The 72,089-nt window shown below is 36.2% G+C and overlaps 1 protein-coding gene across 1 annotated transcript; it reads right to left on the reverse strand.

Annotated features, from left to right (window-relative positions):
- Positions 1-1,321: 1,321 nt before the first annotated feature.
- LOC111054151 (protein wingless) lies at positions 1,322-39,043 on the reverse strand. The gene is made up of 4 exons (XM_022341122.2): positions 38,905-39,043; positions 17,977-18,239; positions 8,228-8,535; positions 1,322-4,185 (listed from the first exon to the last, which is right to left on the reverse strand). Exons 1-4 carry the CDS (start codon positions 39,015-39,017, stop codon positions 3,685-3,687), a joined length of 1,185 nt encoding a protein of 394 aa, XP_022196814.1. The 5' UTR covers positions 39,018-39,043; the 3' UTR covers positions 1,322-3,684.
- Between the last annotated feature and the right edge of the window lie 33,046 nt (positions 39,044-72,089).

A 72,089-nucleotide genomic window follows, 5' to 3' on the forward strand; every position in this document is an offset into this window, starting at 1 on the left:
CTATTGCTACTGATTCTGTTTATTCTTGTAAGAGAAATCAATCTGAGAAGTTTCTATCCTCTCTACTGTCTCATTAGATTTATCATCCTTGGATGCTCTCAAATACACTAACATGTCGTTCGTGTACAGTATATCGCTATACAATCTTATGACGCATCACGACTCAAGAAATAATTTATATATTAAGTTGTCCAATATAGCTGACCTTTATTCAACAGAGATTAGACAAGTGGGAGAGATATCTTTTAATAATCGCAGATTGATAAAATATTTACAGTGGAGTGGCGTCGCTGGTCAGTCAGCTAGATCGAAGTTGGAGTGGAAGAAGAGGAGGACACTAATCCCCGATCACAGAGAAGGAGGGGGAGCAGTGCTTTTAATGAATTCGTTTCTCTTGTAACGCGATCTGGCCCATGTGAACCTTTTAAGATGACAAAACGTGTAAGGAGCTTCTCGTCGAGAGTTGAGAGTGGAGAGGGGGATGCTTAGAGATAAAATATCAGCACACCAATCAATAACGGAGACCTTTTCTCATACATCTTGCTCTTAGAAATATTGTAGCAGCCAGACACACGGAATTGTCTTATTAATTGCTTGGGGAAAATTCGAATGAAATCACTTCTCTAACCTTTCTCCAAATAAGGCTGTCTCCGGAACAAATTGAACAATAAATATATCTTTCCAGCTACGCTTCAATGAAAAAACGTGTCATCTGGTTTCTCTTTGCTATTTTGCTTTGAGCACTCAGATATACCCAAATCTCAATTATAAGATCAGTATTAACCAGAAATAGTAGCATGTAGTAAATGAAGCATTCCTACTAAAAACAAATATTAATATTTCTTAGAGTTGAGCTTACCTATTTTTTGACAAATCTGGTTTATGTTATAATTTGATTGGAAAATTCCTTTCCATGGATATCCACTCATATATAATTAATCTGTTGCTTCCTATATCTTATGAGTTATAGCTAATATGCATTCCCAAATTTCAATAATACAAATATTCATTGGCATAGTATAATTTTTGTGATGATTCTTAATTGAGTGTTTTGACATGACACATTGCATTGGATGATTCAAGAAAATTTCAGCTTTTGAGATCTACAAAGAGTTGAATAATAACTGTGCTGAATAATTGAAACATACCACATCTACATAGACTAGACTTGTAATCATTGAATACAGAGCACAACAGTATAAACGATCATCAACAATGTGCATTGGTAGGATATAAATAATATTTCCCATGAAACTAATAAATAATACAGTATATGAATAAAAATCACTCAGGGTGGAAGAATGATTTGAAAAAACTCAAATAATAGGAATATCTTTTATTTGTACAAAACATAGAATTTCAACATCTCAATTACTCTACTACTGGTATAAGCTCTACTAGCATTGTTTATGATATTATGGCATGAACAAAACTATTCTACTACATTCCTCCTGATTACTCCACAAGATAAACTAGGAAATCACATTCATTTTCATTAAATTGGAAGATCCTTTAAAAGTCATATTCAGGCATACAAGCAAAATAAATAATAGATTACATTATAGAAAGCAAAAACGAATAGATAAATGATTATTTTCTTGATGGCTGTGGAATAGGCGAAAATGACTTTATGATTCAAGTGTCTTACTGCAATTTGCTGTATAAAATAGTATGCAACCTCAAGTTGTATGGTGGAAGGCTGTAAATATAATGTTTTTAATAAAATTCCAGCTAGTGAATAAGCCGAAAAGCTACAAGAAGTATTAAGTACCCTGTACTGAATGAATAATTTCCCACTTTTATATCAAATTTCAATAATGAAAGTTATCACTCTCAGATGTTGCGAAACTGATTTGTATGTTTGAAGGGAATAACGCAACAAGTCGACTGATAAAGGTTGGGAAGTAGGCTACAGCATATACCAATGTACCTAAAATACATCTATTCTAGGTACCTTGGTGTCTACCAGAAACAGTCAAGTACTGGAAAAATTCACTTTCAATACTTCCAAGTGAAAAGCAAAACGAATCACGTAACATTTTACATATTTTTTCTATTGGTAGAAGTTTTTTGATTGGAGAAAAGTTCAAAATGTAGATTCATAGAACATTATTGTTCCATATCAAAATGTATTTATCAGTACGATTACGAGTCTGAGTACTCAGTATTATTATCATTATTGCTGAGTACTCTGTGACAATTGATTATTTGATTGTTGATTAACGTCTTTATTATTAGTGATTGACTCTGCATACTTACAACATAACATTCAAATATTCACCATTGAAAATTGAGTTGTAATTTTAACGTTTGTGATGAATCTTTAAGAATATAGAAATTGTCCTCAAGGAATTTATGAATAACATGAACAGAAATTTACAGCGGAGCCTATAAAACTCTCACTATTTCCAGATTAAATAAAATGAACAATCATCAAGAATAAAAATTGACAGGATATGAATATGATTTGATTAGAATGAGCTATGGTATAATTCAGATAATTTTATTTTCAGCGATCTAATAATTTAAAATTTCTTGATCTTAAAACTAGTGTCAGGACTATAAAACTAAAAAGTTAAAATTCAATTTGGTACTCGTATTTGGAAAAAGATAAAATGAGTAAACTATGAATTTATTCACGAATGAGAAAGTGGAAGACTTAGTTGAATAATTTTTCTGAAACTAATTATCTTCAAATACATCTAATCACTTCATTCGAATTACAAAAACACACATATTCCAGGTACTACTTACAATAATAAAATTTACAAAAATATGTTGGTTCATAATACTGATTATTATTTACAATACATTATAGTCTATGTCTGAAATTAGTTCACTCTTAAAAATTCCAACATCAACATAATCGCACATAAATTAGTAATATTCTCATCTCAATTTCAGTCTATGTACAAACATTCACTCAGTTCTCTGTAATGGAGTACAACAAGAATAAATACATTTTCTAACAGTCTGAATGGAAATAAAAGCTGAAATCCTTCTTCTAATATAATTCACAAGAAAATTTCAAGTCACTTCAATACTTGAAAATCACAACTCATAGAGATAGGCCTATATATAATCCCGGATGTATGATTACATTCGGATAGGTGATCCTTTCTGCTGAATAATACATCAATTTTAATTATTATTGTAATGATCCAAGCATCTGTGAATGATAATAACTTAAACCATAAAGCATAAGAGCATAGATTTTTTCACCCTCATTCAACACTGACTATTAGACCATGAAACGTGTACTAAGAACGTAACCGATATATATTTTGTTTAGTAAATTCGACAACAATTAAATCACCCTAACCAGTATATCAATTTATGCAAGATATCTAAAGACCATGAATGTATTAAGAGTATAGTCAATTCTTACATCACAAGTCACTATTTTAAATAGCAGGATCATATCAAAATTAACATAATTACATTTGTGAATTAGGAAAATTTGTTCGACCAAATTAGAGATTTTTTCTGGTTGGCGATGTGAATTTTTTGAAGATTAAGAGGATTTCAGCTTGCGTTTGCGTAGAAGTAAAAATCAGTTCGTCTCTTACAAAACTAGAAAATAAATAATAGTGGTTAATCCTAGTCTAAAATTTACAAATAAATATACGCTGTGGGTATGGGTAACGAGGTTGGCGGTTTTCGCAAATGCGCATAGTTCACAGTTCACAGACACGTGTGGACGGTTTTTTTGCTGCGACAGGTTTTGCAGATGACTTCACAACACCAATGGAAGGTACAGTGACATCGCTCGGTGACGAGCACCTCCTGAGTCCGGTAGCCACGCCCACAACACATGAGGTCGCAGCCGTCGACGCCGATCGACGTGTCGTTGCACTGGCGACCGTGCGTGCCCTGGATGCCAAGGCGCGGGTTGCGCTCGCAGAAGCCGGGTGACGACTCCAGGTAGACGAGGTCCTTGGGTCCGGGCGGCTTGTGCTCTGGGTTGTAGGGCTTCAGCTGGAAGTTGTATCTGTTCTTCCTTCCGGCGTTGACCCGTGAGCTGCCCGCGTTGCCGACCATCACCCGTGACGCGCCGTCGAACCGGTCCTTGAGGCTGTCGCCCACCGCACGCAGGTTCGGCAGTCGCATCCAACACGTCTTCACCGTGCAAGAGCCTGACATGCCGTGGCACTTGCACTCCTGGCGCATGCCTGCTACCACATGCTGCAACACAAAATGAACAAACTCATTGCAGCAGCCACTGTCAATACCACATCATTCAGCAGTCAGCTTCAAATATATTTTCTACATTTTCCGACAATTAGTTTGATATTTTTTTCCTATAACGGTTAATAGTCCGTATAAATATTTGGTTGAACTTATGGCTTAAAGTGAATCCATTGAGAAGGAAAGGATCCTTAGTTGAGATTCCTGACTGTTACCGGAGGATGATTTGAAAAGATTAATGTATGAAAAATTTGGTGGTTAATGATAGGAATTGATGTGTGCTAAAGATCGATTCCGGAGTCCCTTCTATAAAGGAAGAAAGAAGGTAGATTCCTGTGCATAGTCTTAGGCCTATGCACAGGAATCTACCTTCTTTCTTTCAGACAAGTTGTAACAAGTGGCTTTAGCAGCGGGAGAAAGCCGTGGGAGAGCAATGACATTTCACTGGCCGAGTCAGTTGGAAAAGGCGCATTATTCCATTCCTTTGGTTGAGGGAAGTAGAGGTAAAAGCTCGCCACTGACTGCTCCTGACTGCCTTGGGTCGCCGTGAACAGTGTAACTAAATCGATTCCACGCTCTTTAAGCTGTCAGTAAGTAGCACATTATTGTACGTATCTCACTTTCATCTTCGTTCAAGGGAATTTGTGGCATTCTCTACTCTATTCTGTTACACCTGAAGCACTTCTAAAGCAGCACTCTAGCCTCAATTCTCTCATTCTTCATTTTTACATGTTATCAATACCATGATGGTGAGGGGGAAAATTACCTTCACAGCAATAAATATCACCTTCACAAATATAAATATCCGTCCCTTTGACTGACGGGCGGAGTTGTATTTTGAGCGCTATAAAGTAACGATGTAAGCTAAGGTAAGGTAAGTAAGGTAACACTTAAAAAGTACAAAGGAGTACTTATACCAATAAAAACAAACTTGAATTTTTTGATCAAAAATCATGAACTTTGAAATTTTCAACTCAATATGAGAAATGTTCCATATCAATCTCATGAGTTACACTGTAAGAGAACAAAATTTGTTTCTCTTCGTTATTTCAAATTTCCAATAATGTAATAAACAATCTTAATGGTCTAGGAAGTAGTTGACTTGAGGCTTCAAAAGTGTTACAAGATCATAACACACTATATAACACCAAATCCTCGAATTTAACACCAAATCCGAAAATGCATATTCGTTTAGTGAGAAGATACGAGCTCATCAACTGATCGAACATCTTGTTTCTTTTCTAGGTTTAATGCTAAATGTTTGAGTTAAATCCTTTGAAGTGCTACATTGTCAAGGATTTTTACCATATTCCAGTTATACATCCACGTGTAGGTTTCATATAGCCTCCAATCTATTTAATGAATGATTATAATAGCCAAACAATTCAACAATTTTTTATTGAATTCTATAAGCCTATACGGTTTATTCGATAAAGCCTATTTCAATAGAAGGCATGAATTACCCGATTACAACTCCGTGGATAGGAAAAATAGAATAGTTTTCAAGTCCAGCAGGTGAGCAGCAGTTTTCATAGCAAGACGAATGTATTGCCCTAGGCTACACTCCATTCTTTCGTTATTTTTCGCTGGACAGGTATGAGCAACGCAGAAATATTATGAGAAAGTTGTGATGTTGATGATTCATATCATCTATTGAGTGAGAATACATTGAGCAGACCTCCTAACTGTGGATGTTTTTGGCCTGGTATGCATGCATATCTGTGCGTGGCATGTGATGGATAGCAGTCCGCTTGGGGCTAGGCGATGAGAGAAATATCGTTCTGTAGCCTCAGTGTTTTATACTTATTTAGTTTTGACGTAATGAAAGCTATTAGGACGAGCGTGGGCAGCCACTCACTGATGGATCGCTCCACATATCTCAGGTCGCTAGACCCAGCCCTGGCGCTCCCCCTCACCCCCTCACCAACATCAACAATCGTTGCGATCACCTTCTCACCACAAATTACCCCTGTCACAGCTAATCTTGCGCAGGCCTCCAGCCAACTTACCCAAATCGTCACAGACAACGGAACTATCAGTTGGGTTATGTTGTCATCACAAAATAACATCTACAGAGCTTTCTGCTTTCATCGATTACTTAGATTAGAAAAGTACACTATACACTTCATTAAGTTACTCCATAATAGTGTTTCCTGTAGCATTCGTGATGGAATGTTACTCTTCATAAAAATTATCTCCCACATCAGAGTCATAACCATCAGAAATGTATGTAATGTATTAAATGTTGATAAAGTGAGTCTACCAATGTTTTGTGATTATCGTCAGTTTTTATTTCTGCTGTCAAAAGATTTATCTTTTGAAAACCTTCTTCTTCTGTTGAATCTTGTTCAACAACTAAGTCCTTAACTACTTTTACAGATCACTCAATACTCTAGTTTTTTATATGATAATTTTTCTATATCATTCTGATCTACGATGAGAATGGGTGGTGATTAGAAAGAACTCTAGTATAATGTGAGTTCAATTGAATGCAAATCTTTAAGGTTGTGAATAGGTCGAAATGTTGATATAATTATAGATTTCAGCTCGCTATTGACCAACTGAATCCATGATTTTATCGCAGTGATGTCTAGTGGCATCGATCTCAACCGCGACTTACTCGTTCTGGTCGTACCTACAATTTGATTACATGAACAGTTGGCTGAGTATCAGAATAAAAACGTGTCCAACACCACAGACAATGATAGATTCCGTTGAAAAAATCTTGGAGGGAGTATGCTGTTCCCTTCAAGAATAAACTCAAACACTGGCTACTGTTTTGCAGCCGTTTGTATTATATGGGGTTTCTTATTGTTATGTCACTCATTGTTCTATCACCCGTGTGAGACCGAATAGAAGCTGTCCTTTTTTTCTTTGGATGCTCTCTGTCTTTTACCAGTTTTATTTTCCTTTCAACATAGCTTTTTCCAATGAGAAAAAAAGAGAAGATTCTTAATGCAAGCAACGTTCAGATACTTGCCAGATCAGACAATCTTCTGATCGGATCTGTCAGATAATAACCCCGTAAATCCGCTAATCTTGAAATAGTGCCATTTTTTACTTATTTGTCATCCACGTTGCTTATAATTTATTGTTTGATCAGTGAATGTCATGAGAGCCGGTTCTTATAATCAAAATGTTGACTGTTAGGTCCGATTTATTGGATTTCCTCTTCATTTCTTGAGTTTCTGGAACGTTTTTCTCAACAACGACAATCATGCAGAATGCAATATTAATATTAATGCAATCTATATTATAATACTCTCTTTAACACAACTGTAACAAAATCTTTTTGAAAACTTTAGAATGTACCATCCCAGAATCTGATGAGAGTGAATACTCGTCCTGTTAGCATCTTCTCACGAATGAGAAAGAGGATCATCCAAGGGTGAGCCAGGAAGATTCAGTTGGAACGATGAGAAAAGCGAAATGCTCTCATTCATAGCTAAAATGAATTCGAGAGAATAGAGGACTCTGGACACAAAAAAGACCACACCGTTGTCAGTGAGCAGGGTTTTCTACTCGAGTCAAATTAGTTACAGACTAGTGATATTGGATGTAGTTCCCCTGTAGTGCGCACCAAAGGTGTGAATAATACGCTGTTATACCCTTCATTTTGCCTATTACGCTGCGCCTTCCCTTATAAACCATCATTCGAGCGAGCTGCTTCAAGTTGAAAAAATAAATCGAACCCACAGCTCGTAAACAACCGTGACACACTCTTTGTCAGCCACTCAACAAGTGGAAGAAAGAATAAAGTGGTTGACACTCACCTCCAAGGGGCTCTAACAAACAACTTCATTATCAGGAAGTGCCACTCTAATAGATCAGTTCAGTCACCATATTGTCATTGATACTTTGCATCATTTTAACATTTCTCCCTAACATTTATAAAGTTTATTCAAATGCAGTCACTTCTGTTTCAAGAATATGAAACCAAACACTGGTTTATCTGATACCAGATAACTTCACTGGTAGTTCCATACTACCGAGTCAAGCAGAAAATGATTAATAATGTATAATGAGGATATCAACTCACCGCTCTCCCTGCTTCATTGTTGTGAAGGTTCATCTTCTCCCTGAGACTTCGCCCCCGTTCGCCAGTGTCGACGAACTCGCGGGAGAACTTGAATCCGAAGTCAATGTTGTCGGAACAGCCGCCCCACTCCCAGTCGCGCACCAGGTTGCCTGTTCCCCCTGGCCCTGGGCTGGGACTGGGTGGAGCCGCCGCCTGATGGCTGTAGTCGCACGTGCACGACTCTATGCTGCCTTCGCTGCACGAACGTGCCACCGCGTGCGTCACTGCTGCACTCGTTATTGCGTAGATGAACGCTGTCTCTCTGCACCCTGCAATATCATAGTCTCGGTTATAAAAAATGCGAAATATCATGAAATATGTAAGAAAATATTCGAAATTTGAATATTTTTTTCGCTACTTAATACATGCTCCAATGGCTATAATTTTCCAAGTGATTTTAAGGATGGAACCCATTTCATTTTTTGTCATATTACTTGCTTGAAGCTTCTGAGAATAATTTATTATCTATCACCGTACATTTTCGACAAGATAAGCTAATTGCTTATTATTCAGCTGTTAAGCAAAACTCATCAATAGGCGATGATTGACCACATTTCCAAGTGAGATTTTCGTTTTGAAAAGACTGCAATCCATTTCAAAATAGTTCATGTGAATTTTTAAATGCTAATGATGGACAAATTAGCGAGATTCTGGTTGCTTTATAGGAATTTCTATATTTGTATCTCGATTGGGTGAGTTTGTATGAGCTTTCAAACATAATTGGAAGTCCAACACAGAAGCGAAAGGTAAGATGTTTTGAAGAGGTTTTATGTTTTGTAAATATGACTTGTATGAGAAAACGCTGCGTTATGAATTCAAGGAATCAAACCCTAATCACGGTGAGTACTGAGTAGCTTCCAGTACTTGCGAATAGCTTGAACCAGAAGAATTTCCAACAAAGATGATTGGAAAGCGTCGAAGCTGCTACTTTGTGTGGGCATGTGGACATTATTTAATGCGGTCAGCAATAGAAATTGACAAGGAGCCACTTATGACTTTTCACATTACGCTGGACTGGACTGACTCGGGTCACTGCGCTGCCTCGAAAGCTAATTCACGATATTAATCAAAATTGTGCAGTCATGGCTGAAATGTGCGCACTTGTCAAGCTGTGCTGTGCTGAGCAGAGCAGAGCACAGGGGTCGATTGACAGAGTGGATGTAATGAGTGGTGATGAGTGGATGTGGGCAGTGGGCATTACGGAGCAGCGGCGGCCGACAGCTGACAGCTGAGCTGATCAAAAGGACTCGGTGGTTGGGGGCGGTGAGGGTGAGCTCGCGGTGCGGAAGAGGGCCGGCCGGCACCGCCGACCCAGCCAAACCAGTCATTAAGCGCTGCGCTGCCATTCTGCTCTTTCAATTAGCGGTAAGCATGATCCTTCTAGATTCAGTTCCGGCCCACCTTCTTCGTTTGTCGATTGAGCATTGAGTCCCTTTGCTCACTCGCTTCCTCTCGGTTATTCTCTTTGTGTCGTGAGATTATGACGACCAGACACGGCACTCATCAACTTCCACCAGTCCAATGCTTTCCAAAAAGGATTTCCTTTCCTATTCATCGTCATCATAATCACGATGAGGCCTTTCGTAGCAGCATGGGTGCTACGCATAGCTTGAAATTACAAACAGATAAGTGGTAAGCTATCCATCAGAATGTGTGTGTGAGGATGTTAATCTTCCACAGCAGATGCAGAATATTTCAATCATGAGTTCAGGTAATAGTCATTGAGGGAGGAATACTTTTCATTACTAATGGTTTTGATTATATTTATAACAACCATCAAGCAAAGTATTACACTCGCGTGCTTTTTTTAAACAACAGGTTTGAACAAAATCAAAACTTTTTATTACCAATTAAATTGTAAAAGAGCTCCACACCTTTCATTACAGGTGAGTAATCAATCACTCTCTCTTCAACGATATGGCATATATTTTGTTTCTTCGTATTTCTCAATCATCTCTTCATGTTAATGCAATACCATTTCGTCAGCCACCTGAAAAGTGATATGATCGAGATGAGGTCTTCATCAGGTAAAAAGATGTGCATGTCTGTTGATGTTGTTGTTAGTGATATGTGGATGAATAGAGCACGAATAACGAATAATAAGAGATGAGAAACCGGTCAGTGACGACGGGGGGCCGCTTTAATGGGCCAATCGATATGTACCCTCATATGAGCAGCCTTCGAGGCATTCATAAACGTCCCTTCCACCTAAACAACGTGTTCATATCATCGTCTAAATATTGTTTTAATGTGCCATCGCCTGGAAATTATGACCAGGTAATGGATCATAAATTTAACTAATGCTGTCTTCATTGCCTTTTAGTACTCTAATCGTAGAATCGTCAATGAACAAACCATCAATTCTATATTGAATAAATTTTGCCTGACATAATAGAGTCAACCATCATCGACATTATGAATTAAATACTTCAGAATTGATTCTATCAGGAAGTTCGTTGTTATAAACTGAACTCGATTGGATGGAATAATTGGATTTACATGACTATTTAAGCAACTGATAATATCTTATAAGAGACTCATTCTTTCTAATACTAATGATATTTTTCATATATATGTGTAGGTATATATATATATATATATATATATATATATATATATATATATATATATAATATATATATATATATATATATTTAGTTTCTTTTTTTCATAGAACTAACAGTTTAATTCAACGCTTGTTTTGTCCGGTGCTCCTGTATGCGGACGTGACCTCTCTCTTAAGGTCATTTGCATACAGTAATGACTTATTTCTGCATGTTGTATATGTATTATAATCTTTGTAACTTGTGAATCTCTATCTTGAGTTGCTGTCCACTGTTATTTTATTGTATCTCTAGTAGAGTAGTCTTTTTGATGTATTTTTCGTTCGCAGTGTAGCTCTAGTAGAGTAAGCCATTAGCCTTCTTTGTTTTGTTTTTTTTTCTCATTGTATTTCTATAGTGGAGCAGAATGATAATACTAAGTGCTTAGTTTTCTATTACTCTTAATTTTCACATGTTTTGTATTTTTTTCACGCAGAAATAAAGTCAAATTTATTATTATTATTATATCAATACTATTTTCCATCATTAACTGTTTATTAAGGCTCATACTTGTCATGTTATAGTTGAAAGAATACCATATACTGAGATATTATGATAATGATAAGCTGATGTTCACCATCCCTAAAACCTTTCAGGATCTAGTTCCTCATTTCATTTTTCCTCTTAGAGAAGTCTGAACTGATATATTCTGAGTAGTTACTCAAACAATAACATTTTGAAAAATATCCCAGAGAAGCTAGAGAAATTTAAAAATTTTTGAGAACCATTGAAGCAAAGACTGAGAAGCGAAAAATTGAAATGGAAAACTTCAATAACACCGAAAGATGAAAATCTCAACATGCTTTGAAAATACTCTTTTTAGAGGTTACTTGGAGAGATCTATCTAATTTAATGTAATTGCCATTCAGAACATTATGAGAACAAGAAATAAAGTAGAATGGATTTCATGATAGTATTATAAATAATATGAAATGAAAAATACATAATACTGAAATTATATTATTTTTTCAAGAATTACTTGGCAAAGTCGACTTTGATGGAGTAGAACAGTTGCAGAAATCAAGCACGAAGCACGTGCACCTGGCATTTTAAAAGCCAGTAGATATTTAAAATGTGGAGAAAGAAGGTAGAAATATTTTTAATTAGTCCCTGCTGACTCCACTTCTCAATTAAAAGGATAAAATTTTAGTAAATACTATGCTAGAAGAAACTGTATCAACATCAACAGGGTCAGTCATACAAGGTATCAACCAAAACCTCAGGGTTTTTTCCATTAGAAGGGAAATTTAAGCGAAACTAGTGTATTTCAAATATCTCTGTTCAGAATTGAAAAAACGTAATGATGAATAAAAGGTAAAAAGCTCATATCATTCTATGACGATATGATGATATCATTCTATGATGATATGATGATGAATGTAATGATTGAAGAATAACAAAATTAGATAGGAAGGTTAAAAACCAGGAAAAAATTAATATTCATGTAAACCAACAAATTGAAAACTAAAAACAGCTAAAATTTGAGCTTATAATAAAAAATTGAACAGCTAAAATCTGAAATCTATCTCAATGAAGTGGAATGATATATGAAGTACGGGAATTATCACGGGAGTAATTATTATGAAGATATATTTGGGCTGTGCATAACTTATTTGGGAAGGAAGCTGGTTTAGTTTCGAATTTCAAGTAATAATGCTTAATATTTGAAAGAATGAAGATAGCACGAGCTGCAAACACGGCACATTACAAGCGAGAAGGGGGATCTGATTTTCAATTAGGAGCCGGCCGGTCGAGGGGCTATCAGCAGGGGGCCAGAAGCCGTCTTCGCGACCAGCGACCACTATACCTGGTGGTCCCCCATATATTACCACACACACACACACACAAGCACACACACACACACACACACAACACACACACACACACACACACACACATACAACACTTGCATTTAAAACACGAGTGCTGATATGCCCACCTGGTGTTAATGTTCTCTGTTCCTTCTTCAACCATTCACCTCTTGAGAAATATCAAAGAGCACAGTGCAAGACTATCACCGCGCCCATAACATTCAAATCCTCTACTCACTCGCCCCTCACAAACCCTCCCCATCCCACCCGTCTGATCAGCTCTTCCAAAACATCTTTCGCATAACTCCTCAACGCTAGTCGTTCGACCTGACACCAGGATGCTTGTAAACGTCACACCGTCTTATAACATAATAAACGAAAAGATGTGTAAACACGCACTTAATGAACTGGCTCGAGAAAACTTGACACAGCCCAACTCAACTTACTACCGATACGTTCACTACACATCTATTTGGAAATTTATGGCTTTTACCGTTCAAGTTCCTTCTGAATTGAAAATATGGCAAGATTCAACCCGCGAAGAAGCACAAGATGATTTCGAAATATCACTTTTTCCTTGCGAATAAATAAAATTGCCCAAACTATGTTTGATGAGCGTGAGATATGGACCTCAACTCGTATAATCTCAATAGCTGCACGGCGAACTTCGTACTGCCAACAATACCACGTATTTTTTGCATCATTCTAGGCTTAAGTTCAATTTTATCAATGTTACGCCTCATACACTTGTGATTCACTTACATACACTTGTGAGTATAGGAGGTTAACATCATCCATTTATTGGACTTATATCTGGTTCTTGAAATAAGAATAACATTAATTAAAGCATTATTTTTTGTCAAACGGGTTGGAAACAGTTTATTGTCAGTCTTACGTTTATGAATTAGAGAATTGAATTTAGCTATTAGAAGTGATAGATATCCTTAAGGATTTAATTTTTAGACATTTTCTTTTAATCTAATTCGATTCATGTTTTTCATTTAGATATATTCCTTAGAGTTACTTATTCATAGCTATTAAACGTATGCAGTACAGAAACTCTCATCATATCAAATCATACCTTGGAAACAACTACCTACACTATTTTGAAGGATTGCTCAGTGAGTAAAACTGGTGTGAGTATGTGTTGGTGAGAGAAGAGGGTGTAACGGAGAAATCTTTCCGGTATTGCGGTGGGTTATAAAATAGAAGCGAAGGCTTTGGCAGTGGCGTTATAATAAGTTGTTGGAAGGAGATGCGCTCTATCATTATGCAATGCGAGCAGCCCTGACCACCCGGTTTACCGCCCTTCCTCACCCTCTTCCACCAATAGCTATACTAACCTCAGGCTAACATGGGTATTTCGCCTCTCTATCAACTTCTCATTCTTACCCATTTCATTTTTGTCGCCTTCTTTTTCTTCTGAACATCATCTTCACCTTTCTTCTTTTTAATCATCATTTTACTCCGTAGCATCAACGTCTTCTTTTGCTTTACCCCTATTATTATCGTAATCATCTTTTCTCCTCCCAACGCTAAATTTCCTCTGTATTTTGATCAAATCGCTTCCTATTATTACTTAATTCTATATTCAATTATTCATTCTAACGTGAACTCTGGACTCTATCAAGTATTTGAGCTATTCAATCTTCTGTTAGTATTCTGAATTAGAAATATTAATCTCCAGGCTGCTGAAATGCATAGAAAATTTGCCTCATGGATTTTTTTCTATATAATATTATTATTCAATGCTTCTGAGTGCTATCATTTTCCAATTTGATGTCCACTCAGGAGAAAAATAGGAGATAGACACCGAGACACCGTGCTCTGGCTGTGAATGATCTCAAAATTCACCAGCACTGATTTTTCCTTCTCAAATTAAAATTCAATTTATTCCCGAAATAGATTAACATAATTGGAAATGCAATGTAGCTGTAAATATATACATGAATATAGTGGTGCTTAATTATAGTTTTCTCAATATATTCTATCCACGTTCCAGCAAGAAAACTGATGAACGTTGCTCACGTTGGCAAAACAAACAAACACTAACAAACATAGTGTTGGCAAACACTAACAAACACTTTCACAGTAGATATTACGAGAAATACTTGCGGGCTCTTATATATTTATATCATATCACCGATAAATATTCATTTGTTGCACAGCCTGTTTTTGTGGGCACGTTACGACCCCACTGACGCCATGAATGGAATCGGCCTCACTGATTCAACCTCCAGACTGGACTAGGCCTATACCGACTAGACCAAGACCACATGGACTGATTCAGAAATTTCTATTCCCATCACACAGCTATTGCATCGCATGCATTATCGGTAAAGCAAACGCATTACTTAAAACCAATCACTGGAAAGTTTTTGTTAGAGTTGGATTTGAATGAGTAGAAGTTCACTCATAATCTCATGTATGATGTTAACTGCGGAGTAAATGTTCATTTAATTGTTTAATATACATCTAGTTCTACTCAACTGCGGAGTGGAGAATTGTACAATTCTACAATGTACACGTTTTCTATACTTGGCCATCTAGATTTGCTCACAGTTTACTAAATAAATCACCCTAGAAAAAATTAATAAGACAGTAATTCTAGTGGAAAGACCACTTTCCTCGTGCTTAATGCTTCACTGAACTGCATTGGATTTGAAGCAAGTCTAATTGATAATTGTTTCCACTTTAGAAAAATTAATATATTATGTAATCCTCACGACATATGAAACAAGTTAAATTGTTGCAGTAAAAAATAGAATAACGGTTGAAGTCCCTCAAAGGCTTTGAAAGTCCTGACAAAAGCTCTGACAAAAATTTACTTGTGGATTTGACTAGTTTCCAACGGCCTTGAAATCAACAAAATATATCTACGGTATTGATTCAGAGTTTTTCAGAGTACAGGAATTCGAAACAATTATTATCAGCTCAAATGCTTGATCCAGAATAATGATCTAATCATTCTGGATCAAGCATTCGCATAAACGTTTTCTTAATTGATGCCTTGGAACAGTGATAATAATTCCATTTTCGAGAGTTGATAGTTTCAAGGATTCAAACTCTTGACTTGCCATTTAGGAAGGGTTTCGAAAATGTGCTAGCCTACTATCAAAAGCTTAGGAGATGAGAACAACCTCTTTTCAACAAGGATTGTGAGGGATGAGGGCCCTCTCAACCACAAAATCTATTAATTTCCATATTGATCTAATAAGAGTAGTGATGCAGTAATGGAGAATGAGGTAGTTTGTTTTAATTCATACAAACTGTAATGTAACTGGTTCACCATGGATGAACCCCCCACTTCAACTCACTGTTCATGCATAAGAAAAAAGAGTTTTACACTTGTTATTGCTATTTTTAGGTTTCACTACTATCTCCTCCATTACAAGATCTTTATCAGATTTCAAAGTTTTTGCTTTAGACAAAGGACTCCGTTCTATACTTTGTACTCTTACTTTCTCTCTTGATATTGGTTCTTTTGCTCTCGCTTCTCCATAATAACTCATAGTTTCAGATTTGAACATATTCTTTAAACTCAGATCCACCTTTTTGCTTAGCGCAAAGCAGGCAAACTACTATCCTCACAGCACATTATATTTGTCAATTATAAGGAGGGATGAACTCATAATAGATCGTAGAACTTATTATCCTGTTTGGAGAATACCGTATCATCGAATAATCTGAATTTCCTTTTGAATTATTATTGATCATCTATGAGGCATATTCCCTATTTTCAGATCACTATCAAATCCACATGTGGCTATCTAATATCGATGTATGTGTCACATAGTACACAGTTCTGTTGAAAAGGAAGCTAATCCTTTCCATTGTATCGGTTGATGACATACATACCATCCCTCTCTTATCATGCAAATTTTGATCCTGTTTGCCAACTAGGATTACCTGGACCCTCTCTGCCCCTCTCACATCACCCCTGCGGTCGTCCGGAACAAGTCGAGGATGTTATCAGCTGCAAAAGTGACAGCCGAGTGAAACCCTCGATTGTGTTTATTGTTAGCTCAACAGATGAAGAAAAACACCGCAGGTGGACTCTCTATCACAGTCCTTCTTCATCCCGAACCACATAATATCACGCTGTCATACTGCAGCTCATTCATTCTCCTTAACCCTTTTCCTATTCTATCAATTCCTCATATTGATGTCCAACAAAAACTCAATTGACAAGAGATCATCCACTGGTCAAAGTTGGATGTTTTTGAGTTGACCAATTCACAGTTGAAGTTTAATATCGTGATTTATTGATTATTCAATTCATTCCACTGATAGAATCATTTACTCAAACTAGTTCTTCGATTTGCCTTGTTTACTCCCTCTCTTCTCGTCCTAACAATATTGATATTCCATTATTTGACCTCACGTAATCACCTGACAATTTATTACTTGAAAAATCTGACGATTTCTTTCCAACTTCACACTTGATTGAAATATATTTGAAGTTTGGAATATATTACACAGAAATATATAAGCCATCTAATTCCTGTATTTTATCAATATTCATATTTTGATTATTTAGAACTTCAGTGAGATATAAGGATTGAAAAACAAACGGAAATCAACATACTGTCAGTATGCCGAAACGCTCAGTATATACTAGTATCTGGCCGTGTTTCGACCTCAACAAATATAAACAGAACCTTCCAAAGTAGTCGATATTTGTTTGCAGTGCCTTAAAGCTCTCACAGAACATAAAAGAAACATCAAGCAGACATCTAGTTTACTAAATACACACATCACGCTCTCTTTTCCAACCATTGTTATTCTTTATAGTCCATATAAATAATGAACCCTCAGCTAATATTATTGATTCTGTCTGTCATTCAAAATTTTGTTTCACCTATAACATCAATCATTTTATGGGCATTCACTTCATAAACAAAATATCCATTTCTCGTCTTCCTTCAATGAGAGATTTAAGGACTCATACGAGTCCTGAAGAAGAAACTAGCAAGTTATTGAAAGAGATCATAGTTTTCTTGACTTGAGACTGAATATTAAAAATCTCCCACAAAATCGCATGAATTCGATTCATAACTTTATTATTTGATCAATAGTTCACATAACATTTCATTCTGTGAGAATTAATCTGATTTATGTGAATCGATTACCGCGATTCCAACTCATCAATAATTCAGGATGTTGTGCTAAGTGGCCATTATTGGTGCTATATATTATGATTAGCTATCACATATGATGATTTATATTTATTATTTTACTCTACATTGAAAATCCTTGCAGATAGGCATACATTGGAGTATTAACTGGTTCTTACCTCTATCCACAATTTTTCCAAATAGATTTTTCCCCCGGAAGAAATTTCTTGTTGAACAGTTCCACCTCCTGTTTCTGAATTGGAACTGGCATTCGAGAATGGCCTGGTTGGCACCTTTGGACACGGCAACGAGAACACCTGGATTCTCTCTCACTAGTCGCCTCTGCTTCCGTCTGAGACTCGAATGCACCGACGGATCCATGTTCAACATTCCTGGTGACAAGGGTAGCAGGTTATTCGGCTCTCCCGCTTTCGCGATCCCCCTACAATCAAATCAACAACAAACTGCTTATTTTCAAATATTCAGAATTCAATGGAAATTAACATTTGAATTAACATTCGTTTCAGAATTGAAAAAAATATATATCAGAAAAAGCGTTGACTTCCTCTGAGAAAAAATCCACGTGAATATGATAGTGAAAAGGTTAATAGATGTACTAGGTTAAGTCTATAGGCTTTACCTTGATCGGTCGATAAAGCCTAAATAGTTCTTAGATATATTGGTGGAATGGAATGTTGTCACTATCGGTGCCTCAATAGAACCAAAAAGAGATTAACAATATTAGTGGCTAAAAAATGCAACATCTTTCAAGGGAAATTCCAGTGCCTCTTATTTTCAGATTTCAAATGAATATACATCCTTCTATGAACACTGCTTGTTTCTACTGTTTTTTTTCAATGCTTGATTCTTGATGCTCTAACCAATTATGAAATACATTTTCATCAATATTTTGGTTATGACAAGCAATTACGAACCGGTTGGCACTATTGCTATCCAAGTATGATTCACGAGCAACAGAAGGCTAGTGTAACGTGAGAGAATGTCGCTCTACTTCATCGAAAACCAGAGGAAAACGTGTCCAATTGAGTCATCAGGTAAATCAAAAGAAATGTACAAAGTCAAAACACTCTCATTTCATGCCAAAGAGATAGACAATTTCTTTACGATTCAATACTATATTTTTATCAATAAAATTGATAACTTCTGAAAAATTAGGTTTGTATCTGCGGAATTCTACTTTTGTTTTTCTCATTCTTCTTTCCGGTTTCATCTTTTGTTATTTCATCCATTTTCTTTTCAAAGCAAATGGAAAGGAGCTCAAATTTTCACTCTCAAACTGCTATTAGACTGGGCGCATTCGATCAAAACAGTACAGTGGATGATAAACATTAAGTTAGTAAAGATTTGAATATTATTTCGGTTGAAGAATATCGATGGGAAACTTGAGGGAGTTCAATCAATAGCTACTGAGTTATTGGTGGAGCAAGCCGATTATCTGATTAATGGTCAGTGGACTTCAATGACGAGTGGGTGGGAACGAGTTGGCCTAGTTCGTTGAATGAGAGAGAATGGTGACTGAGTACATTATCACTTGTAAACCATCAAACAGTGGAGGAAAGTTAACGAATTGGTCTGTCAGCCAAGTCCGAGATAGCGGCCGAAAACACTTTGTCTTGTAGGAAGCGCCTCCTCTCATATGGATCTGGACTATTCTGGCACTGGAGCTTCACTCCGAACATCACGGGACGTGCAATCAAGCCTCTATCTGCCTGTTGCGGGGTGAAAAGTTGCTGACGCAGCTCTCAGGTAGGCTGCCGCAAAAGACAAGGACAAGGTTCCCACGTCTACTGTCTCTCTGTTGCTCGCGCTCAACACTCACATCGGCCGAAAAAACTGATTGTTCTTCAGTCTCGGAATGTGAATCTGTAATAGATCAAGCTACAATAGTAGGAATGGAGTCGAGTAAAAAAGCTGTCCATGAGCTAGCTTCTCTTCTCAGATTTTTTGCAGCCCGCGCACAACATCTTCATGACTTTTTCCAACTATCACAATTACTTCACAAACTTCATAAACTTTATTTTTTTATAATTTCATCAAGTTAATTACTCATATAATTTCCAATAATCTTATACTAGAGACCCCCTGGTTGCTGGGTTGAAGAACTCGCTAATGAACTGTTGTATTGATCTCTGAGATCTTTTACAAGTAGGCTATGATATTACAGTAGTAGGTTCCATAGGGATCCTATTCCAATATTGAAAAGAATACTTTCTGCAGCTTCAAAACTTTTGTCCGCACTCTTGGATCCGTCATATGGATCCAACTTCATTTCGAATCCAGCTTCATTTTAAATCCAACTTAATTTTTTCAATTTTCTTTACTATGCACTTTCAATGTTATTTTTATATCCTGAAAAAGGACGAAGGAGTGAGTCAATTTTGTTGTCCAACAAACTTACCCTGTAAGAAGGGGAGTCAATTTTGTTTTACAACGAACTTGACCTGTAAATAGTTTCGAAGAATTCCTGTTCAAAATTTGAAGCTGATTGATCAATTCCCTCTAAAGTTCTTGTCGAACACACAAACAGACAGAGAACGACTTTGGCCTTCAGTAAGTCAAAAATGAGAACTTCGCTAACGCTCGTTCAATTGAACAATGACAATGAACTGGATTATTTCTTGGAATTTCAAACTATTAATATTACTGATGGAATTAAATAGAGAATGCATTTATTCAAATTCTAATTAATATATAATTATTATTTAACGAAAATCCTAGATAAATGCTGTAAATCACCCCGATGACTTCTGCTACTGCAGACATTGACAACAGGGTTAACAGCTAGATGGAAATTCAATGGTGGTACCTCCCACCGGGTTCGATTCCCGGGCTGGCAACCAATTTTTGGATAGTACTTCTCATCGAATTTCCATCTAGCTGTTAACCCTGTTGTCTATGTCTGCAGTAGCAGAAGTCTTCGGGGTGATTTACAGCATTTATTTAAGATTTTCGTTAAATAATAATTATATATTAATATTACTCATGAATTACGACATTTTGAGGATGCAAAACATAACAAAGGAGTGGCACAGAGTGACCATAGAAAGAAGGGTGAAGATAATAAGATTTCAATTTATATGTGTTCAAGATTTTGTAACTCAAGAAGCTCCAATAAGCCTATCGAAAAACAGGGGGAAAATGAATAATAATAATTATAAGATTGTCGATGAACAATGCTGAATTTGGTACGGTAACAGTGTTAAAGTTGTCAGCTCTGGAACTGATGAAGTTGGCAACTAAGGATGCTCCTTGTACTATTTCTTTCCCAGAGTTATAATATTTTAGATGTTGAAATGAGGTTATGATTTCACTTTACTGAAATTTAGTCCTTTTTCAATCAAAAACAACAGAAACTAAGAATTATAGTTTCTCAGAAAGCTTTAAATATATCCTATCAGAAAATCCTTTTTGAGAATGGTCAGGTTATTCGTGCATCATCAGTAGAAAGTGATATCGTTCCGTATCATGAATGAGAGAATGCGGTGACTATTCGATTAAAAGTCTAATATGTAGTAAAGGATCCGAAAATCGCATTTCGATTTAATCCTTTAGGGCAGTAAAAGTCGATGATTGAAAATCAACAGAACGAAATTATCTAGATCCTGTTGTCAAGTTGAGTGCGTTAATTGATTAAAAGGTGATCTACTTGTTACAGAGAGATAGAAGTGAGAAAGATGGAGGGAAGCAGAGAAGAAGAGGGATTGAGCTGACGGTGAAGACAAGTCAAGTGGAAGCCGTGTCTCAAGCAGCTGTCTTATCTGATTGTGGGAACTGGTCTCTCAGTGGAACACAGTACGTGCTACCCCTCTCATCTGTCAAGGAATTCAACGAATGCTCTTTATGCATTCGACTCTTATGAAAGTTGGTAATACCTACTTGAATTGATAGCCTCTCCAAGTTGCAAGTTGACCTGTATCATTGGGTAAATAGAAAACGTTCATGGATAATAAATAAATATTACAGTCCGTTGAAAGACCATTCATTATACGTTCCTTTCCTTAGTTTGAGGCTAACATGCATCTTATAAGATTTTAATGTGTTTCTTATTCACCAACTTATAATAAAGAATCTTATAATCAAATCACTTTACAGTCTATAAAGGGAAAAACTCTAGTTAAATACATTTAGTTTTTTTTTTTGTTGATTGAACTTTCTATTATATAGCAGTCGAAATTTATCAGAACGATTAATTGGACAGTTCAAATATCGGTATTCTATTCAGATCACTGAAGACGTTCTAAATTCTATTTCAGTCAAGTTTTCCCCTTAGAATCAAAACATTTCCCACATTTTGACACATGACCTTTCACTGAGAACATTTCGCTCTAACTTTTTAGGTGATTTGTTTGTGCGAAGCAAATGTCAACTATCGAAGAAATAGTAGTCTAACGGTTGCACTTATTAGAGCTCAATAAGCCGTGCTAGAACGCTTTGCTGGAAGAAACGAGTCTACCAGCTACATTCACGTGAGTTCATCTCCAGATAGCCATTTAGTAATTCTTCAATCGGAAGAAAACGAGCTCACAGTTTTTCATCTATATTTTTGTCTCTGAAAGAAACACAGCTTGTAAAAACCTTTAAAAGAACTCTGAGTTATCGGATAAGAGATACAAAACCAAGATTTTAACATCTCTTTCTGTTGACAAAAAAACTAATTTGCATTATAACAAGCTTGATCGGAGTTATTAATATATATAAACTTCGTAAAAATTGATATGATACCACTCTCGACAAATATACAGATTCGAATGACTAACGAAGGTGAAACTGTCAAGAGTGAGTAAGTGTGTGAGAGAGCGCGTATGTTACGAGAGTTCTCGTATTTTCTATTGACTAGGCACAAAAAATCCGAGAGAAATTCAATTGATAGGTTGGTGGAAGATATCGAAACCACTTTACTCTGGCACTGAGGTGCAGTAGTGTCTTTTTGATTGAGAGAGTAGATATCATGGGAAGCTATTAGCTCCTTAAGAGACTCAGTAGAGTATTAATTATCGAAGCTGTCCGCATCAATTACACCAGGCAAGTCATATGCCTGACCAGTTCTTAGTCCACATGCCATACGCACCGCACCGCACCGCACCGTATACGTATAATAAAAGTACATGTATATAATCACACGTACACAAACAGATGAAGATATAAATAAAAATATTCAGAGACTGAAAGCAAAGAGAACAGTGATAAGAAGAGAGTTGGTGAGGTAAGGGGAGAGGGAAAAAGAGGGAGAATAATAATTTATTTTCTTCCTCAGCTTTTAAACAAACTCGGCGATGTTGCTTATTCAGAATGGAAACACATTATTATTATTTACTTATTTATTATAAATCCAAATTGAATCTATTGGTAACTTTATAATCTTCATATCATATAAATCTTAATCGCTGAACTCTTCTTCACAGAGAGAGATCAACAGCCACAATCTCAGAATACGAAAATAAGTACTGGTAGACCAGCAGTACAGCTTTCAGCCAGACAACTTTATTTTTATTCGCATTCTGCTCTTCATAGATAACCTCTGTGCAACTATTTGAAGAAATTTTGTAATGAGTGACAATTTAACAAACTATCGTTGAAGTTGAACATACACACTCTATTCTTAGAATACTAGTATTATTATTCACGTCTATCATTTTCGTCTTGTAGGATTCAATGTCTGGTATTTTGTTAGCAGGGTTATTAAAATGTCCCTCTGCTTTCCCTCTAACTCAGATCACAAATATGTTATATGAAACTCAAACAACAATATTTTATAATTATTGAAACTCCTTGATTGTAGCTTGCCGTGACTAGTATAAATTTGAGTATGAGTTCATGCCACATTTTGTTTTCAATTGGAGCGTAAACACTTCAAAATTTACTATAATGAAAACATAAAGCTGGAACTATTCTTATTGACTAACCACTGCTGATTAATTCATTTCAGCAACTGTACTCTGTACAAAGACAAATCAACTACATTGATTTATTCCGAAGCCGTTTTCAAGAGCAGATTCAGAATTATCATGAGTCTCGTTGAAAATTCATCAGTAAAATAAACATGTGTGTGAGTGAGTATAGACGTTTTCGATGGAATCGAAGATAAATGGCACGGGAGGAGGTTGGATTACACCCCGTTGTGATCTTTAGCAAGTTATCTGGAGACTATCGAGCACTGAATAGAGAGAAGTGAACAGTGGAGAATTGGAATTGTGTTTGTCTGGCTGTCGGTCTGTTGACTGGTTGCACTTGCAGCATCAATCTTCGATCTGTCAACTAGCGATTAGCTGGACGGACGGACGGACGGACGCTCACTCGCAGCAAGCTGCGCTGCACGGCACGTGATTTATCGCCACTCGCCAACCGTCCAACTTCCTTCCCCCCCCCCCCCACCATGCACGGGTGACGGAAAACGGGCAAGAAAATCCAACGCATGGCCCAACTTGCAATAGAAGAAACAGTCCGGTGAGAAAGAAACAAACAAAACAGAAGGAGAATCAATAGAACGAAACTGTCTTGTCGCTCAGCGTAATGTTATAGCGATCGAGACTGAATTTATTCCTCCTGATTAGCATTCAATAAGCCGATAAACTACTTTCAATGTCCCGTGCTTGCCATTGCAATGAGCCAGGCCTTTCATATTCATCAGCAGCCCTCTATTTACTAGGCCCAAAACACGACTGATTGTACTCACACGACTGTGATACTCTAAAAATATCTGAATTCTTTATTTCGACTCAATGATTCTCATCGACATATCTATCTGAACTTCCCATCTCCCCATTCTCTTTATCTTCCTACATTCCTGGAAACACTGATTGTTAACACAGTTTAATGATTCTATGAGTTGCTTAGATCACTTTACTGCTCCAGGCTGTCAACACAAGCGCCCTACAAGGAATGAGCTGCACATTGAAACAATGGTGCTTTCAGCTTAAGTCTACTCACACCAAATCAATATTTTAGGAGAAAACAATGGTCAAGTAGAATATTTTGTAGCCTATACCAGTTGCAATCATTCAATTTATTTAGACTTATCAAAAGTTCCATGTTTTTACTTCCAATAGATTGATAGAAAATTGTAAACTTTTCATTTTTTTCGAAAAAATCATGTAATGTATCACTTATTGATGTGTGTCATTCAACGTTTCCATGCAATTCGCAGGTAAGCAAAGAGAAACTCTTGTAAGGGTAGCTTTCACTCTCACGAACATGATATAATTGCAACTGAATATGCGGAAATCAATTGAAAACTGCAAAGCGAATTATTTTAATTGACACTCGACAACTAGTGAGTAAACATACCTAGATTGCGTTGCTCCATTTGGAGCTTTCAGCAGGTTTGACGCAGTGATAGGGTGAATTTATCGGCTGTCATGCTTAAGGTCATTGTCGTTGATCCTAATTCACTAATAAAAAGAAAGCAAAAAGCGAATGGCAGTGCCGGTGATTTAAACATTCCTCTGCTCCCCGGTTACCCACCCGAACAATAAAATACAATTAATATTTATGTGTTCGCGCATTATCTTCTCAGGAGACTGGATTCCTATCCAAGCATCCTCCTCGCTCTCTCGCAACCAGTTAGCGTCAGCGACACAATCCGGATTCCACAACTGCACGCTGCTGCTGCTGCTGCTGCTGCTACTGCTCACTGCTTCACTGCTGCTGCACTGCTTCACTGCTTCACTACTTCACTGCTTCTACGTCTGTATTGGCAGCCTATAAACTATTCTTTGTTGTGGCCAACATTAGCCAGCCATCTCGCTTCACTAGTACTGTCCATTTTTTTCGTCTTAATAAGAGCTCAGCTAGAGTGAAGCTTCATTCTCCTCTCCTTCTGTCTCTACGCTATCTCTTCATTCTTTACTTTCCTCCTTCATTTTCTTATATCTTCTCACGATTACACTTTAGTTTCTAATTTTCTCGTCTACTTTCTCGATGTCCAAATCATCCTGTTCGAAAATGAATTATCTTCTAATTCACTCAATTTCCAATATTGCTATTTGTATCCTGCAGATTTCAATATGGACAATATCAATACTCCATAATTTACACATCATTTTCCATTTCTGAGACCTTACATGTTTCATCGTTTAGTCTTGTGTGGACAAGACTAGCTATCAATTAAAATTTTCTCTAGATTCTCACAAGCGAAAATTCACAGAATAATACTCCTAAATGAGCAGAATTCAAACATTATACAAAGAACACTATCGAAGAAATCTTTAAATGCAGAAGAAAGCTGCTTACTCGGTCATTAAGTCAGTGTGCCTGTATTTTTTGGGTAAGTCGCGAGTAGTTGAATGATGAGGTCGAATGCAAATATGGTTGAGGGAGGAGAGTGGTGTGTGTCAGAGGGGAGGGAGGGGCAATTAAGAGCGAGCTGCTGCACTCGCGTCTCGCCTTTCGACATTTTTACGAGCACATCTTTGGTGAAGGGGTGGGTGTGGGGGGGAGGGTCGTCCAACGGATGAGCGGCTGAATTAATTATCGATCAGTTATCCTTGGGAGCGTGCGAGTCGAGCGCCTTTTGCCTGGCCTAGCCAGACCGTACGCGACGGTATTCATTATAATAAATAATAATTTGTTGGCCGAGCACTCACTCATTCCGTTCCTAATCGTACGAGTTCCTATCATTAATAAGCTTACTGCCGTCGCTTAAAAATTGACAACTTTTCGTGCGTTCAAGCGAGTGCCTGTGTGACGTGCGTGCGGGCGTCAACCAGCGGCCTCCCACCGCGGCAACCCCTCTCACCATTCCCCCAACACATCCTAAATATTTTTGAACTAATAACAATAATATGTTAGTAGGTCAATCAGGAAAATGTCTTATGATGACTTTGAACACGAACTATTCGAAAAGCCTACCTTCTAGTTTTGCCAGGTGAAGAATTCGGTATCTTCTTCTTCTTTCCAGGATTAGGCGTATTCACCTGTTCCGGTTTTAAAGGATATAACTTGTACACTTACCATTTTTTCAGAGGTCTACAAATATCTCTTCTACCATAAGGTCTATATTTAATTACCGCTTTCGGGATTCTATTATCTGGCATCCGTTCAACATGATTCTTCCAGTTTAATCTGTTTTTTCAAGCTGTACAGCCAATCATGATATTCCCAACTCATTTCTGATATCATCATTGCGGAATCTGTCCAACCTTGTACACCCTTTCACACTTCGATGGAAACGCATCTCTGCTGCTTGAACTCTGCTTAATGTTCTCTTCTTACTCACCCAAGTTTCCGTCCCATATAATAAAGTTGGCAACGCCATCACTTTATAAAATTTCAGTTGTGTATCCTTCCTTGTCCTGTTTATTATTTGCGTTTTATTGTTCCACATATGTGTGTAGAAATGTATTCAATTTCAGATCTACATTGTTATCGAGTGCATAACTTATATGACCTCAACACCCAAGTATTTGAAGTGAGACACTTGTTCAAGTACAGCGTTATCCAACATAATTTATTTTAGTTCTGACAGGAGATTTGCCGCAGAAGGTTTTGGTTCTGTTTTTTGATATCCTCAAATTATAATTTTTTTAAATTTTATTAAGAATACAAATGCCTTTTGCAAGTTATCTTCAGAGTTCTGAAGAATATCAAGGTCATCCGCAAACATCAAAATCTTCAAATGACTTGTCAGATCCAAACGTATTCCAGGAGGGGTTTGACTCATCCAGCATCGTATTACGTCATCAAGATAGATATTGAATAATGATAGCGATAAGCTAAAACCTTGCCTTACACCTTGGTTTATCATGATTTCTTAGGTGAGGTGGGATCCTGTGTCAATAGCAATCTTGGTTCCTTGATATAAGCTTTTTATTGCGTCAATTAAATGCTTGGGATATTCTCTTCTTGTCATTATGCACCAAAGTGTAGGCCTATATAATCGGTATATTGAACATCAACTCCCATGATGAATGACTGATTTGTTCTAGATGCTCTGTTCAAGGAGCACACACTTGATGTTTCCAAATAATCAAAATAATATTTTTTAATATTATTTTTCAGCATATTATGCTGAAAAAATTGAAGAAATTGAGAAACTTGAGATTTACGGAGTGTACTGTCATTGAAAGAGATCTGTCTGGATGCCCAAATTAATACTCATCTGGATTCGTCTTTAATCTGTTTTAATAACCAATATCGTAAATCAGAGCAGATCCACTATTCAATGGAATTATCTGAAACATTGTTCCAAGTGCCTCAGATGCATTGTATGTGTAACCTGATAGAATTTCAAGTTGATGTAACATCAAATTAATCGTTTTTCATTTGAATTACAATTGAAAATTGAACGGTAATTTTTGAAGCTCTTTGTAATCTTGCAATCTCGGAGGGAGACCATGGGTCATGTGGAGGGAAGAAAGATCTGAATCCAGTCCTAGCATCTTGTCCCCTCTTGAATAACACTCGATTAGCCGGTTCAGGCAATAAAAATGCTCATAACGACTAATAAAAACACTTGTAAGTACGAATTATCCTTCTCAAAGAAGTGTGACTGTTCACCACGTAACCTTTAAAGCAAATTCCTGGCTGCTGCTTGTCAATAAATGCGACAAAAAATTAAAATGAACTGAACGACGTTAAAAACAAGTTTGGTTTCAGCTCTTATTGCAGCTTACAAATTGTTATCAGAAGATGCTTCCTTGAGTTCGAACATCGATCTTCCATATTCCATTCTAGGTAACCCTATAGTAAACATTGAACAAGAAATATGAGAAAGGTTATTCATATTTGTTCACTTCAATTCAAATATCCTTGTAAAATTATGAGGTAAGTGTATTCACTCATCGAATATAAACCAACAGATTTTCAGCGTTACTTCATGGAACAAGATTATATCAATATTATAGTATTACAGAATCCTATCATCGAAGAAAATCTATCTCAATAGATACATGCTTTTGAAAGAATTAAATCCTCTGCTGGCACATTTTAATATATAGATAGAGATAGACTTGGTAGTATGATAGACTATGCCATTGGAGATCCTAATATAGATTTGACAGAGAAAAATAAACACTCGATTTCTTGCAGCGTCTATTCAGAAGGGAACGATCTGATGGATTTCACACTCAAATGAAAAATAACTTGACAATTGAGGTACTTGGAGATGACACAGAATGACTAGACAATTAGAAATGGATTTGAGTGATGTTGCTATCGGAGTGCGTTGATTCAACGAGCTCAACCAGTGTTAAAAGACGAAGAACAAAACCTGACAGGAATGCCTTACATAAACAACCATCTCTTGTTTGCTTAAGAGAAGCTGAAAATATGATTCTTTAATCCTTTTCGCTGACCTATATGTTCACTCACGAAGCTTTTTCTCTTTATTTTGACGGCTGTCGAAGCCAGTAATGAAGAAAGCATTACCAGCTAGAATGATTTACTCCTTCATCAATCCCCTTACGTGTATTTTCAAAGACCCAAATCATTGAATGATTCAGTCTTACATGTTATAGGCTTGAAGTTATACTACTTTCGTTATTATTAATCCAACATGGGTACTGCATAATATGAGAAGGATTTACAGTTCAAGTTGATTTGGAAATGCATGGTAGCCTCTTAGAACCCGCTGATATACATTGATTTGACTACCAATACTGAATAACCCTCTATGAGTTTTTGCCCAAGTTTTCCTCTTCCAATCAAGTCTTTGTCAACGTTTTTCAAAGTTCTATCAATCAGTTCTTTAGTCTTGTCCAAAGTGCACTACGGCCTGCTGTGAATTGTTCAGTACACTCCAACTGTCCAACTACCCTAAAGCTTTAAATAGGCCCAACTCGCGAAATAAATTATTCTTGCATTTCATTCACTTTCTAAGCGTAAACGGGTTATAAACGGGTCTGATACAGTATCAAATAGCCTATTGTTATCCTTAACTATCGAATCAATGAATTGGATGACAGCAAGTTAAGGATTTTTTATTCCCAAATTCCCATGAAGTCATAGTTTTCAACTCCAAATTTATGGAGTCACAAAAAGTGCATGAACTGCATCCAGTAGGATAATTTATGCTGCACTCACTTGAAATATTATAAATTCAAATGAGCTATTTGTCTTCAATAAATTTATACAGTCGTCCTTCTTGTTTATTTATAACTTGAACGACCTATCGAGTGCAATTCAAACGTTTAAGCCTCTAATCCCGTTCGCATACTAATGTGATTCAAGCATATTTTCTTTTGCCATTTATCTACATACGGTGAATTCTATTAACACAGATTCCGAGCATGAGCTTCTATGACATTTGTCGTAATATATTGCCTGATGTCGCAACCTTTCTCTCGAAATCGTAACGAAAAAAATAGAAAGAAGAAGAAGAAGAAGAAGAAGAAGAAGAAGAAGAGAAGAAGAAGAAGAAGAAGAAAGAAGAAGAAGAAGAAGAAGAAGAAAAGAAGAAGAAGTTTCATGAAAAAAGAAGAAGACGGAAAAGTAGAAAAGGAATAATATCGTCTTTACAGACAGGAGAGAAATCTGGTTTTCAGTTTTATGTAACACAAGGTTCAGTAGGTAGCACTTTAAAAAATTGATCTGTCAAGAATGTTTTTATGACGCTTTCATTGCATTATCAATTCCTTTCACGTAGGCCTAGATCACTACATCACTTCAGACTAAATGAAAAAGGCATCTTTGTTGAACTTATCAATGAGAATAATACAACTTCTAACTGATAAATGAAATGTTTAATATTGAACCAATTGGTCAGAATTTCTACCAAATTTTTATATTTGAGATTCCCAAATTCCCTGTACCGCAAATATGTCAACTCGGCTCTTCCTTGAATCTTATAATTTCTAATAGGTTATAAGAAGAAGATCTTATCATTTCTAAGAGGTTATGAGAAGAAGATCTTATCATTTCTATTTTTGATGAATAACAGCTTGAACTACATAATCATCTTGAGAATATTCGTCCTATATATCTCAGAATTCTCATTTCCTGCCTGAAACCTTCATGCTGATTCTGCTGAGTTATTGTTTGTTGATAGGCCGAGCAGAATGTGCTACACCCTTCAAGTGTGTGAGCTCAAATTTTTGGTTCGTAATTTATATTCTTTTTCGAGAGATTGTCAATCAAAGCTGGGACATTCGTCTTTGTGAGAACATCTCAACAGAGAAGAAAAGAGAATATAAAGTGTCCTGAGATTTCAAACTGGACTGGAACAGTATCGGGATTATAGGATGGATTTTCAGCGTGAAGATTTCCACGCTTGACAAACAACTGTGAACAGAGATTAGAGAGGGAGCTCGTTCAAGTTGAGCTGTCGGTTTGATCAAGCGAGAAGCTGAGCCTGGAGGACCACGAGGACCACCCGTCGACTCTGGCTATTTCATTAGACCAAGCTGCAATCTCTCAGGTGAGGCTCAGTCTCGGATTGAATGAGGCGACAGCATCACCAACGTAATTGACTTCTCATCCCTCCATTAGCAAATTCACACTTCTCACTCACCCAAATCCACAAGCTACAATCACTATCTCACTTTAAGCTCCTAAAACTCGCTATATAAAGTACTCTCAACTTATACTCCATTCCTTGGGATAAAGCATGTGAAGGTACAGGTACGACAAGACCATTTTTCAATCAGAAATCAGAGTTTAGAATATCAGAAATATTCAATTGATAATAGTTCGCAGTATGACTTGTGTACTCGATGCGAAATAAAAATGTTACAGAGGCAGTCTTTGCAATTCTGTTCACAAAAGAGATAATATTGGAGCAGCAAGGCCTCGTTCATTACTATTGAACGAATGAGGTCATCGAATTGTTTACCAATACATAATACAATTTATAAGTTCAATACAGAGAAAATTCCTCCTTTATAGCCCACTAAAGAGTATAATACGATTATAAAGAAAACTTTGTCGGGCATGTAATGTCTATTGTAGAACTTCGAAAAAATTGAGTGAATAAACTAGGCTACTCGTTTCATTTGATTTGATTTTGATCTGATATCTTTCTATTTTATTATTTGACCTGAGGCTTGATCTGAAACAGTCACTCCTTCAAATTGTCATGGGAAAATATCGAATTCAAATATAAGATTATTTATTCATTGCATGAATACAATATGGCAAATAAAAATATCATACAATAATAAATATTGAAAAACATACATGGAGACAACAGGTCAAATAATATGTCCCTTATATGTCTCATTGAAACATTACAACATTCTTCATCCAAAAATTAGATTCAAAATAAATAACAAGCTGAGAATAAAACAAGAGTGAAATAAAATAAGAATAAAATAAATTAAATAACAAAAAAAGCGTCTTAACAATAGAAATATGGTTTTTATATTTAAAAATATCTTATATTTGTTGCTGAAACTACTTTCCAAGAGAAAAGATAAAAGGTGGAAAAATATACACTTGAAATATCTTACATGGGCACAAACCATGTAATACAGAACAAAGAATCATAGAACAACGAATCATGTGGGCACTGAGAAGAAAAAATGTAATAAAAAAAGAAAAATTTCATACCTAATTATCTCTTATCAGCATATTTCACAGGGATTCCAATCTGAATTTTGAATAAATGAAGTATTGAAAACTTCCAAGCGAGAAAGTTCATTAAATAATTGAAGTAAAGATCCTCTGCTTTCAATTGAAATAGAATAATGCAATCAATTTTATCAATTAAGACTAGCAGATCAGTGAACCAACTTTCAAAGAATGCAGGCTTGGAAAGCATACTTCACATTTTTACTATTATTGTATCTTCTACCTTTCAATTCTTTCTCTCTGAGGATAAATAAGGTGCATAAGTTGAAGAATGAACTTGTCTTCATAGGCTCACTTGATAAGCACACTCTAATTGACTCTAATTCTTGGTAAATCTCTTTAAAAAGGTTCTAAAACTGGTAAGGGTTTCTGAAATAAATCTGTCTCAACTAAGGCTCTATGAACACTATAGTATTTATAGAGCACTTGGTCTCGACGATTCATTCATTTATGTATAGACAATAGGTGAGATTTAAACAAAAGGTCTACTACATCAATACAAATCATCAATAATTAATGAGCGGACGATTTTCCACGCAGTCAGATAAACCATTTCTAATAGATTAAAGAGGGTAAATAAAGCAACCAAGATAACATCGCAAAGTGTTTTGTCAACATATTGATTCTAGGAAATTAGAAATGAATCATTATTGGTTTCCAAAATTCCTCAATACTTTTACCAGTACTGTACCAGGAAAAACAACTGTTCAATACGTATTAGCTCATTTTCACTCATGAACTCACTCCTATGAATTACTTTAAAAAAGTTCAATTCTGAGAATAATCAGGAGAACATGGTGTTAAAAATATTGTTCGAGTTTGAAGATGAAAGAATGATCCAATGTGGGAGAAAGGATAGGCTTTGCTAATAAACGGTATAATATTATTAGTGTGCTTGGAGGTAGTGCTACACCTTCTTTTATTAAGCAAGAGTCAACAAAAAATCGATTTAAAGTTTTATTATGACTTTTTAGTCATTTTTATTCTAGAACTGATAGCAAATATTTATCTATAAACTGAAATTGGTATGTATTCAGTAATGTCACATGTATATAGGCAGCTGAAGTATACAAGTATACTGTTTCCTGTACTTCCAAATTTAATTGTTATTGAGAACAAATGAAAATCAAGTGTTGGAGAGTCATTTGCTGAAACCAATTTCTGATCAAATTATAGATTCTGTCAAAGTTTTTGGTTACAATGAGATTTCCATCTTCCACTGCATAATTCATTATTTACTGTTGTCCTATCCTCATAAGGATAGCTTGAAACGATATCAATATTCTGATATTCACTGGTCCCTTCCTAAAATTCTATATATTTTGCTTTTCCCGTCGTCAATAACCTATCTTTTCGGTACTAAAAACAAAAGTTTGAAATGTTTGCGGCTTAAAATAGAGATTGCGACCAAACGGTGAAAGTGTAGCAGTAAAAGAGCCGTGGGTGGTGTGGGTGAGTTGTGGTGTGGTGGTTTATGATACAGGTGGGGGGGTGGTGGTGGGCTGAAGAGGCAAGGTGATGCTGAAGCGGTAAAAAGCGCGTTATTCTATCTATATTAAACTTGGCCGTTCAAGACAAGTGCCTTCTTTCTTGCTAATGGAACTATTATTACAGCTACTTAGCCACTGTTAAAAACTTGGATGAAGAACTAGCATCTGCCTTCCTGCCATATTCTTGCTTTTTTATAAGCTATTCTCGACTATCAGAATATCAATCCCGCTCTTCCATTAGGTAGTAAACCGATTAATTTATTGGCCTGATATTGATGCTCATCATCCAGCTGCATGAACTACTTATTTTTGTTTCGCTAATCCCACTGACGAAGGTGGCTGTTCTAACTTGCAGCACACATCTACAGCCTAGATAACAAGTGCAACAGGATCAATAGATTCATCTACATTTTAATGTTGATAGGTATATTCGTTCAGCTTTCGCCTTATAGCAAAAATCCTTATTCATCCTTTCTTAAAGTATCGACGTCATATCATTTTGATGGTTCACTAATAAAACTCTTACCGAATGTAGAAAATTATAAAAATATAGACTTCAAATTGTGAAACGATAAACTTAAAGCATTCTCTGAAATAATTTGCCTAATGGGTAGGGATGTAGTTCACAATACTCAGGACCCAAATCATGACTAATACCATTAAGAGCGTTTCGCAAACAACAAATTGTATTGATAAATTACGAATACTATCTATTGAATCAGTCCTATAGGCTACTTGATTGCTTCCCATTAGATTAGACAATATGTTAAACGCCAAATATTCGTGGAACCCATAATTGGTGGATAAAACCAGAACCCTTCAAGCTCCATTTTCAACGGAAGTTTGTGTCTGGAAAAGTAAGTGTATGAATAGAGAGATAATAGACTAATGTGAAACAAATGACAATTTGATAGAAACGTTCAGAACAAAACCGTGTGCCTGTGGAAATAATTATGGATAAGTTTTGGGTCGATCCTTTGCTTTAACTACGACAATGATATAATACTGTAAATGGTATATTTCTCTGATCTGTCCACAGGTTCATAGGTCTTCAAATAAATGTATGTGAGTAATGATAGTAAGTAATCACTAGGGAAGCGATTGATTGTTTATTGACGCTAATAAACTATCGTTAAGATAAGTTAAGATTCATCCACCTGTTTTCCCAGGGGTGCCCTCCCCCCATAAATTGGGTACCCAAGAAATGGTCATCAGTAGTCATTCTAAAACCGCTGACCCCTCCAAGACTTGATTTTGACCCCCCCCCCCCCCAAAAAAAAATTCAAGGTCGCAGCTCATTCTTGTTCCAACAACCCCCCCCCACTATAGACACCCCTGTACTCCCGTTGTAAGGGTCCCACGGTCCCACCTAGAGAGCCGACTCCTAGAACTATCAAATTATGAAATGTATTTTGTATGCGTTAATAGTTCATCCTATGTTACATTATGCATTTTTATGGTAGTGATTTGTTGTGTATTTTTGACATGGTTTTGTATATATGCATATGCACTCTTAGGCCAATACAAAAATTTAAAACATTCAAAAAGTCACTAACTTATTTGGCCTATGTAGCCGGGAGACATTGTTGTGTCCGGCCTACAAAAACTGAGCTTCAAATTGAGAGTTCAAAATCCACTCATAATGTAATGCTCAATAATACTTTCATTTTAAGGTTGGAATACGTTCGTAATCTTGCCTTTGAAATTTCTTCATGGAAAATTCACTTCCAAAACAAACTTTTTGTTCTCAAACCTTTAGAACTATTTGATAAACCGATATAAAACATAAAATTTGTCATAAATTTTGTTAAAATTTTTAACACTCGTGATAAATATTAAATTTTTGTTATGAAAACTGGGAATTAAAAATTTTTGTTTTGTATGACAATAATTGTCTATATGGTTTGTATTGCTAATCACGACAAATAAATGAATATGAATATCATTAATAAGTTTTAAAATCGCTACCAGGTGGTTCGGAACTCACCAGAACCTGTAGGTCCACTCATCTCTCTTTTTCATCCGACTCATTATCCACACACAAGCATGAAGCTCATGTGGGCAACATTCTTAAATAGTGTTTGTTACATTTCAAAGAATTCTGTTACAATTATGGCGCAATTTGTCGCAAGCTGGTGTTACATTGCTGGCGCATCGAATTTACTAATAATAATAGTCTAATAGATAACGAAGTAAAACATTCAAATACTACTGTTTTTTCATGAATTCAATGAATGATTCAGGGAAAATGGTTTTTTAATGCAATATGATTAGATTTCCCCAGCAGTTATCACTTTATTTTTTCCATAAGATAACAATATTAAACAGAAATCAAAGAACTACGACTAATATTCTTCATTCAGCATTCACTATATTTTTGTTGTATGAAAAGAACAGTTCATACAGTTAAGTAGGATGATAAGGGATTATGATCAATCTGCACAAAGATAGGAATATTTTATAATATTCCTGTTTTAAATGATTCCTGAATATCCTTCCTTAATCTCATTCCAATGCCCACTCCCTTGTATACGTATGTAGGCTATTTGACTGTTTTATTGAATCAATGGAATGTTAGAGATCTGACATCGCGTTAGCTTCTACATGAATTTCGCTAAATAATATTCAACATAGATATTCCAATCGCTCTAAAATAGAACATCTTCTCTCCATAATGAACCATTATTGGAGGGAATTTACCTTTTGTTTTTGGGAGTTGATTAAAATCTCAAATAGCTTTACATGCTTGCATTTTCCTCAGCTGAAATCGTTTGAAAGACTCATCTCTGTTCTACCCTTACACTACTCCAAATATTATCTATTAGAAAGCAATGTGAGAATTAAGAATTTAAGTGTTATTATAAGCAACACTAGTAAAGATTGTAAAGTGAGTTCAAAATCCTCCGTATGAATGGAGAAGGTTCAAGGTTCCAGTGAAGGTCTAGGACAGAATAGTAAAGTTAATTATATACAAGGCCATGTGTTCCTAGAATCACTACAGCCACAAATATCCTAGTATCTATTAAACGCTTGAAAAATGTGCTTTCAATTCCATTATGCGCAAACATCAAAATCCATTATTCAACATTATTCTAGTGTTAATTACAGCAACATGATCGGTTCACCAGGGAGAATTTTTGTTCATTTCATATTTATTTCTGAACCGATTCAAGATTAAATAATCAACCTGTATTACATTTACTGTGACTTAATATTTCCAAAGATACCTACCATATTCAAAAGCTCAAATAAATACAAGTATTTGTATTTTTATTGGCAATCAACCAATTCTATAAACTTAATGGATTATTAATTGGAAATCTCAGTTACCTCCAACAATCGACTAAATGCACCAATCATTATTTACATTATATAATTATTTCATCATACTCTGAAATTATAATAATATAATTGAAAAATCGGTATAATTTATAGGATTTATCAATATCAAATGAACCACACTTGATCAATAATTGTGGAAATGGCCTGGATTTTTTATATTTACTAAAATACAATAACAACTAATTATTTTTCTTGTACTGAATTCAAGTCACGTTCCATAGAATGATTCATCTATTTCTCTAGGTAGCGGCCGATTAGAATCATAAGTCAGTTTTATTCTTTTCAATTTATATCTATTCTAAAAAGAAAACGATATCCAACACTCTCCCAGATAATAACTAGTTCCAAAACTGAATCAAACGGAGGACGCTCTCATTGTCATATTCAATTGGAAAGAGTTTCATCATAGAGAAACAATAGCGTAAGTAGATATCCCATGGTATAGGGAATTTATGACGCAACTTTTACTGTTATCTCAAGCCGATTACTGTCGATTATTGTCAATTTTTACTGTTTTGTTGGGGTGATAGGGAATTTGAGAGACTACCAGCGTCATAGGAAAGAACAACGTGAACTATCGGCTTGGGATAACAGTAAAAGTTGCGACATAAACGCCCTATACCATGGGATATCTACATATGCCATCGTTTCTCTATGGTTTCATCCACCTGTTGCATGATCACAGTGAGAACAAACTGACTGCAAAATGCCTTTTAAACCAAACATCACCAAACAATCCATGGATTAATTATTGATAATTCATGCTTTCATTATACGGCAAACAAAACAATAATGATTATTTTCAACATTAATTGATGCACTCCAGATTAATACAATAGACTAGCCAATATCAATGTGACTTGGAGAGAAGTGTTGTAAATGTGTATAGAATTTCATACATGGCAGATTCATCTACGAAGCCGCCCGCATTGGAAACATTCAAGTATTAACCGCATTTTTCAGATAAATCAAAGTCAATCTCTATAATCTCCATTTTATATTAGCCTTTTTTGTCACACTTTCAAACTGGTTGAGTTGTTTGACGAAGAGGACGAACTACTGAGTAATTAAATAAGTCATTCATCAAGTTTAACATCTCAATGGCCACAATCATTGTCAATGGTAATTTCAAAACAATTTTAATTACTGAATACGGAGAAATTTATTAAAACACACAATGACCTTCAGGAATATTATTAGAATGAATTAAGAAACTACAAATTCATATTCATTTTGTTGGGGTATGGTGTTCTATATGACCATCTATGATCATCATGGAATACTTGCTGATAGAATTTCTGGAAAATTATGCCTTCGGATAGCTCAATGATACAAAGTTTTATTTTAAGAAAATGAATTTGGAGGGATTGGGCTACACTATTTTTTATAGATGTTTAGTTTCAAGCCACATCTATTTGAGTTATCGAGAAAATCCAGAAGGAGCATCCATCATATAACTGAATGTTCATCGAGAAAATTCACGTTTATAATTGATCGTCCATGCTGTCATCCTCTGGTTATGGACAATATGAAAATATCCGGTTGTGAAAATATCAGAGAGCGTTACATGCTGTGGATTTATACGGTCAAATATTTTCTTTTCGGGGTGGTTGTTTAAAGTATTGGAAAACGAATTTCCAGCTTTTCTTTTCATGTTGAGCGTCAACTAACTCTTGTCACGTGTTGGAAATCCTGTAGGTGAAATTTGCGACCAATGATTTTTTTTAGATGATAAAATGATATTGTACTTACCACCAATTGCTTCCTCGGCCACGAGACGGGCGATTTTTAGCGGTGACCTGAGCGGGGCTAACCAAGGCCGTGAGAAGCGTGAGAAGCACCAGTGGCGCAGAAGACCACATCATTGCGCTGCCATCACCAGGCTTGTACTGCCCCCACGCACCGGTAGGCCCCACCGTGGCTGGGTGCTCACGACAGGGGGGGCAGGGGCCGCCCCCGTCACGCCCTTCCCCCTCCAATCAACCCTAACCACGCCCCCTGCCCTCATCAGCCCTCTCACAGACACTATTCACAATTCCCAGAAACAATAATATAGGAGACAAGCAACTGAAATTCTCACACATCTTTATTCCCGATTGGGTACTTGAGTGTGTGAAGTTGAGACTCCAGTGCCTTTAACAACTTTTACTCACAGAAGATCAATGACAAAATTCATTCAATGACAAAGCATATTTAAAGACCAAGCTTTTCTCAAAGTTACATTTGAGAAGTATTTATATGTAGGTTTTTTATGTTGGATCCTAGATAGCCTATCCATACATATCTGAACTGCAATAACTGGAGAGCAGTGGCAGCGATAGCGTGCCCCCGAGCTGTGGGGGGGGGGTTGCTCAAGCCTTGACCAGGTTTTTTTCGGGATATTTTACTGGGACCCGGGCCCCAGTTGATAGGCGCCGTGTCTCCACAAGGGCCCCCTTGATAGGAGGGCTATTATAACACAATTTTGTTTCAAATTTATGGAAGTATTGTCAAAAAATTACAAAATTAAGCTAAATGTCCGCATGCATGATTGTGGATCAAAAACAGTAATAACCATTATTTTTAGATATTTGTATTTATTATTCAATTTTATGATGCCAAGTGTATATATTGTTTATCGTTGGCAGATAAATAATTCAGCTATGTGTAGGTCGCGTCGTGGTGGCTCTCCGGCAGGCGGGGCTGGGGCGGTAATATTCAATTCAGCCCGACTGAAAGCGCTAGAAAAGATTATATTATACTAAATAATGCTATTGAGTGATGTTGACTTAAAACTTATTTGTGAATCAGAAGCGGAATGTTTTCAGTACACCGGCGCAGTTACTTTCCAGTGAAAAGAAGGCATTTAGTATTACTTACACGGAACAATACGTACTATTTATCAATTTAAGAATTTAAGGAGAAAGATAGGCATCCAGCATTACACGGAATGATACACTCTATCAATGAGTTCAAGGATGAAGATATGCATTACGCATTGCACGGCATCGCACGCAACAATAGCAATTCAAGATATTCGAAGAGAGAGATGTGCATTCAGCAAATCACGAAACATTGACGTACACAGTATATGTACACAATAGATTGCAGTCACCTTGTTACAATATGAAACAGGGGTACTGTGGTTCCTAAAATTGGAGTTTCCAATCCTCCAATTGACTTTGAGTAATTCGAGATATTAACCCTAATTAATAATTATGATGAATCCCTTCTAATAATTTAATGATGAATCCTCAATTTAGCAAAACTATCTACTAAGAATAGTGAATGGGAAGTATAATATTGTATAGTTTATCAGGAAAGAAAAATTATTCCATTTTGAATGCGATTATACGGGATGCAAGAATATTTAAATTTTTTTAAGGATGAGAGATATCAGGGGGCTATCAATCTTAATGCAGAAATTATTGACGATATGACATAATATTTTGAAACCTGTCTTTCAGTTCGTAGAAAATCAGCCTATCATTTGAAATACACAAGTAAACCTTTGTTTACTCCACTGCGACTCGCATAACGGCGACGATTTCAATATTTTAACCACTTCTTAGAAATTCTCCTCACCATCATGCAATTCACATTTGTGTACACAAGGCTCATTCAATAAGAATAATATACTGGCAAAATTAGTAGCAATTTGTTTCTCTGATATTATTAAAAAGAAAAAAAATGATATCATTGTTAATTATGGAGGCTAGTAAGTTATTAGTAAGAATTCACTTGTCATGGATACTTTTAATATTTTTCACGGTCTGTGGGAATAATGAGAGTTTTTAATAGGCCAGTAATTATTGCTGGCGTTTCGTATAACGAAGGAGCTCATAAGTACGGTATAGCCAAGCCGTAGTCCGTCCTTGAGTTAAGACAATGGCATTCACTCAATCGCTCTCGTAATTGGACTTCTTCAGGATAGAGTATCTCCTATTGTTCTCTATCGATTTTTATATTCCGTTTAAACAATCTAATCACAGCAACAATGAGTCAGGGAATACGTGAATATTCAGCCATTCCCCATTATCCAATCATATTTGAACAGTATAAACTCCAGAAATTCTCTCTATACCAGATATAAATGTATGCTTAAACTCATGTTGGTCATTTTTCCACATCCATATGCATAGAAAACATAGCTTGGCATACTTGACAAAACAATATGGGAAATGCAATGGATTTAAAGAACAATTATTAAACGTAGAATACATTTTCATGAATAAAACCGAATCGTTCTTCCTGACACGATGATAGCTTTGATCATGTCTAATGGATCAATGATCAATGGATCATGATAATGATTATTGGTCAATGGATTGACAAGCAATGGAAAAAATATAATTCCTGACATGTTTCGCCTCCATTGCCTTAGATGCAATTATTTCGGGGGGACGAATTCATATCTGTACCTTTTATTGCATTTTTAAGCTTCGAGTCATCACTATTTTTTTGAAAAAACTTTATTACTTTCCTTGCCCTATTACCATAGGTAAGGAAAGTATTGCTTTCCGAAAAAAATTAAGGTACCCCAATTTCTGAATTTCTATACGTTTCAATGTCCCCTGAGTCCAAAAAACTGGTTTTTGGGTATTGGTCTGTATGTGTGTGTGTGTGTGTGTGTGTGTGTGTGTGTGTGTGTGTGTGTGTGTGTGTGTGTGTGTGTGTGTGTATGTGTGTGTGTGTGTGTGTGTGTGTATGAGTGTATGTGCGTCTGTGTACACGATATCTCATCTCCCAATTAACGGAATGACTTGAAATTTGGAACTTAAGGTCCTTTCACTATAAGGATCTGACACGAACAATTTCAATCAAATGCAATTCTAGATGGCGGCTAAAATGGCGAAAATGTTGTCAAAAACAGGGTTTTTCGTGATTTTCTCCGAAACGGCTCCAACGATTTCGATCAAATTCATACCTAAAATAGTCATCGATAAGCTCTATCAACTGCCACAAGTCCCATATCTGTAGAAATTTCAGGAGCTCCGCCCCATCAATGCAGATAGATTCCCAATTATCAGGCCTCAGATACAATTGAAACAAAAAAAATCAAGTGGAGTAGATTGAGTATACAAAACTCTACAATTAATGTTCAGTAACATTTTCACCCAAAATTGAAAATAAGCTTTAAATTCGAGAAAATGTGATTATTCAATTGCAAATTATTGTTGATTCTATTAAATCATTCACTATGAAGAGATAGCAGACCTCATGTGTGTCTCCAGCGTTATTGCCCTGTCACCAGCAAGCTCAAATCTTTGAATAAGTACACTTGAGATGCGCGGGAACACTAGCGTCAGGTGATCAATTTTCATAACTGCAAGGAAAGTTGTGTGAGTGCGCCACACCAGATTTTTTTACTGTGTAATTAATTGTAATTCTAATTTCAATTTTGAAATGAGATTTCAATTCAGTAAATGAGGGATTGATTTGGAAGAATGACTCAAATGAGTTTACTATGATTGATAATTGAGATCAGAATCATTATCACTATAATATTAATGTCTCAGTTGCTTCAGATCTCAATATTATCCAAGGACAAGGAACAATCATTCTAACCGTTCTAAATAAAAACTTGCACTGGCAATCCTTCTGAGCAAATTGGAGTTTTTGAAGGTTTTGTTTGGTTGCATGCATTAGTGATCTTTTATTTTATTCTATTCTTCAATGGTATATTGGAGGGTTGAAGTCAAGTATTCAGGCCTACTGCAGGGGTGCCCACAAGGTGGCGGCTTGGACGCAGACTGTGTTGGGGGAGGCGGGGGGCTCAAAATTGAATTTTGAGGGAGTACCAAAAAACGGTCAGCAGTGCTAAGAATGACTACTGCCGACATTTTTGGGTTTCCGATTTCATTCAAGGGGGGGCTATCTGATAAATTTTTCCCAATTTCATGGAGGGTGCGTTCTTGGGCTTTGTGGGGATGGTCACCCCTGCATACTATACTGCAAGTGAACAGGTATATCGATGGTACTGCACTGCAGTGTATGTGCAATCTCTGGTATCACACTCTCTGACTCTCTTCAACCGATCTCACTATTGGAACGATGACTCCCATTGTGAGGTGCACGTTATAATTGCCACTGCCTTCTATAGACGATACCTGATAGCCGGTATAACTGATGTCATATCAACTGTTCATTCTTGTTTATAATGATAAATTATATTGTATTTGTCAAGAAAATTTATTTTTCAATGATTGAATAATAAATTTTCATCATTGGGATTGAATATTTTGTTGATTCCTATACTTCCACATTGTCTGGCAACGTTGTGAAGCTAGAAAAGGATAGTATTATCTGCTATGGCAAATGATAGACAAGGATAACAAAACCAATATTGATCAAGTACTGCCACTATAACGTGGACCTCACTATAGTTGCTCACTTATCTGTTTCGTAATAACTCAGAACTTATTTATACGATTAATTGAATGATGGGAGGACTTGCTTCATCTTTTAAGGTGAAAGATGAGAGAATCGTTAACGAAGGAGGAACTAAGTTGAAATTCCTCAGCTTTTAAAAGAGAGATTTTCTCAACATATGTATCGTCCCAAGCAGCATTTGAACCAGAATTTAAATTGTTGTGAAATCATCCCTAGAATAAAATACAAGATTTTTCAATTCCTTCATATTCATCTTACCTTTACCTCAACGTTCGCTTTTGCAAAGATGCGTTTGCTTATTCCTGGTATGAGCAATGAGCATTGGTATTTCCAAAGTTAGTCTCTTCTTTCATGCTCAGTCCATATCCATATGCATGAGAGACATTGCTAGAAGCCGCTTGTGGTACTGTTTGTTTGAGCTCTATTGAGCAATTACTTGAAGGACTTGAGACGTGGGAGGTATGTCTGTTCCAACAAACCACCATAGACGTGGAACAATAACAAGTTACACAGTTAAATGTTGAAAGTGGCTCACGATTTTTGTTCGCTGTTGGAAAAGAAAGAGGTGGGTGGGAGGGAGTTCGTCAATGTGGAATATGTACTGTACTGTTGCAGGACTCTGAGACGGAGACGGGCGCTGTGTAGTAATCGAGCTGAAGAAGGCCCATTCTGTACCGATTAGAAGACTCCTTCCTATATAAATCTAATCGGCGGTTCCCGGTCACCGGTGTTGAAATCCTTTCCGTTCGGCTCAGCGACGCCATTGGTCGAAATTTGACCACGCCTCCCACAAGCTCTCCGTGCACTTATTATTTTTATTTTGCTTTATAGCGCATCTTACTCAATTCCCGTTGAGCTGCACACGGACAACGCCAGCATTATTCTTTTCTGTGAATCTCTTACTCTTTTCATCTTCAACTTACATCTACATCTGCTATTCTCTTCATCTTATGATTTCAGAAGTTCAATTCAAACTAGAAATAAATAATAAAAATAAAACCAGCATAACCATCAGCAATTCTAAAGGCGTATTCTGAAATTTGCATGATGAGAAAAAACGATTCAAAGGAAGTGTAATAGACCACGTTTTCATTCACTACGAATAAAGCCTGAGGCTGTAGAATCGTAATCGATCCTCAAACTCATGTCCATTTCACATTCATTTTCATGCATTTCGCAACTTGCGTAATAGAGTTCTAGCTTCAGGCCGTCAGGCTATGGTAAAATCATTATCCCTGATATTCCTCCGGATGATGCATCATTCATCTTTGTACAAACCTACAAGAGGACATTATGATAAGGGGGCTCTTATTGAATGGACATTTTTTTATAATTAATATGTCGGTTTTCACAATATAAGAATGTTAAAGATAAGGTATGCCTAGTTGTTACACATATTTCAATAGGCATTTTTGAGCAGGTGAACTAAGGCCTGGTTGCACAAGAGTCTGTTAAATTCTAATCGTGATTAATTTCACGAGTACCGATCAGAGAAAGCTTTTTCTGTGAGAAAAGTAGATCCGATCAAAGAAAAGAAGGCTTCTGTAATTGTTTTTCGTGAAATGTCGTGCTTTTGTGCAACCGGCTTTTATGCAACCAGTACTATGTAGACCTATATTTCATTTCATGAAAGATGTTTCTGTTGAATATGATGACTCAAAACATAAGTAAACTGGAAGTTTCAGGCCCGGTTGCACGTAAATAAAATTCATGTGAGACGTCTGATGATTTTAATAAATCCAATATGGATGCTAATGGAAGTAAATTAATGAAATTTTCTCCTTTTATTTCTGAAACGAATCTGATTCTATTCAACGTATATTGATTTGGAAAGATTTCCTGAAACGCAGAAATTGATTGAATGGACGACGGTTGATGATATTTGTGAACAGGACATGATACCGATTAATGTGAGTAATTGAATGTTGGCGGTCACGAGCAGCAGCGCGTCCGGATTCGGCGATGTCTTCATTAGTCATGATGCTATCGACTCATTCATCGTTCATCGACTGGAACCAAGTCGCTGATGCCACACGGCAGGCGGAACCCATTTGAACGCGACCTCAGCAGCCACATTCGCACATAGGGCAGACTTCATCCCAACCTCACCCTCACCACCACGCCATCACCCTCCTCACCACAACCATTCTCTCCATCAAATCGATCGTGCGGCGGCAAAAACTCTCACAGTTGAAATTATAATGGTCAAACAATCATAATAGTTGAATTGTACATCGGAGTGCGGCGCGAGAATTCAATTAGCGATTTGACACAGATAAGCTGAATAACGACCGTGATAATAACAAGGAAAATACACTTTCTCGCTGCTGCTGAATAATATCAACGGTTTTTTATTATTGCTTTTGTGAGCTCCCTCTTTACTGTCGTAATTCCTCGGTCGCCTTCGGCTGCGAACAGTCGCACCGCGCCGCCGACTTTATTATCATTCTAGTTGATTCAAAACAATCGTCCTACGTTTCTTCAATACTTCATACATGACCGCTTATTTGTTGGCTCATTCATGCTGCAGCATGTAGTCTCCTCGGCGTTATATGAGTCCTCTCTCTGATGACTCCATTCACTCTTTGACCACCATTAGTCTGCTCCAAACACCATCACTGAGATATATTTTATCTAAATCATGAAATTCGGCTCAATTCTTAGTTACTCATGGGCAGATGATTTAACAAATCTTCACACTAAAGTAGAATGATGATTTAATTTTGTATAAGCTTACCATTTCTCATCAATTGATAAAAGTAGTGGAGGAAGTTTTATTTAAAAAAGAAATGTCATTCTTGAATATAATATGGAGATTCATGGTAAAACTCTACCAGTTTTAATCCATGATAACTTTGATAGCTTGATAACTTCCGGGTAATTAAATTATTCTCTACTGGAATATTGATCAATCCATTTTGGGATCACCTGGCTAAGTTTAAATCTCCTCTACAAAATTGGAATATTAAAGTTAGAGTTATTACTCATGTAATAACTCAATTAAGAGTTACTCACGAATGATTTGTAGATTTGAGTTGTTATGAATTATTAGCGTGGTTTTGAATTCTCATAGGAGATGCAATAGTCTTTAATCTATAGACAGTTTTTAGCATTGGATACTTCATTAGCACATATCATGGATGTTTGCTCGATCCTTAATACAAGAATAATGATCACAAAGTGGAAACTGATCACGAAGTGTTCTGAAGCATCATGATATTTCATACTTTGCTATTGCAAAGTATTCTAGTAAAGCGTTTAGCTTGTATTGCCTTTCTATGGAGAATCGGAAATGAGATCCATCCATTGTTTTGATGGATCCATATTGATTAATGTTCCTTGTTCAGATAATAAGAGTGAATTCTGATAAGTAGCCGATTCTGAACTCTATTGGGAAAAGGAAGTCGTATGAGTCAGTTCAGTAAGACCAGGTAGGTGAGCCGATCTTCATCATCCACTTTCTGCTTTGTCAAATTTTGAATGAATGATCAAAAACTTTTTCAAAATGTTTTTGTACGATGGAGTACAGGAAAAAACATCTCATTCACGAGTTCGAACAATGTTGATTCTTGGATAGGAAGTATCGACCACCCGTGAAAAGAGAAAAGTGTTTTTGTTTCCAAAAAGGAAAAAATTAGTCATCCCAGTCAGAGCGTTGATTTTTGAAAATATTTCGTGTTCCACCTTCTTCAAGTCTTGAATGAGAACTGACATTTATATGACCAAATCACAAACAGCAGAAAGTGGAGAAGTATTTAGAAATCGGCGAAACTACAGGTCTTTGTATGCAGCCAGGGAGGTGTGACATTTCCAAGTAACACCTTCACGTGTTATTAGTAAACTAGCTGTGTCAAAATATTGGAGGGCAGCTCAAAAGAATACCTGGACTTGTTTGCTTTCGGTGTGGTCTATACTCTAGCTATATAGATCGTTTGTATTGTTTTTGTGCGACCCTCTGAACATTTTGTTAGCTCGTCCACTTCAATTTATGACAGGAAATATCCTTGACACTTCAGGAAAGAACAGGTAGAGTGAGCTGATTCTTTTGTCTTCTACAGGACCTGCAGAAGAAGAACAATACAGACATGTTGTTTGGGTGGCTCTCATTGGTATTGCACATGGCTACACTACTCAAGATGCAAAATACTATTTTGTTGAAACATCACAAAAGCATTCTGGAAGAGCCATGCCCTTTTAGATGTTCCACTGATTTTTCAACGGTTCTTTTGATTTCTGCTTCAGACCTACAACGCTTGCGGGCAAGCACAGTCTGAGGTCTTTCCAAATGGCATTTGCAAATTTGAAAGAAAAGTCACGTGTATTTCAACACTCATTCAACTTTTCACATAATCTAGATGGTATTTCAACTCACATGGTATTCACAAGATAGAATAATAACCCAAAATCGAATCCTGATTAAAACGGCAAAAATCTATCAGAATGGCCATGAAAGTGTGATGGCGGTCACCTGGAAACAACGTGAGTCAATAGAATCGATGACATTCATAGAGCAGAATGGCCAGAACCGTTTTCTGGGAAACCCCCAAATTTTCATTGTCCATATTCCCTCCATTAAACAGTTACAAGCAGATAATTACTATTCACATATTTTTCAATAGTTTGTAGGAGTATCCAAATCTCCAAGAAGTCATTAATCAATTTCTCTAGCCTCTACAAACCCATTAGCAAGTCATGTATTTTGGAATCCCCATCTTTGAAATGAGTAAGGGTGAGGAGAAAATATATTCCTTCTTCGTCACGGGAAACTCGGTAAACAAAATGAATTATGTTCAATTCCAAATTTAAATGATGGTTTCAAATTATAATAATAGCAGATTGTAACTATGATGTTCGTTGACGAGGCACGACGCTGTAGTGGTTGTACAACAGAGTTGCACTGGAGCCAATGACTGGAGGGAATCTAATCTCGTGCTATTTCACATTGATAGAGTTGAATCATTTGTATGGAGGTGTGGAAATACATGAGATGCCATTTGAAAATGCTTACAAATGAGTGATTTATTTCCTCCAATTTAATTGCTGGCTATGTTAAAGTGCAGGGTTGAACACGTGCTCAGCAACGGGTAAAAATATCACAAATTTAATCTCCATGAAATTTGTAGCAAAACAAATATTGACTCAAGCTGCTGGGTTCGAAACATGTCTTATAGACCTTTGTTTGCGAATTTCCTATAAATCCAATATTAAAGTGTATTATTAATGAGTTTCCATCATTGAGATTCTACTCAACAGAATATTCAAGCCTGAACATTTATACGTAATTTTTTCATAATAGAACCACAAATAATATGCGTAAACTGAATAGTTTGTGAAGGGAATTCCTCTTTAGTCTTGTATCAAAACTCACTTTCTATTCAGACTCAAAAGTTGAATCGGGCACATTTCTCTTCTGGATGGGAACCTGTAGTAGCGTTTTGTCAATGAATTTATTGGTGAAACGGGAATCGACCTGTATTGCAGAGAATAGTTGGTGACGAAAGGATGAATAAGAACTTGCCACAATGGACAGTGCAGGAGGTAGGAGGCAGAAGGCGCTCGCCGGGGGTTCTCAGTTATTCATTGAGCAACTGCGCTGCTCGCTGGCCACATCGTCAATCAAACGCGATTGGTCATGAGTTGTCGATCGAGATCCCAACTATGTTGACAAATTCGACTTCTGACAAGAGATAAACATCAGGCCTACCCTTTTGGGGGTCTTCGACACCTCTTTTCTCCACTTATTTATCGCTCCATCTGAAGAATTATTCTTCCTCTCACCTTACACCTTGATAGTTCTGTGTACGAACATCTTCTTCCTCAACTTGCAAAATATCCATTCTTCCTCACGCTTTGCTATACTTTTGAACTGCTCCTTTATATCTTAGGCTAGTCTTCATAACAGGCTTTGAATAGTTTCATTGCATGGAACTGGTTCCTCAAATTTTGCATTTCACATCACGTACCTTTCCGAAAGGTATCATAATCTTTGTTTTTATTGTAAGAATTTTGCTCTCCCAATATCAAACTTTCACAATACCTTGTATCCTGATATTCATACCTTGTAATCTTATATTCCGTAGATATTATATTTGGTAGAGAGTTAGTGGGGAGGATATTTTTAATATTCGTTCCGAAGAATGGACATTGATATGTCCAAAGCTCCGCCAATTTATGTAGATGCATAACAATATAATTATTTTCTATAGTTATTATATTACAAATTGCTTTTTCATATCATATACAGTTCAATAATTATTTTCTTAGTCTATATTATGTAAATTCATCTATAATTTTGCTGTATTGTAAGCTATTGTATATAAGTGTATAAGCCAGTATATATTGTAATCTACATAAATAAAGTACTCAATCAATCAATCAATTCCGTCTCCATCATAATTTGTTAATAAAAAATGCCACTTCCTACTTCTCATATTCCACTGTTCCATTTCACTCTATACGTTGTAGCCAAGGCCACTCTAGGCCACTAGAGTTCATCTAGCGTAGCATCAAAAGAACCCATTATTCGAAATAATCATCTTTTTACATTTTATTTTCAAGCTTCAAACCTTATGATTCCACTCCAATTTCCTTCATATTTCTAGTGTTTCTTCTCTTTTTCTCTACCAGATCTCACTCTTTCTCATATACCTTCTCATCACTCTATCAGATCTCATAATTTCACCCTACCATCATCCTATGACTATTTGCTTCTTGGTTAATGGGAAGGATATTCGAGTATTCTTTCCAAATGATGGACATTGATATGTCCCACCAATTTATGTAGATAAGCAGAACAATATTATCTTATAGTAATTCTGAATTGCTTTTTTATATCATGTACTGTTAAATAAATATCATTTCTGTTTATATTAGGTAAATTCATTTAAAACTTTGATGTGATGTAAACTATTATATATTTATAAGTGTATGAGCCAGTATAACATATTGTAATCTGCAGGAGTAAGACACTCAATCTCAATTTCTCGTCCATCCTTCTCATTCTCATTTTCCTCTCTCATTCCATTCTCATCCTTCCTCTCTCTCTCAGCCTACTATATCTTGTCCATCTTCCTCGTTCTAACAGAACTCATCCTTTTCTCTCCTTATTCACTTCCAATATTCTGCCTCTTCTCTCCTCGAGTAAAAATGGATGGTAAAATTACGTTTCAATGTATTATTTAATTACATGGAAATTGACTAGAGATGAATATGGAAGAATATTCAACACCTACAACAAAATAAGAGAAGAGGAAGTAATTTATCGGTTTTTATTCGTTAATCTGTGAATAAAACTATCTCGAGGTCTGTACAGACGGGCGGGAAATACAACGATAAGTTGTTTTGGATATTGCGAATATCGTGTTTATTACCATTATCCACCTGAAATTGCTACAGCTATCAATCGCTTTGTATTAATCTTTATACATCATACCATCGTTATAATTTGCTATTGCGTTATTTAATGTGTTCTCAAATCTGAAATCTCAAAGTCGTTTGAAAAACTTGAGAAATCAAGATCATAACAGAAAAGACTTATTATTGGAAGATCTGTGAGAACACCTCCTTTTCCTGTAATTAGACCTCATCAATTCGTAAAAAGATTCAATCATCTAAGGTGATTCAATCTTTCAGGAATAAAAAAAAATAGTATGTGGAAAAATATTGTTTTTAATATCCTTCTTCGCCAGTAATCGTTTCCATCATACAATAATTATGTATAAGAGGATCAAATGTGACATACTGTATTATCAATAGAAAATAATTTGATAACATTTCATGGTCCATTTCAAACCTTTTTATAAATTGATGTAAGGTAGGTTTCAAATAAAATTGAACGATCATATATAACATTTGATCAAGCCATTTCGAATTCTGTATCGAACTAATGTCAACGAAATTACATAGTATGTCATTCACAATGGCGTTCAAGAGATCACACAAGCTATTCTCAAGATAAGATGACATCGGAGCTTAAGAAATTGGGATATAATCTGGTCTCTGGTCTCTTGAATCGTCAAATATGCAAAACACATGAAAATCAATCTCAAAAACAATTTTTTTTTAAATGTGGAAGATTTTCAAAACTACTGAATTTCTCCAAATTGTGAAGTGTAATACTTTCTGACTCTAAAAAATATATGATTGAGAGTATTTTCGTAGACAGTAAGTTTGTGGATGTGGAAAAATCGCGCATCGGGTTTGAAAGGAAGTATAGGAGAGGGACATGATGTCCTGGCGAGTGTCAGTCCCAAGTCCGGCAATTGTCTACCGGAAGTGGGCAGAGGGTCAGAACAGAGACAGACGCAGAGGCAGACGCAGAGGCAGACGCAGAGGCTGAGCCAGAGGCAGACGCAGAGGCTGAGGCAGAGCACACTCCGCGCGAACATGCGTTTCCACTAACGCAGCTTCCGTGAGCGTCCGTCACCTGTTGTTTTGACTGGTTCCAGAAAGCTTTGACCCCGTGCTCATCACTTCAGCACAGCTCGTGTCAAATACTTACAAGTCTCCTAATTTACGTCCTACATCTTCTCGAAAAGCACCTTCCACGAGCCCGTACACCACTTAAACCCTACCCTCTTCTACTAATTCACTTCCTAAATCGTCTAGCTTCTATATTTAGCATTTCAGGACCCTGTCTGAATAAAGTGTCATTGATGTGGCTCCTTCCACACATAAATTATGCTTCTGCACTCTGGTACTTGAGAGTCTTGATGATGGACTAGAAGCTTGGGAATCGCTTATTGCTGTGAACTGAGCAAATCAAAAACAAATGTAATACAAATTCAAGTTTTTACCGTAGCAGCCCATGAGTAGGCTTGAAACTGTATTAATTCACAACTAATAAACATCCATAAAATAAATACCTTATTAAGAAACACAGTTCCATTTAGTGAAAACACAATTATTTTCCATTCCATCTAACCTAAAGTAGGCTACATAAAACTGGGGTCAACTGTTATTTGCTATAATAGATAATAATAATTGTTCCCAGTTCAAGATTAACTTGTACAGGACCCATGAAGGAATCACCTTGGTTTTTTTATTAGTTGTTTGCAAGTTATTGGTAATCATGGCATAACGAATCCAGGTGATAGGATGGAATGTTGGTCAATGGACTTCTAATTGAGAATTTAGTACTCATCAACCATCTTGGAATAACAACATGAAATCTAATAAAGTGCTTAGACAATACAGACATTAAATGCCGTCGGTGCTTTTCAAGTAGCCAGTAAACATCAATTTTTATTATTGAATTTGACAAAGGTGGTAGCACTAATTGTGGAATGAACAAAGCCGCCGTTTGGCAAAGGTCGAATGCCAACCTTGGGTCATCAAACAAGGTCGTCCGATTCTCTGTTGATGTGAGGATGAATACAACAATAATTGAAGAGCTGTGAGTAATGTAGTTACTTGTCGTCATGTGCGAAGCTCGCGATTGATGAGCGTTCAGACGAGCGAATGTGAGATTTTAGCGGGGAAGCCTTTGTTGATTAGAGCATGTCGGACAACTCCACTATAAACTAGAAATATATTTAAGCCGTGTAAACTATATAGTATGCTGTCATTATTCAATTCATATTGATCTTCAGAACCTTCTCGTTTTGATAACTCGAGAGTGATTAGATGTACAAGGGTTCAATTCTTAATTTTCAGGTGAATGGGATGTACTATTCATCAAGTAATGTAAAGTAAAGTAAAGTGAAGATCAAAAGTTACATAAATACAATACAGTTTTTCATCTAGTGAAACAACACTTGCATCTATCTTATTAATAAAATCCATATGACGTTTATCCTTACATATCAAACCAAAGCAACTTCAGTAATTTCAATAGTAGGCTAATCTGGAAGATGTTGGAATCGTTTTGACTGAGGTTATATTATTATTCTAGAAATTATTCATTATAAACGCTTCCACAGTGTTCAAGATAGATACAAGTTTAATCACTGTAATATTACCTGTGTTCATAAGTTCAATTAGCTACATAAAAAATATTGATAGGCCTACTGAATAAAGCTTATTAGAAATCGACACTTTATTGAATTTATTATCCAACGATACAACATTTCATAGAATGAAATACAACATTATCATTCTCACATCGCATCATCTGGTGTCTCGTAGTCGTATCATAGTACCATCTAGAGCTGGAATGCTATGAGCAATCATGTGATGATTTTTTCTTGGAAACATAAATGAATGACCGATAAGAAAATTATTGTGGAATTAGATATTTGACCTTGTGCAGACCATGAGGCAGAAAACAGGAATTCTTGCACTTGCTCATCTTTAGCAATTTTCGAACCGATACAAGGACTTAGGCGAGTGACCTTGCATCAATATGCACGACCTTGCAAGCTCGCTCCTCAAGTCTGGTAACAGCCAATGATAATTCAAGGATCCTGGATGTGTCTTGAATATTTTCTCCTAATATCATCAGCATGACACCGTCCAAATTATATATATTTTTTTATAATGAACAATGGGAATATTTACTAGGAAAGAATGTATTGCCAGGAACATAGACTTTAGAACAATATACATTGAATTAATTAGGAGTGACATGGTTTTCCGTGCAGGAAAAATCACACAGGTCATTAGGTCATTAGGCGAGCTGGATGGACAACTCCTTATTCTATTACTGTGTCCTACTATTAATGAGGAATAAAATATATTATGAACAATCACTTTAAAATAACATTATTTTCCAGTGTTAACTTTGCTAACTGCTTGTAATATTATTGCCAGCACAATTTCAAGAGTTCTGTCTTCGAAGACAAAGAGAAATTAATTATTAGTCCGAATCATGGATGTGACATTGATTATGCTGTAAACGAGGTTTGATTATTTATTAGGTTGGAGATTTGATTATTCAAATGGTATCTAGTGAGTAAGATAAGATAATTCCGTTGAGATGCATGTAATGGTAATCAACAGGCTCTTGTATCTCATCTTTAATTGCAGTCTTATTAATTAGGGAGTCCGATCTCACTATTTAGTGATATTGTAAATAAACTCTTTTTTAAATCATAGATATTTAATCATTCAGAAATATTCTCAACTTACAGAAACGTACCACAGGCTAAAGCCCAAAACGGTATAGTCTTATATTACTTCTTATGAGTTATGAGCTATCCTTTATCTCCGAAGTCCATTTCAAGAACTGCTCCAAAGTCACCACAGTCTTGAATCCAGTTAGTGTCAAGATACTCGTTGTGCCGAATTATTCAATATTTATGAGACATTTTCATAGTAGAGAAGCGTTGTTTCAGAAAATAGAGAGGGTAAAATTGTTATTTGGCAGACAGTGCTATAAAGTCGAGTGGTTATGTCGGCAAAAGATGGCTGCCAGTGGAAAGGAGGTGGAGAAGTGTGGTCGAAATTATCAGACGAGAAATGAGGTGGAATGAATCGATCCATTAATATTGAAAAGTGTCTTGTTTTTCGAATTCGTTGTAGAAATTTTTAAGAGCGATGGTGATTTGAGAGTGTGACGGCCATTCGAAACAGAAATGGCTTGTTCCCCTGGGCTGCAGCGGCGGGGTGGATGTTAAACACCTGGTTTAATTCGAAGGTGGAGTTGATCAGGTAGGCCTGGCCCAAAAGAACTTGGGTGGCCTGCAATTTGTTAGACTGTAATTCACACCCTGGCCATCCAGCAGCCTCCCCCCCCCCTCAACACACCACTTCAATATCACGAGGAATCCGTCCCAAAAGAACACTGTCTGAATAGTAGATGGGCATTATTTTACAACTGAATTATAGTCGTTCCAAGTCTTCTTTTGTCACGCACAGATAGCATTGCCAATCCCTTGCGTATTCCATCCACAGTTCAGACACATTTTCACCTTCATAAATCATGATTTTGATTATATTGAGCAATCTGCCAAGGTGACTAGCAGGAAACTGGAGAAATTTGGATCCTCCTAACAGCTCTTTTTCTTTGTTTCCAAGTTTCTTCAGGAATAACAACCAGAACTAATGAGTAGCTGACTTTATTACAGATTACATCTTTGGGCCATCAAAACTTGCCTGACTCACCTGCCACTCTCACATAAGAATAATAAAACCTGATCAGCCTATATGAAGTAGAAAAATTATTCTATGGAGGAATAGTACCATTCTAGTCATGAGAGCATTCACTTCCTAAATTATTAAAACATTGAGCATTATAAAAACATTAACGTGATATTCATATACAGGGTGATTCTTAATTATGGTAAAATAATTTAATACGTGAAAGTAGAGGTAAAAATAAGAAAAAAGTTCTTATAAACATATATCCATAAACGCTTCATTAGCGAGCTATACAGGGTGAAAGATTTCGCCCGGAATTCAGTTCCTCTGGAGAAATATACCGATGCTGAATTGTATGGGGACTAGTTTTTGAAAAAATTATGGTGGATTCATATGGGAAAATATCTGAAAAATTGAATAAAACTAGTCTGGAAGCTGTTGTGTGAGTAGTAACAGAAACACTGAAGTGTGCCATCAATCCTAGTCGTCCACAACATCAGTTTCCAGTAAACATTTGGGCAGGAATCATAGGAGACCAACAGATCATCTACTTCTGTTCGAGCTTCCTCCCAGGCTTAATGGCTTAATCGGTTTTAGAGAGGAGCTATTTATCTTACTTGAAGATGTATCTCTTCAGTTGCGCCAAAGCATTTGGTTTATGCATGATGGAGCTCCAGCACACTTCAGTGTTGCTGTTCGTGAACACGAACACCTGAATCACAGCTTTCCAAATCAATGGATAGGCCGAGGTGAGCCAGTACCATGGCCAGCTAGGCCACACTTAAATCCTTTGGATTTTTATCTTAGGGGACACTTGAAAACCTTAGTATACAATACTCCGATGATACCATTGATGAACTCCGATTAAGGATTTTGAACTGAATAGAAATGATAAAGCAGACTCCTGGAATATTTGAACGGGTCCGACAATCGATGAGAAGACGTCTGAACATATGCATTCAGAACAACGGAGGTCACTTTGAACATCGTCTTTAGTCTTTTGGTATAAGTTTAATGTCATTTAGATATGTTACTTTCATATAAAAATAAAACTTTTCATTAAGAACCTAATATTTTATTTGCAATCAGCTACAACCTATGAGTTATTAGTTCTCTCCTCATAAAACAGCAAATTTTTGTGGTGTAATATACTACATAAGAATACATTTTATTCAACTTTTATTTAAATTTAGTCTACACAGCTTACATGATTCTTTTCAGAATTGAATTCTCTACAATTTTTATTGCGAAAAATTATTCGTTTATTGGTCATTAAAGAAAGTTATTGGGCACCAAACGTAGAAGTATGTGTTTTTCTACTTAGATTTTTCGCATATTTCAAATTTTTCTCGAAAACTACTCACACTACAGCTTCCAGACTAGTTTTATACAATTTTTCAGATATTTTTCCATATGAATCCACCATACATTTTTCAAAAACTAGTCCCCAAACAATTCAGCATCGGTATATTTCTCCAGAGGAACTGAATTCCGGGCGAAATCTTTCACTCTGTATAGCTCGCTAATGAAGCGTTTATGGATATATGTTTATAGGAACTTTTTTTCTTATTTTTACCTCTACTATCACGTATTGAATTATTTTACCATAATTAAGAATCACCCTGTATATTTCAAAAGTTGTTTTAGGCCAGTCATTCACGTTACAATCAACCAAGGAGTTTCACTTGGACAGGCAGATCAGAATGTATCAGCCATCCGCTTCGACATAGCTGTGCAGGCTTTGTTGAATGAGAAATGAATGAATTTCAGACAAGTTGATCTGATATTGTGTATGCGTCATCCTGTGATGATGCTAATATCATTGGCATCATCATTCGCATCCTGTGATGATGCTAATATTCTGACTGAAACTATTTGTTTGAAAAAACTATCTGATATCTGAGTAAACTTCTCAAATAAATCAAGATGGCACATACTTGAGATGTTGGAAATAATGTTTGTTTTTGTCCCTAATGTATGAACAGTGTGGAAAGAAATAATGATATTCTCTCATTCAATTGTATAGACTATGATAGTAATCTAGTGCTCATCGGGGACATTTTGCATTGGGTGAGAGAGTAAGAATATATAATTATATGGGTAATGGATTCGAGAAACAAATATTATGATTGCGGATGGAGTATGAACTAGAGATTTCGAGGTGTGGCTGTTCATTTTGCAGGTGGCGGACCATGGGTGGCGCATTGGGATAGGCAGCGGGGGTGGCAAGCATAGCAGCATAGGCAGCTGAGCCCATTAACGGCTTCATTTCCACCGTCTTCTGTGACGAATCTCTTCAGCTTGCTTCACAACTCATCGTTCCAGCAGCATTGGAACTTGCTTGGCGATGACAGTGATGATACATTACGACGGATAATTTATTCCTTCTTACGGGAAAACTAGCGTTCCCTCTGAATAACAAAACTCGACTGGACCGGTCCTCAAACCGTCAAGCGCTGTACAGATCTCCGACTTCAATCCCAGGTTCGCTACAAAGTAACATCCCATTTCTCGCCTAGTGCGGTCGACTATTCAACAAACACTCACTATTTTCAGAGAGTTATCATCGAATCAGATCGTAAATCAGAGGGAAAATCGGTTGTCCACTGGCCACCGAATGACAATAATCACCTCAGCGCCGCTGACATTTGCATGTAGACAATATTATTTCTGTTCAGACCCACCTTCTAGCGGAAAAATATTCCAACTGTAATAAATATTTTATATTCGTTGAATATCCTACATCAATATGCTATCCGATAGAATTGGAGATTAGCAGAAGCTGTGCTGTTTGAGGCAGAAAGCACCCTATAAAACAAAATACCACTTGACAATCGGACACAACTTTTATCAGTTAGATAATTGAAAAGTCTCAAATTTTACCCTCTTATGAATAAAATAGTACTAGTATGACAGTAGGCAAACGAGTTTACAATATGCTGTCATTTCCAATCTGGGAATTTACTCAAATATACATTGTATAGTTCAGGAAATTGTCTTCGATCTCAATATTCCCAAAATGTCAGCCAAATGACTGAACTATACTGAACTATATGACTAATGACTGAACCGACAGGAAAGAGAATTGCCAATTGCCGAGCCACTGCAGGGTTTTCGTTTTAGCAAATTAGAAACACGTTTCCATCCTAGTCACAAAATTGAACTTTTTTCTATCTTAGCTTAATACAGTGATGAATTTTTTGGATTAGACGCTTCTTAAATTTAGTCTTTACATTCAGCGAGGAGTGGTGAGAATTTTGCTTTCTATGGATTTTTGGCGATAAGCTCAAATCTGTCTTCAGTTTATGAATAATTGATGAATGATGGTCAAGCTCTCATTTTTCATATATAGCTGTCCTTCAAAATGAGATACTATTACAGATATAAAAGATGCGGAGCTGCACTTTTTAATTATGTGTGACAGTCATTCTCAGTCACTCAGGCTCTATTCATCTACATTAGAATAGATTTCATGAAACATGCAACTTGAATGTGTATCAACATGATCATGGTTGAAATGAGCCCAATCTATTGTATTCTTGTATTTCCATTTGTAGATTCCAGAGTTTTGAAATATCAGCGGCTCTATTGACCTATATTGAAAAGAAGAGTCGGTTTCTTTTTGTTGCTGAAAAGTTGGTGCTAGCAAAAATAAAGATGTTGAGAGCGGTGTGATTAGGGTGTTGAGGTGCGAGTGTGGGGTCTGCTCCACTTCAAAGGCAGAGCCGAGTTGGCGCCACCCATGATGTGGTGGTGTGGGGGTGGAGGGGGTTGGTTTGTCCGATGACCTGTGGAGTGAGTGGACCCCCCGGACACGCGCGCACCCCTGTCATAAACTTATGAAGACTCTCTCTGCTCTCACTGTTTACCGGGCAAGAATAAAAGATTTAAGACGTGTGGAAAGGCACACAGGTAGAGGACGTGGACGCGAGGAAAAAGCAGGCAGAAGCCAGCCTTTGACACACAATCTCCGACAACGATACCTACACCATTACAATAAATTCATTCATGCTACCATTCAGTCACTCGCTCATTCATCTTTGTTCGGCCACCTTTTAGCCTCCTCTCGTTCTATGATACTACACTGCACCCCTCACCTTTCCAACCTCTTGAAATATCTTGAAAACTTCTTTGTAGCCGACACTGCCATGTTTTTCCCAACGTGATAACAAATCGCTACAAATTTCTTCTCTTGTTGCTGATCCATTGAGCTTTTCTGCTTTGTACGTTAATACGACATTCTATTCATCTTGTTCTTTTGTGTTTCTGAATAAGATGTAACAATGTCCTGTTAACAGTAAAACACACAGCTCAGGTGGGTCCAGGTCCAGTTCCACATCTTTACATTCCACTCCAGGCTGGTCGAATAGTTAACAACAATGCATGTTAGTCATCGAATCTAGATCTTCTAAATCAAGACTAGAATCAAACTAAACTGTTGGACCGAACATCCGAGTGGATTATAAACTTCAATGCGAATAGTGATTGATAGCCTCAAGCTCTCTTATGCTTGCAGATCAGATTGTATAGTTACAGTCAGGGTATGTTAGAATAGAATGTATTCTAGATACATTGGTAACAGTCTTTAGTCTCATTAACTTGGCTATAGCTTTTCTGGATTTTTATTGAGGGTTTACATTTTTCTGTTGTCCTTGGAATTTTTTCAGACGCGAAAGGAATAGATTTGATTAGTAGAACTGAATGCACATGAAGTAAGGGACGGAAAAAGAAAAAAATAATTATATAAAAATGTTCCAACAACAAGTGAGGTATATCAACTCAAATTGAATCATCTCTTTCAATAATTTTGACGATAACTCGATTAGTAGATTACTCGATGTTAGTAGATTAGTAAATTATTCGAATCGGAACGTTCTGATAATGGGATAAGATGATGAAATGGCAAATCCTCATTGAAATAAGACCTTGAAAGCTCAACCAGGCCTATTCAAATTTCATCTTTTGACTTATAGCTTTCGACTCCAACACCTATGGTGTAAAACTTTTTTAGACAAATAGAGAATAGAATCGGACAATATCATCTCCTAGTACTTTCAAGCGTTGTATGTTAATTTCCTAAATGTTTACTTTACCTTTCAAATCCAATACAGTTACATTTTCCCCAATTATTACATATTGAGTTTCAGCCTGTCTATGTACTACAATCATCATTTGCATGGTTAAACTGATCCATTATACATCCAGTGAAGCAGCCAAGAAATTATTCTGTAATATAGTACAATTTTCACCTATCATTCCCGGATATAAATAAGCAAACGATTTTGAGAGATATACATAAGCAAACGATTTTAAGAGCTATACATAAGAAAACAGTCCAATGAACCATTCTTTCTTCTCAAACAATTCGTCCTCAGTATTTAATGACTGAGCTCAACCTATTAGAAGAATCATTCATGAACCATTCACATACTGTTCAGTCTAGATAAATGAGACATAGAAATAGATGAGTCATCACGGTAAGAAACAATGTGACATTCAAAGATAAGGAGGTTTTCCCCAAGAAATTAAGAATCACTTGCTACTAAAGACGTTAGGCATGCAGTTATTACTGTATATAGAATAGGGAGCCATCAGAATAGCAGGTACTCCAGGTCTTTTTTCTTACCGGAAGCACAGAAGATAAAATTTTGAGCTGAATACCATGAGGAAAATCCCAAAATTGAATAATAAATCAGTGAAATTCGTGAGTGATTTTCTTGAGACTCGTCTCGTTATATATCACTTTTATGTCAACCAATCTCCAACAGTGTAGAATTTCCATCATAGAAAGAGTTTCTTACTATTCTAGATTCCAATAAATAAGGCATGCATTTTGAAAAACATGATGCTTGGAAGATAACGCTATGAAATATTATCAATGTATACATAAAATTGTTTGTTTCATTATTTTGTGGAACTCTGCATACAATTGAACGTGCATCTGGTTTTATTCTTGGTTTTCTTAAAATATCATGCTATATTCTTGTATCATAAGAGTTTTTGTATTTACTAATTATATTCATCAAAGCACAAATGGTTGAATGGTTACTAATCCAGTTCATGAGTATGAATATATTATGAAGTTGTATATAAGGCTGATAGGTGCGAAGGACTTGGTACGTAGTGCTTTTGGTTTTTATCTATAAGGATGTGGGCATCATGGAGTAATTTTTCAACCGTCTGAGAGCTGTGTGGATTTTAATGACAGCAACAAAGAGGCCGAATTCAGTAAGCAAGCGCTTGCCGTGTTCAGTTTGAAAAGTGATATGTTTCACATGCCCAATAATGTTTAAGTGGCATAATAGAGGCTTCTCCATTATCTCTTTTTCAAGTCTTTTAGTATTGTAATTATTGAACAAGGGGTCGGAAAGACATTTGTATCAGGAGAGGCTGTCAAGGGGGTCACAAGGGGCACAAGGTGATTAAATTAGCGGGAAGAGTGAACAAAGGGGGCGGGCGGGCGGCGGAATAGTTATTTATCAACGTCATCTGTGCTCATCACACTTTCTGTCTTGCTCTTCCACGATCAACTACTCGTATCTCTGTCGTTATTCTGGACTCACACTCTCTTGCTCCAGCGATCCTTCTTCGACACCATCTTTCTCTTCCTTCGTGTGCTAACCTTACTCAGCTACATCCAGCCTAGAGATGTATTAATAACGGACCGCCGTAAATGTGTGTGGTCTCTTGTCAAAATAGGCTCACAAAGTAATCGAGCTTTTACCTAATGGATTGCTACTCAATTGAATCTGCTGACAACTGAAAATATTCTGTTGCAAAAATTGGAACAGTGAAAACAATTATTGAAACCTCAAAATACAATTCCTTTGAACTAGTAGGCCCACACGGTTCAACTCAGAAATTAAAAAAAAAAAATAGAAAATAAAACTATTATTTTCACATTTGTGAAAATACAGTCTATTTCATTTTTCCTCCAAGTTTCTCATCACCTTTCTATAATAAGAAATATTGTATATATTATATTGAGAAATAACTTTTTTAATAGTCAGGACTATAAGCCTGTTTTCTCCATTCCCAATAATTTTGTGTTTAGTCTATGTGTTTTTGATGGATATCGAAATATATAGACTAATATTATACAGATATAACGATGTGTTTTGTGAATAAATTGATGTATAAATCAATATATAAATGTATAATTTCAATTTCATATCTATATCTCAGATTTAAGGTTTGTTGTCACTCTCCCTCGACACTGGTGGATTGATTTTATCAATCATTGGTGTATTTTGATTCTGTTAAATACATAGGGAATGATAGGGAACAAAATTTTTTTATAAGGGTAGTTTTGAAATTTATATAAAATATATTTTGTACTGAAAGCTCTTCCAGCCTGATACTTGTCCATTATTGTAATAATCGAATCAGTGTTTAGATCAGTAATATACGAGAATCACATCATTTGAATAGTGTTCAATCAGCAGATTTCTTCAATCATACTTCCAGTTGAGGGCTCTACAAAAAATATATAATCAGTCAATCAATTTTTATTGAACAAAATATTCACATTGGAGGTCCCACTAAACCCGACGGTTTTTCAGTAGGTGCCTATATAAGTATACATAATAAATCATAGAATCGTAGTCAACAAATTTGACAAGAGGAAGAGAAAAAATTTTTTGCATGCAAAGGGGAGTTGGGGAGTAAGAAGAGGATGTAAAGGAATGAAGGTGGTGAGGAAGGTAAACTTATCTAGGAACTAGAATAATAAAATTTAAGAAAATAAATTGGATAAACCACTAAATTAGAAGAAAAATATCAAGTAAATCAAATCATAAATCACGAAAAATAAGTATTCACTATTTATGAAAACAAAACTTATAATAAACATACATGAGGGGAAAAACTGAGAAATGAAAGTAAAATTTCAAGAAATAATAATAAATGGTCGCTCTGGCTGGCGGCAGTGACTCAATAAAATTAATGTACCAGCAAAATCTCTGCTAGCTGTTTCTTTATATGAGGTTATTCGCTGTTATAATTCGCTATTATACTAGAAATGATGAAGATGTTTTATTGAAACAGCATCAGGAACTACTCTTTTTTCAGCAGATCAAATAAAAAAAGCTCCATCAATTTCAGAGTGTAATTTTTTTGTCATAAATTGAATGTGTGCTGTTGCCGGTGTTCCGAAGTATTCTCAACCTAACTTGTATAGTTTTTTAATAGCTTATATTGAATTATCGTTTTCACACCCCTGCTCAATCCACAACATCATTATCCCCTTCCTGTCCCTGATTCTCGCCATTATGTGGCTGGTCTCGATTGCAAATTTATTTCCCTCACTTTTGCCTCAGGTGGAATCCTCCTCCTCCTATCACCTCCCTTGACGAGTATGCACTCAATGCATTACTACCCACGCAGTCTTCCCAGCTATAATCTTCTAAGTTATCTTTTGACAACCGCAAAATCGAAAAAATAGTCTCTGACCAATCCTATTTTCTTTTTCATCTTTGCATTCTGTTCTTTTTTCTTTCGCCATTCTTCTCCCGGTCTGTCGATGAGCGAGAGAAACTACTTCATTAGACCCAACCACAGGCGAAAACATTAAAACTGTCATTATCGTCGCTATAATTAACTCTCTCTTTCATTGTTGTTTCTGGTTGCCCTCTATAGGTTTTCGGTTCTCATCGAACGGATGAAGCAAAAACGCCGAGCTGATCTGGATGTTGGCCCTCAGCATTGCCATGACCGAATACCTCCACCATCCCCCTAACACTTCTTACACCTCTATTATCAAGGGCAAAGTTGATTATATTCGATTTGAGGAGAAAACATAATAATAAAGGTAGATGAAACATTCCAAGATACAATTCATATTCCTTATTACACTACAAAATAATAATGAGAGTTTCCAAGGTTCAGCATAAGTCATAAAATATTAATATGACACTTGGAGTAGATTGCCAATTCCAAAAACATGGATATATCGAGTATATTTTGTTATATTATAGGAAATAGGAAATCTGAAATATATTTTGGAATTTTTGTTCATTTTCATCTATTGTGTATATTTTTTACTTGAATTTTTGTTTAGTTACTTCAAAAACTTCAATTCCAATTCCAACTTTCGTTTTCAGTGAACTTCATTCTCTTATCAACATTTTCATTATTGTACAGCAATGATCGCAGACAAAAAAAATTAAAAATTGTGCAACTTTTACATTTATATTGTAAAATATATACTTGAAAGAAATTTAATCTGACAGCTTATATATATATATATATATATATATATAATATATATATATATATATATATATATATATATATATATATAGGGTGATTCATAATTATGGTAAAATATTTCAATACGTGATAGTAGAGGTAAAAATAAGAAAAAAATTCATATAAACATATATCCATAAACGCTTCATTAGCGAGCTATACAGAGTGAAAGATTTCGCCCGGATTCAGTTCCTCTGGTGAAATACACCGATGCTGAATTGTTTGGCGACTAGTTTTTGAGAAACTTATGCTGGATTCATATGGAAAAATATCTGAAAAATTGAATAAAACTAGTCTGGAAGCTGTAGTGTGAGTAGTTTTTGAGAAAAAAGTTGAAATATGCAAAAAATCCAAGTAGAAAAACGCAGACTTCTACGTTTGATGCCCAATAACTTTCTTTAATGACCAGTAAACAAATAGTTCCTCGCAATAAAAATTGTAGAGAATTTAATTCTGAAAAGAATGATGTAAACTGTGTAAACTAAATTTAAATAAAAGTTGGATAAAATATATTCTTATGTAGTACATTACACCACAAAAATTTGCTGTTTTATGAGGAGAGAACTAATAACTCATAGGTTGTAGCTGATTGCAAATAAAACATGGATTTTAATAACAGCTGTTCCAAAACAGCTGATTTATTATGTTTTAAATAAGAAAATATTATAAGAAATTATCAGCTGAAAACTTTTTTCAGAAATATTTTAGCTCACTGTTGAACAAAAAAAAACAAACTGTAAGTTAGGCCTACTGTAACCACGCTGTGTTTTTTGTTTAATCTATTAACCAGTTATTTGTAACCATTCCACTTTGCTTTTGTGTTAAGTGTCAACTTTTTAAAAAATGGCAGGTAATCTTAGACATTATTCATATTCCGAATCAGCTGGCATGCATTTAATGTATGGAATGGGACACTACTGTAATAGTACTGAAGCAAGACGTTTGTATCAAGAGAACTTTCCTAACCGAGTATGTCCAAGTTCAAGGTTTTTTGCCACTATTCATCAACGTCTGTCTGAAACAGATTCTTTGATATCCAAAGAGCACATTTATGCAGGCAGACCCTGATCTACTATGACTGTTGAGTTAGAAGAACAAGTTCTTAATGAAATTTATGAACATCCAGAGAAGAGCACAAGAGAATTGTCAGTGCAGTTGAATGTCAATCAATCTATCATTTGGAGGATACTAGAATAGCAACAATTACATCCATACCACCACCAGAAAGTTCATACTCTATTGCCACGAGACTGTATTCCCTGTGCTGGTATTTGCCGATGGTTTTTAGTAAAACTTGTTTACCCAAACTTTTCAACAACCGTTTTATTTACCGACGAGGCACACTTTACAAGAACAGCTATCGTTAACGTCCACAACCAACATATTTGGGCAGCTGATAATCCTCATGCCATTAATCCTAATCTTCCACAACATCAGTTTTCAGTAAACATTTGGGCAGGAATCGTAGGAGATCATCTAATTCTGTTCGAGCTTCCTCCCAGGCTCAATGGCATGATCTACTAGTCTTTTGGTATAAGTTTAATGTCATTTAGATGCTACTTTCATATAAAAAAAAACTTTTCATAGAAAACCGAATATTTTATTTGCAATCAGCTACAACTTATGAGTTATTAGTTCTCTCCTCATAAAACAGCAAATTTTTGTGGTGTAATGTACTACATAAGAATACATTTTATCCAACTTTTATTTAAATTTAGTTTACACAGTTTACATCATTCTTTTCAGAATTAAATTCTCTACAATTTTTATTGCGAGGAATTATTTGTTTACTGGTCATTAAAGAAAGTTATTGGGCATCAAACGTAGAAGTCTGTGCTTTTCTACTTAGATTTTTTGCATATTTCAACTTTTTTCTCAAAAACTACTCACACTACAGCTTCCAGACTAGTTTTATTCAATTTTTCAGATATTTTTCCATATGAATTCAGCATAAGTTTCTCAAAAACTAGTCGCCAAACAATTCAGCATCGGTGTATTTCACCAGAGGAACTGAATTCCGGGCGAAATCTTTCACTCTGTATAGCTCGCTAATGAAGCGTTTATGGATATATGTTTTTATGATTTTTTTTCTTATTTTTACCTCTACTATCACGTATTGAAATATTTTACCATAATTATGAATCACCCTGTATATAGAAGTATGTGGACATATAGCTTCTATACTATTTATGTGAATCAAATGTTGACAGCGATTAATTATTTAAACAGCAAAAAAGATCATCATCATTGTACTGTAAGGTGTCATAAGCAACACGCTGAATAGCTCCATACCTTCTAAAAATATCATTGGTCATTGTGAATGGACTGAGAAAGCGAGTATTGAGAGCAATACGGCATGATTTCATTATTCTTTCAAATAAAAATGAAGATGCCGTTGAAGGTTTTTTGATGCGAAAAGTGACACCAAAAAGCTGTCGGATGAGTGCATTCTGACTGAGAGCTAGGCGTGGAAGTTGGCTGGAGTTCGGCGGTAAAAAATTAAAAGAGAAACAATAATAAATAATTTGTTGCCCTTCTCGTGCTACTAATGACAAGGTAGGCACGGCTGGTGGCGGGTGGCGGGTGCATGGCACCTTTTAGTAGTCGGTGGGCGTCAAGGGCTCTCTCTCCCAGTCCAAGCTGCAAACATGTTTCTCTTGCCGTCTCAATCTCAGCCACAGTTCTGCAGCAGCAGCAGCAGCAGCAGCACCTTCAACCTCGTACTGCAACTCCACTCTTCCTGCATTTCGCGCTGCTCTTCCTCCTCCTCCTACTCCTCCTCCTCATCCATCGTCTTTGTTCCCCTCGCATCATCATCGTCAACACTAGCACACCCCTCTCGCTCTATCACTCATTCTCTCTCTCTCTCGCAGCCCGAGCCAGACTCAAGCCGTAATAATTTGCGTGTCCTAGCCAAGGTGGTCCAAAATGATGAACATCCCACAATTTATTCATTGTGGTTTTATTCAGCTTAAATGATAGGTTTAGGAGAAATGGAGAAACAGGATTTGCCGCTTTAAAATCGTGCTATTATATCGCAGTGTATAAGTGAAGAGATTGCCTGTGTCTGAGAGTGGAGACTCTGTACTGTGATGGGGCTATTAGCATCGCTCCATCCCTTTCCACATCGAACATTTCTCATGATTCCAACACCTTTCTTTCTTCCTCACTCCCGACTCTCGCTATCTTCTTCCTCTTCTCTATTATTTCTGCTTTGACTCTGAATTTCTCATTTTTCTCGCTCTTCTCCCATTCTGCATTCGTTCTTTTTATTGTCTTGATTTCACATTTTCTCTCCACCCTGCACCGTTCCCTGATCATTCAAACAACTTTATATTGCTTTTGCTATTGCTGCTATTGCTATGTATCAGGCTTTTTCCTTTCTCCTACATCCATTCCTTGTCAACATTCCCTTTAACAATCACCTCAGTTATTCATGTATTCTATTTAATTGAATTGATGAACTGATGATATGATAAATTACAGTTTATAGTGTAGTGGGTCCACAGTTAATGCATTTTAACCTGTAGGAACCCGCATCAAATTTCACTATATAATAATCAATGCTACTTTCATCTGAAATCATTTCTTAAACTTCATGTTAACTTGAATTTATGGAAACAATGTGAATTTAACGACTCCTTCCTACGTAAAAGTAAGTCGTATTGACAAGGACAATTTTCCAAATTCAATTCATTAAACACTCATCAAACATGTATTTCCGATAATAAGACGAATAATAATCTCTAGTCATTTCAATGTATCATAGGATTAAAATCATAAACTTGTTGGCCTTAACTTTGAGTTTTCAAATATGACATTTATATGAGCATTAGAATGAAATTAGTTCATAAATGAGAATAATTATTAAAAATGGATATAATAGTTTACCTGTTGAACCAATTTATTAGAGTAACTCACGTCCAAACATAATAAATGAGCTCATCTTATTTCTCAAGAGAGATGAAAAATAAATATTTTATAGAAGTCACTCTAATTGCCCAAGATAGTAAAAAGATTCATTATTACTAAGGAGAAAATGATAGTACAGAGATTTTTCGCTTTCAACTGTAGAAAGGAATTAATGTGCGATGTACGAGAATAAATAAAGGTGAACATGTCTCTATAAGTTTACATGAACGAACAGCCATCACGTATTGGCTTCTTTATGGGATGTGCACCTGCAAGGAATTCGATAACTGGTTTTGGATAAATGTAGAATTGAACATTTATGAATGAGCGCAATGAAATCATTACTCGAACAATAACTGCTCAAGTTAAGCCATCAAGTTGTTCTCCAATAATTTTCTCGATGCAATGAAAATGCCGTGAAATGTGTAGTAATGCTGTTCAGCCAGCAGATGATTTATAAAATATCATCAGTGCATGATACACCGGCTGGAGCAATAAAATAGAGAAGTCGTTAAAAGCGATTGTATGGGTTGCCTGATCACGGTTGAGCCAGCCAAGGCGAAGAGCCACACAGAATAGGCCAGGCTATAGATAAATAAATATGTTATAGTTGTAGCGGCCATGCATTGTGTTGTTTTCTACAACGCGTATTATATTTTATGATCGAGTCCATTATTTTATTATATACATAGCTTCTATCGTCATTAAATCATCTCTATTGACTGCTTCAGAGCAATAAACGATGGCTTTCGCCTGTAGATGTTATAATTTTTTATTACGAAGCTTGTATCATTCAGCCGCTGCACTTATAAATTAACTGACTGGGACGTTTGAATGGTGCACACTGTCAATGTATGTCTTCACTAGTTCAGCAACTCATCTAAACTATCGATTGGTATCGAACGCTGCTTTGATTTACAACACTTTTCCAAGTTATATCTTAATCGTTGACTAACCAACTGTATCTATTGCTTTCCAGTTGTGTTGTGACTGGCTCATTTGTCCAATAACTATTTTCGTCTCACGTAACGTTTTCGAAGAGCCTGAGCCTTTCTTCACTTGATTGGGTAGCAAGATGCATCCACACCATACCATACGCGTCGATGCTTTCTTGTGAATGCTATAATTTTCCTTAGATTTCCAATCCACTACTGCGGAGCTGAGGAGCAGATCCTCATTGAGCTGTGGTTGAATTGGGATAAATTAGAATGGAATAAAAATTAGTAAAAGTAATAGAGAAATATTTTATGTTTTGAAAATTTGGGAACCTGAATTATTGAGCAAACCATGCTCTCCATTCAAAATCCCCTGTGTAAATATAAAATTGAAATATAATTTTATTCATCCCACAAATATTCAATACAATCAGGAAAAATGTCTACATCGGTGAATAAATTATGGATATTTGTTACTGGTAGCCTGAATCGTAAACTATCCCCATTCATCCAATGGTGACTTCTGTGAATTCCTAATTGCCCATAATTTGGAATTCACTAACTCGTCAACTTGAAGATTTTACCAATGAATTCTATTCATACCAGCCCTTTTGATGAACAGCTCTTCTGCAGGTAATGTTATGTTAATGTAATGTTAAGTGGTTTGGTATCAAATTTCCAGCCTTCTATTGTCTCCATCAAAGGGAATTCCCTGATGAAATGAATCCTGATTACTAAGGCTTGCTTTTTTATGTCACAATTCCATAGAGTTAGTTTGTTCATGTCTTTCTGAAGCTCAAAACGTATTTTGATATCTTCTTTTTTCATGTACGCTTTGCATCTAGTAACGTTTACTCTCGAGTTCGTGCTGAAGCCATGAGTAATGCAATAAATAATTGTCATCATAATATTATGATGTAATAAGTCATCTACATAATATGAGAGTGATCAAAACACTAAAGCTGACTGTGATAGGTTACTTGATCAGTTGAGTTCACACCAGATTTAAAATCAGTCTTTTCGAGATGGAATATGAGCTCCACATTTTAAGACTGAGGATATTCACTGTATTTAAATAACATTACATATTGAATGAGAATAAAATGATTCAAGTTCAAGATAAAAATTCAATTTATGTTAAAAAGATTGGTAGTAACAATAAAAAATCTCTTTTTGTTGGGGTTTATACTTTCAAAAGGCTTAACTAGAAACAAACAGTTGCAAGTTGATTATGTGGATCGCTACTTGAAAAGTCAATAAGACTAGTATCACAATGACGGGCACTGGGAAAACATTGAAAGAGGGTAAGAGAGAAATAGGTCGACAATAGAACTGGCCAAGAGTGAAGACCTTGATGATTTTGTGCAGATTTAGCGAGCAGATAAGAGGCCTTGCAACAACGATACCTGTCCTGAAAGCAGATGTCCTCAGCTGCACAAAAGCTCATCGCAAAGGATGTTGTAGACTTCACGTCTACTCTTTTGCAATTCACCGGTTCTTTTCTAAGTTGATGCTCGTTATTTCGGTAGAGACTTGTAAACTTTACCTACGTCCTCGTCATAATATGCTTCCTTCTCTCCTCAACAGCCTATTCGAAATCTATTCAGGGCTCTCACGCGAAGAACATCAAAGCAAAGAAGAATGAGGATAAGCAACGCCTGATAGGAGCAGTAGGCTACGCGGCGTAATGAGCACGGGACCTTCTCCTTCTCCGGCCCAAATCGCTTCATCAGGGCATTTTGTTCTTATTATTATTATTATTATTATTTTTATATTATTATTATTATTATTATTCTATCTCTCTTTTTCTCCCCCTTATTTTTTATTTTTTCCTCTCCTCTTTCCCCTTTCTCATCCCTTCTCCTTTCCTTCTTTACTCTTCTCTCTTCTTTGACTTCTCTTTTTTCTTTCTGTCTTCCTCCTCTGCTTCTATAGACTCACGCTTCAACAAACCGATGGCATCTTTTGACGAAGAACGGTCCAGGATGATGGTTGTCGTCTTTGGGCCGTTATAACATGTAAGCAATCGGCTGTTTTGCAGCATTCTTCATTCATCCTAGCAGTGCTGAGTGCAGAGTGCTGAGTGCTGATCACCCTCGTGCTCGCGCCCTTTTGCCCCCTCGCCCCTTCACACGACAGGACCGGATAGGTTAATCTCTCCTCTTATTGTCGACAGTGGAATCTGATTTACAAAATAGCTTCCTATTTACTGTTTACTTGTTCGCTTCCATTTTTCAATAGACGATCGCCCGCTAAGAACAGACAACGTGCTCTCCTCTACTTGCCTCCCGTGATGCACTGCACCCTCTTTCATCTTTCTGTCTGTTCCCATGGCTGAGTCGATGAAAAGAATTAAGAGATGGAATGATGCATTGGTCACTGATCCATTAGTAGTGATGTGAACACGCGGCCTTCTAAATCACCACCGCCACCGCCCCTCCTTTCAATCTT

This window comes from Nilaparvata lugens, chromosome 3 (assembly GCF_014356525.2).
Source record: "Nilaparvata lugens isolate BPH chromosome 3, ASM1435652v1, whole genome shotgun sequence".
NCBI classification, from domain to species: domain Eukaryota; kingdom Metazoa; phylum Arthropoda; class Insecta; order Hemiptera; family Delphacidae; genus Nilaparvata; species Nilaparvata lugens.

Bases quoted from the DNA above. Each gene is read 5' to 3' on its own strand.
- LOC111054151 (XM_022341122.2), bottom strand. From the start codon at position 39,017: ATGATGTGGTCTTCTGCGCCACTGGTGCTTCTCACGCTTCTCACGGCC. The intron at 8,536-17,976 runs GTAAGAACCAGT...ATGATATTGCAG, and splicing joins TGGAAAAATTGTGGATAGAG to GGTGCAGAGAGACAGCGTTC. The intron at 4,186-8,227 runs GTGAGTTGATAT...TTTGTGTTGCAG, and splicing joins ACAATGAAGCAGGGAGAGCG to CATGTGGTAGCAGGCATGCG.